The sequence below is a fragment of the Carcharodon carcharias genome, chromosome 6, assembly GCF_017639515.1.
Source record: "Carcharodon carcharias isolate sCarCar2 chromosome 6, sCarCar2.pri, whole genome shotgun sequence".
NCBI lineage: Eukaryota > Metazoa > Chordata > Chondrichthyes > Lamniformes > Lamnidae > Carcharodon > Carcharodon carcharias.
This window is the reverse complement of record NC_054472.1, coordinates 100,490,530-100,555,509: the sequence shown is the minus strand read 5'-3', so window position 1 is coordinate 100,555,509 and position 64,980 is coordinate 100,490,530. Positions and strand designations below refer to the sequence as shown.

Genomic DNA, 64,980 nt, shown 5'->3' with positions numbered 1-64,980 from the left:
TTACATTATTCGTAAATGAATGGGAATGAATTGTACATTTGGGGTGCCACATTTATTGCTGCACTGTAGTCCAATCTTTCACTCCACCAGTCACATGGAGAGCTGTAAGAAATAAAATGCTGCAGCTTCATCAATTGTGAATCTAAAACGTGATAATTTCTAACCTATGGAAACCAGTAGACATAAGAGTCTCAAGGCTGACAATCTAGCTGGCATACATTTACATTTATTTAAGTTTAGATACATTTTTCTCAGTATGCACTGATTATGTTACTGGACTAATAAGATAAAAGAGAAGGAACTAAAAATGTTAACTTATCTCCATGAAAAAAAATTATCCACCTGAGGCCATTGAGGGAAGGTAGGGTGGACATTGCAGGGGCTCTGGCCAAAATCTTCAAACCCTTCTTGAGAAACGAGTGTGGTGCCAGAAGACTATTGGATTATAAATGTTACCCCCCTGTTCAAAAAAGGAGGAAATAAACCCAATAGTAACAGGCCAGACAGCCTAACGTCAGCAGTGGGGAAAATTGCAGAGACAACAATCCAGGACATGAATTGACACTAGGAAAATAAATGAAATTCAACACAGGTTTGTTAAAAGCAAATTTGTTTGACCATGATTGAGTTTTTTTTTGATGAAATAACGATGAGAGTTGATGTGTGTAGTTTTTTTTTAAAGTTTCTTTTCATGGGATAGGGGCTTGGTGACTAGGCCAACATTTATTGACCATCTCCAATTGCCTGAAGTGCTGGTGGTGAGCCACCTTCTGGAACTGCTGCTGTTAGTGTGATATTGGTACACCCACAGTGCTATTTGGAGGGAGTTCCAGGATCTTTATCCAGTGACAGTGAAGAAACAGCAGTGTAGTTCCAAGTCAGGATGGTCTGTGACTTGGAGGAGAACTTACAGGTGGTGGTGTTCCCAAGCATCTGCTGTCCTTGTCCTTTTAACAAGTAGCAGTCACAGGTTTGGAAAGTGCTGTTGAAGGAGCCTTGGTGAATTGCTGTAGTGCATCATGTAGATGGTATACACTGCTGCCACTGTGGGTCAACGGTTAAGGGTGTGAATGCTGAAGGTGATGCACGGGATGCCAATCAAGTGGGCTGCTTTGTCCTGGATGGTGTTGAGCTTCTTGGCTGTTGTAGGAGCTGCATTCACCCAGGCAAGTTGAAAGCATTTCATCACATTCCTGAATTGTGCCTTGCAGACAGTGGACAGGCCTTGGGGAGTCAGGTGGTGAGTTACTCACCACAGAATTCTCAGCCGCTGACCTGCTGTTGCAGCCACGAGTTTTTAAATGCTACTCCAGTTTAGATTCTGGTCAATGGTAACCCCCAAGATGTTGAGTGTGGGGGATTCAGCGACAGTAATGCCATTGAATGTCCAGAGGAGATGGTTAGATTTTCTCTTGTTGAAGATGGTCATTGTCTGGCACAAATGTTTCTTGCCCCTTATCAGCTCAGGTCCTAATGTTGTCCAGGTCTTGCTGTGTATGGACATACATCAGCTACTGAAGCAGTCTTCGATACTTGGAAATGGACATTCAAAAAGTATTTGATAAAGTACCACAGAATCAAATGGAACGGTTGGCATAATCAAGTCCGAGATTAAAGGGACAGTAGATATAAAAACATTGGGTAAGGGGCAGAAAATAGAGATGTGAATGGTTGTTTTTCAGACTGGAGAGAAGTATACAGCAGTGGCCCCAGGGGCTGCTGTAGACCACTGCTTTTTTAAAAATATATTAATGATCTGGACGTGGGTACAGGGCATAATTCCAAAGTTTACAGCTGATAAAACAAATGTAACAAACAATATGGAGGAGGACGGTCAGACTTCAGGACGACAGTCTGGTGAAATGGATAGACAAAATTTAATATAGAGACTTGAGAAGGGATACGTTTTGGTAGGAAGAGTAATGAGACACAACATAAACCATGAGTAGGAAGACATGGAGATATACACAAATCTTTGAAGTCAATGACAAGTTGAGAGAATGCCTTAAAGCACATAGGTTGCTATTAATAGAGGTATAGAATAGTAAGGAAAGTTATGCAAAACTTTCATAAACATGTTAGCCCTCAGCTGGAGAAACTGTTTCCAGTGGCAGATGAGTTGATGACCAGCAGAGAGATTTAAAGCTAATTGGCAAAAGAACAACATGAGGTATAAGTAAACATTTTCTTAAAACGTGAATGGTTATGACAATGGCTATGGGAAAAGAGCAGGGCAGTGGGACAAATTGGATCATGCTACCAAACAGGCAGCACAGGCATGATTTCTGTGCTGTACCATTCCAAATTCCAGAGGCATTGAATAATAATCTAGAGATTCATATCCCACAATGGCAGTGTAGGAATTTTAATTCAGTTTTTTTAAATCTGGAAATTTAAGGCTGGCAGATGACCACAAAAGATGGTCATGCCAGAAGGAAAAAAAATTCAGTTCAGACCAGTTCAAAGTAGTCAAAAACCAGTTCTATTGGAATTCTATTTTGGGGAATATGAAACTAGTTCAGCTCAATTCTACTGGTACTAGTCTTATGATTCCCAGCTGTGGTCAATTGGTAGCACACTAGCCTCTGAATCACAAGGTGCTAGGTTCCAGGACTGGAGCACACAAATCAACACCAACACCCCAGCACAGAACTGAGGAAGCATTGCATTGTTAGAGGTGACAGTGGCCCCATCTAGAGTAGGGGAGTTATCACCAGGCTCCTGGCCAAATTTATTCATCAAATTATCATAAAAACAGATTAGTTGGTCAGTATCAGTTTGCAGAGTGCAAACTAGCTATTGTGTTTCTGAAATGTAGCCACTGCTGTAACGTCAAAGTAATTCATTGGCTGTAAAGTGCTTTGAAATGTCTGGTGATCATGAAAAGCGCTTTATAAATGCAAATCTATCAGGATGTTGAAAAACCTAAACTGACTTACATGCTTTAAGAGGAAGAAAACCTGCTGCCTTCATCTAGTCTAGCCAAAATGCAACTTCAGTCCTACACTAACATGGCTGATTCTCAACAATGCTTTGAAGAGGTCTAGCCAACTACTCACCTACATCAAATCATTACAAAAGAGAATATTCACCACAAGGATTGCAGCAATTCAATAAAAAGCAGCGCACCACTGCCTTCATGCCAACTAGGAGGGGGACTGCCAATTAAGAGTGGCAGCCTGCTCCCAAGTTGCCAGCCCAATCAGGTAAAGGTTGTTGCTGCTGCTGAGGTTGCAAGGAGAGGCAGCACAGCAAAACTTAAATGTTTTAATGTGCTGGGGTCAAGCAGGCAGGCCCTATCAATTGTAGGGGTGAACCCTGCAGCAACAACATTTGGGGGGGAGGGTGGTTTGGGTGGGGCGTGATAGAATGGGGTATTGGTATTGGTACTGGCAGGTCCTATCATGGGCGATGGAGCTGCAGAAGAGGAATACTCCCCCGGGAAGATGCTGCCAGGGCACCTTGATGTAGCTGACAGGATCCCCATATTAGTAGTTTGTTTCCACCCCCCATTTACACCACCTCTAGGTAACTCTGATTTCTTTAACTGTACCATTATCCTTTTTGTCATTTAATTATTCCAACCTTCCACTCCAGGATCAACATGTCCTTTTATCCTTTCCTTCCCTTCCTCTTTTTTTCTCCTGCCTCTGTAGTTACTTAAAATCCTTTTAATCAGAATTGGGAAAAATAGATGCAAGCTTATCAAGCTGAAATGTTAATTCACTCTCACCACTGATGCTGCCAGATCTGAATATTTCTAGCATTGTTTTTATTAGCAGCAAAAAAGGGCAGCCAACCAAGAATAAAATATAGCCCAAGCTGTCTCCTATAACAAGTAACCAGTTAGTTAAAACTAAGTTAGTGTTTTTGGCATGAGTCAACGCTTAGATATGACATTGAGTTGTGTGTACATGTACAAAGATTTATCTAATATTAGCTGCCCTGATTTCAGGCTCCTTCAAAAAAAAAGTTTACAAGAGCTGTACTTTAACAAGTCATTGCTTGAGATTGTGGCCCAATACCAAAATCTGATGATTAGTCGAAAAGGTTTATTTGATCTTTCAGCATTCATCTACCAGTAAACATTTCCTTGAATCCACATTGCTCTCCATAGCCCACTTTTCTATTTCCTTATTTTTAAATACTTTGGTTGTCCTTAACTGACCTCATAAGCTTTCAGCCCTCACTACAGTAGTGCTGAGAAATGCTGCAATATTAGGACTAAATAAAAGTATTAAAATCTTGTGCCTGTTATTTATTAAAAAGTTCAAATTTTATTTGTTTACATTTAAAAACAAGTATAAAAACTAATTAGACTAAACAAGTTGACAATGAATTATTCATTAGTTTTACTTGGTATCGATGGCAGTTTACCAGAAACTATGTTCTTTTTAACTTTCAGCCGAGGAATCAGCTCCCTGGATTTAAACAAACTGTTTTTTGAAGGTGAGCCAACTGCCAGTTTGGATCCAGTTAAATTTGCAAACAGCCTTTTATTTGTTTGTGGTGGTTTTTCAGCCTGAGATAGCTTTGTAGAGAGAGCAAGTTCTTCCTGGAGTTTGGACACCATATTTTGTAGTTGCTGGATTTGCTCAGCATGCTCTTCTTCAATATCCTTAAGCATCTTCTCCTTAAGTGTGTGGGCAGAATAAAAAAAAGAATTTCTTATGAAGTATTATGCAAAAGAATTTAGTACCTTAACAGTTCTAGAATGATGCAGAATTCAGACAGTACTCAAACTTATTCAGATCTGTTGCATAGAATTATTGCTTAAAATAACTGCTTAGGCTAGTGTTTGATAATCTGATAGTTTGAAATACCAGAAGAATCTATATACCAGTACTTCACCTACAGGCAGCAACTTTAGAAAAAGCACGCAAGAGAGATTTGCTCAAATTGTAACTACGGCATTTCCTCAAAATGGACCACTCTTATCGAAAAGAACAGAAATTTCGGAAAACAACTCCAGTCTAATGGGTGTTCAGAGATGAGACAACTTATCCACTAACTGCACCACCCAAATGGACACAGTTGAAATTTCTCCAAATACATATCTTAAGAAGTTGATCCACTAGAGCTACAGGATATCTATAAACAATTTATATCATACTATCATCTACATTCTGGAAAAATGACTTTTTCCAATGGTATCAGTAGATTAATTCTTAAATACAGTACTTCACTCTTGAATCCATTACAATTGGATAATTTTCATGCAAAACAGTTGGGGTTTGAATGATTTTATGCTTATATCCTTGATCAAGTCAAATAGCCTGATTGCATCTGCATCTACATTATGTTTAATTACTCAAAACAGTACCATCCAGAGAAAAAGAAAAGGTACTACTGGAGGGATTTTCTCTTGTCCATAGCAGGGAAAATCCAGACATGCATTCTCCTGAACTGCCTACTTCCTATGGCTGAGGAAATCCTCCCAGAGGCAAAATGTGGCTTTAGACCTTCCAGAGGAACCTCTGACATAGTCTTCGTTGCCAGACAAATACAGGAAAAATGTCGAGAACACCAGAAACCCTTCATTGCATTCATTAACTTGGCCAAAATATTTTACCCAGTAAATCCATCTGGTTCACTAATGTCCCTTAGGGAAGGAAATCTGCTGTCTTTACCTGGTCTGGCCTACATGTACCTCCAAACCCACAGCAATGTGGTTGACTCTTAAATGCCCTCTGAACAAGGGCAATTAGGGATGGTCAATAAATGCTGGCCTAGCCACTGATGCCCACATCCCATGAATGGATTTTTAAAAAAAAAATCGGTGGATTGTGCTCCAAAGATTTGGATGTCCAAGAAACTTCATCATTACCCTACAACTGTTTCATGATGAAAGGATTCAATGGTCGTGAGTGGGAGATCTGAAACAGATACTTTCAGAATCCAGACCAGAATCAAGCAAGGCTGTGAGATAGTCCCCATACCTGAACAGTGGCTATTTACCCCAAAGATCAACTGTCCTCTGGTGTTTAGGTGGAAAGCTCTAACCTCAAATCACTGTGCCAAAATTAAACTGACCATTACCCAAGTTTGCAAACGACTGCCAAGTCATTGCCCACTCTGCACCAGATTTGCAACTCACTCCTGATCTCTTCAATTCTGCATAGAAGAAACACCACCTGTTCTTGAATGTTGCCAAACAAAAACTCATACCAACCCACACATGAGTCAGCCAAAATATTCCACCTCCTTTATATTCCATCTTCTATATATGAAAGGGAGACTCTGGAATATATTGCAAACACTTTTCCAGCCTTGGCAGCCATCTTTCTCAAAAGGTCACCTTTGAGAAGGAGCTCCAGCACCAGAACAACTGTCTGAGCTCAGCCTTCTACAGCAGCAGAGTTCGATAACCAAATACTTTTACACAAAACTTTATTGATCTGCAAAGAGCAGTGGTCATCACACATCTGTACTGCAGAGAAGACCTGGACTGTGCATCAGTAACACAAGAGTATGCTTGAGAAATTCTATCAGCAATACTTTGACTTTATTCTCTGAATTCAATGGGAGGACTGTTGAACAAATGCTAGTGTCCTTGAAGCCAGCTCCACAAGCATTCATGTAACTCCTGCAAAATCAATGGACTGTCTAGATAGCAGATAACTGTCTCCCCGACCAGGTTCTCTTTGTTCAACTGAGGGCCAAAGTTCCAAGGAAGACAAAGAAAACACCCAACAACACTGAAGTACAACAGCATTGACATTAATGACTAGGAGGGGCTTGCTACCACTTGTTCAGAATAGTGACAATTTGTCCATTAAGCTGCATCATGCTCAAGTCAAAGCCTTACTGATGAGGCAGAGCAGCAGCAGAGAAGGAAAGAAAAGGAATCTTACACTCCAGATCTCACTACCTCTTGGGATCTCCAGCCCCATCTTCCCAAAGATCTGTGGGTAGAAAATAGACCCAGTCACAAGACTGGCCATGGCAGAAAATTGCAACTGATTAGCTGTCATCCTCAAAAATTGAGGTACAGCCAATGAGGCCTATTGCACTTCAGCTCTTTGGTAGAGCGATCCAGTACTATGAGGCCCACCATACCTCAGCTCCTTGGAAAGCTATCCAGCTAGCCCCTTTCTACTATTCTTTCCCTATGGTCCTGCAATTTTTTTCCCCTCTCATATTCATCCTTTTCCTTTTTAAAAGTTATTTGTGAATCAGCTTCATTAACCCCTTTAGGCAGTGTGTTCCAGTTCGGAATCTCCGGGAGTAAAAAAAAAAATTATATTCCGCATATTGTACTCATTTTGAACTTGTGTCCTCTGATTAATGATCCTCCTTCCACTGCAAGGTGTTTCTCATTTGCTCTATCAAAACTAGTTATGACTTTGAACACTCCATCAAATCTCCTCTTAACTTCCTCTGCTTAGACAGCAACACCAGTTTCTCTAGTTTCTCCATATAACTGCAGTCATTCATTTTTGGTGCAACCTAGTAAGTGTCTTCTACACCCTCTAAGTCATTGACATTCTTCAAGTATGGTGCTCGCATTTGAACACAATACTCCAGATGAGGCCCAGTGTTTTATGAAAGATTTATAACTTCCTTAATTTTGCACTCTGTATCCAAAAATAAAGTCAAGAGTCCCATGTGCATTCATAGTTGCCTTCTTATTTGTCCTACCATCTTCAAAGATTTGGGCATATACACCCTTAGGGTCTTTGTTTCTGCACCAATTTTGAAATTGTGCCTCTCTTTACATTAAATTTAATCTGCCAATGTTGCTTTTTACTATCACTATCCTCATTATTTATTACATTGCTGATGCCATGAAACCAAAGTTTTGAATTTATGCCCTGCATACGCAAGCTCAGCTCATCATATTATAGAAAAGAGCAGTGGTCCTAATACTGACCCTTAAACAAAAAACCCAAAGCATTTTCCTCAAATAATATTCACACATTTAAGTGTGATCCACATCTAGATTATGAAAAGATAAAAAAATTAGATTCACTTAATTTTAGTAATACAATTAAATGTAGTTATGCAAAGATTCCATGCATTTAAGAAACAAGGAATAAAAGTACTAATATTAAAACGTATACCTGCTCTGTTATAATCCAATTAAGTTTCTTCACCTCTTCATTACTCTCTTGAGAATTTTTCTCTGCCTTCTGCAAAGCAATATGCATCTCCTTCATCTCCCTCATCAAGGACTTGCTCACCTAACAGTTAATGAGTGGCAGTTTCAAATTCAGAGTTTATGTATATTTTATCTAAACCTTTAACCAAATATATGCATAATCAAAGAGACCTTGCAATCAGATAAAATATTAGGGTCCAGTTAAATGATTCAGAGAGATTTTTTCCCCCAGAAAGTTACTGTTATGAATCTTTGCCCTTGGTACCAAGTCATAAGATTTTAGCAAATTGAATTGAAAACATTCATTGCAGTAGTACATAATACCTGATCCTTTTCCTTCAGCAGTTTTGCATTCTGTTCTTCAGATACAACTTTGCTCCTATATAATTCTTTATATCGGTTTACCTCTGTGGAAAAATATGCTTTTAGTTCTTTTACATAATCAAATCATTCTCAACTAAAGTATCTAATTCTAGATTAACATTAGGAAAATTTAAAAAGTCTAAATGAAAACAAAGTGCAAAAAAACACACACCAATAGATACTTCCAAATTTCTAATACCCAACATACATTTGGAACATAAAAACATTTAAATAATTTGTATCTTCCCAATAGATAGGTTTGAAGATAAAGTGCTGATAAATTAAATCTTAAATACTCATTTAATCAGAGGGTTTCACTGAAAAATCTCCAAATTGTGGGCTCTAGCAACAGAATCCAGAGTTAGAAATTATGCAAATCTATTGTACAGATCATAACCTCTTATATGTTTCCAGTTCCTTGGGAAAGAGATATGAAAAGCTCTCAAGACTGACCAGATGATGGTTGCATTAGTGTACCAGTATAGTTAGGAACTTAAATTTTAATTTTCAAGAAAATAAAGGGAAGCACACAACTAGCTTATGTACTAGCAGTTTACAGCTTTTGAAATCAAAGATTTCAAAGAAATAAAAACTTCACTTCAAATGTCGGTACAGAGGGAGGCTATTTGATCCCACAATGCCTATACTGGTGATGGTCATCTGGTTACCTCAACATTATCTCCGTAACCTTACAATTTCTCTCTCTTCTGCTGTTAGATTCTCAACTATAGCTAACTGTAGAAGTGTTCTAATTCTATCACCTGAAATAAAAAAGTTCAAAGGTGTAAAGGAATTATGATTCCAGCACTAATCCAAAAGAAATAGTTTCTCCTTATTTTCACTGCTTGGTCAATGTTAACCAAAAAAAATCTTGAACATTTCTATAATATTCCCTCTTTTACATTGAATACAGTCTTAGTAAATACCATAATTACATCTTTCATTCTTGACATCAAGCTAGTAAATCCTTTACCAATGTTTCAAATATCCATTCCGTAATAGCATACAAAACCTGCAGAGTAAATCTATATCTTGTGCAGGGTCTTCACCGCCATCTTGGTTTTTGAAACAATGCTCCATAAATAAAAATTCTGAATCCATTTGTCCTTTTTATGACTTTTACCAGCAACAATCCTGTTTATCATTTGGATTTATACCTCTGGATATCTCCATTTTACTGTTCAGGATACATTTCCAAGCTCTGCTTCTTTCCATAAAAAGATACCTCATCTTTACATAAATGTGTCAAATTTTTGTCCACTCCAACTTAGGTCCTTCAACTACCTCATGCACTCAGCTTCTCATGTCCCTAATTTGGTATGGTTAGTGAATTTTGATACAATTCCCTAGCTCTGTCAATATGGAGCAGTGGTTCATGGGGCACCCCCATATCTTGGTCAATCTAAGAAGCATCTATTTATTATATTTGTGTCCATTAATCACATACCTATGCTGCATCTTAACCATCATCTGCCTCAAATCATTCCAGCAAATACCATCAAGTGTTTTTGAAAGTACAAATATATCACAACTGCATTCCTTTTATCCGTATATTCAACAATCTAGTCAACTAGAACCTTTAACAAATCTGTGTTAGCCATCTACCTCAAGCCTAAGTGCTCACAATTATCCCTTAGTGAAGGCTGCAGCATTGTGTACAAAGTGATTGCTGTTGAGAAGTAATTTGCAGTAAATGAAGCTTTTCAAGATTAGGCAAGATGCCACATCAATGAAAGCCTTTAAGTAGTTCATCTACAACTGTTGAGGGTAATTGGTGCCATTTCCTGGATTATTTCTGCACCCTTCCACGTAAATACTAAAACGTGTGGCAGGACAATTACAGCAAGAGAGAAAATATGTCCCAAACACCATGAAACTGTACTGATAAATCAAAAGAACTTACAGAAGTAAAAATAATGTAAATCAAAACATGGTAAATTTAACTATTAATAAAAAGTGCAATTAGGTTTTGTACAACACTAAATATTGCTCTACATGGCAGAGAAAAAAAAGGTGGTGTTTCAGATCAAATGTGTATCCTTTACCACTATCATTTATAGCAGCTTCTAGCTGAAGACTCTCCAGCTGAGATTGTGTTTTTGGAACTTCTTCTTTGTACCATGCCAACTCCTCCAGCAATCGAGTTAAAGATTCAGAATTTTCAGCAATAGCAGCTTGTCTTTGGTAATTACTGAATGTGGTTGCCAGCTCCTCCACTTTTGAATCCCTCACCTTGGAGAGGGGTAGATAATAACCATTTAATTGAGCTTCTAATGCTGATCTTTATAGGCTTCTACTTACAACTATAAAAAGTGTACATGCTAGCATTTCATAGTTCAACAGAATTTTCACATTAAGAGGTCCAGAAAACTATTATACCCCAAACTTAGTATGCAGGGAGCACTTTAAATTAAAAACTCATGTGCTATGCTAGTTGGTGGTGTGTTGATAGCCCTGCTCGATGTTAAAAAATGATATAAAATAACTATTTTGAGTGCATCACTTCCTGATCCGGCAATAGGTTCCCACAAAACTGCTTTCCTTTTTAAAACTTAAAATGTTACCTATTCATAATGTAATTTCATTATTTATAATTAAATTTCTACTTTTTAAAATGTTTTTATTTCAAAAAAGTTCCTATTTGAAGACTTTATCCATACCCAAAAGCCTGGGCTTGCACTTATTTTTGCTCATGACATGACTTGAGCTATATTCATATTTTACAGTTTGAGCATTTGCATTCTCTCTAATTTCCTCTCTACCACCATTAGTACCAGCCAGCTATACTGCTGGGAATATTTCTTTAATTTCTTGCCCTTTCTACTTAGTTAATGCTTTTTAAAATTATTCAAAGAAAAAGAGCACAAATAGCAATTTGGAGGTTAAATTTATGTAAGAGCTTCGATAAAGATAAGAGGGAGAGTATGCACAAGATTGTCACAGAGGCAGCAATAAAAAGATGAGATGGGTACAAATGTGACCATACCAACTTACTGTACACAACAGCACAGGAGATTACCACCTTTACACAAAACACTATCATTTAAATGTTAGAGATAGAACAGTATTAGGTTTTTTTTTGAAGTTGGTAGAATATTAACGGTGGCCACAAGAGAGTGATGAGACTGCGCAACCTGCTCTGCCATTGCACTTTTTAATTAAATTCGTTTTCAGAATGTGGACATTGTTGGCATGGCCAACATTTATTACCCATCCATGATTGCCCCAAGTCGATTGTGGATCTTCATTTTGAATCATCAATGCTCACTGATGCAACTGTGTGCCTTGCTCCAAGGGCAGTTAAGAGTCACCTATGTTTTTATAGGGTTGGAACTACATATAGCAAGACCAAGAAAGAATAGCAGATTTCCTTCTTTGCAGGCCATTAGTGAACCAGTTGGCTTCTATAACAATCCAGTAGTCACATGGTCACTTTGCTGATATTACCAGATATTATAAACTGAATTCAAATCCTTAAAACTATCATGGTGGAATCTGAAATTACAGCTGAATTATTTTTCATTCATTTTACAGGATGTGGGCTTCCCTGGCTAGGCCAGTGTTTATTGCCCATCTTTAATTGCTGAGAAGGTGGTGAGCTGCCCTCTTGAACCACTGCAGTCCATGGTGTAGGTACACCCACAGTGCTGTTTGGAATGGAGGAGTTCCAGGATTTTCACCCAGCGACAGTGAAGGAACAGTGATATATTTCCAAGTCAGGATGGTGAATGGCTTGGAGGGGAACTTCCAGGTGGTGGTGTCCCCATCTTATCTGCTGCACTTGACCTTCTAGATGGTAATGGTCTTGGGTTTGGAAGGTGCTGCCTAAGGAGCCTTGAGTTTCTGCAGAGCATCTTGTAGATGGTACACACTGTTTATCAGTGATGGAGGGAGTGAATGTTTGTGGATGTGGTGCCAATGAAGTGGGTTGCTTTCTCCTGGATGGTGTTGAGCTTCTTGAGTGTTGTTGGAGCTGCACTCATCCAGACAAGTGGAAAAGTATTCCATCAGACTCCTGACTTGTGCCTTTTAAACATTGGCATCTCTTAAAATAATGGAGTTGGTATTGCACAGAATTCAAGAATTTTTCAGAAAGCTTTAAGAATTGATGAGAGAATATGACCACACTCAGTTTAATGATAGCTTTGATAGTAAGGAAGCATCTTGTAAATATTGACCACAATACATTTGTTTCTTCCTTTCAAGCTTGATATTCAATACAAGAGTTGAAAAGCAAGGTAAATCTTAAGGGATGAGTAATAAATTGACCACAGTAAACCGGGCTGACCTAATGTCATTGGAACAAGCCACTTCACTTCTTATATAGGACTACTTCACTCTGCCAATTTCTCTGTTCCAACAATGCAAAACTTCCATACCCAATGTTTCCAAAATGCTCTTTTCCTCAACCAAGAATCCCCCACCCCCATAATGAACACAGCCCTTGACCATGTTGGTTCCATGTCACAGACTTCTGCTCTCACCACTCCTTGTCCTCACCTTTGACCATACTAGCCTCCACATTGAACACATCAGTACACAATTCTCCACTATTTCTGCCAACTCTAACATCTCCCCACACCAACCCCACCCCCCATCCTTTCAGCATTCCAAGGACACTGTTCCCAACTCATTCTGCTCCACTCCTTTATCATCCCAACACACCCTCCTAATGCACCTTCTCATGTAAGGGCTGGAGGGGATGCTGTACCTGACTTTTTAACCACCTCCATTCTCATTGTCCAAAGTCCCAAATTCTCCTTCCAGTTGAAACAGTAACTTATTTGCACTTCTTTCAGTTTAGTATACTGCATTCACTACTCACTATGCAGTCTCCTTTACACTGGGGAGAGCAAATGCAGATTGTATGACCGCTTTGCAGAATACCTCCACACTCAGCTTGCAAGCATGACAGTTTCTAGTTGCTAGTATTTTAATTCTATGAGGGACTCCCATTCAGACCCCTCTATCCTCAGCCATGTTCAAAGCAAGCTCAAGGTACAGCACGTAATCTTTTGATTAGGCACTTTATAGCCTTTCAGACTGAGTAAACAATTTCAGATTTTAACCTCCATCTATTTTTGGATGGCACTTGTTGGTAATTATTCTGCATCTAGAATACAGTTAACATAAGGGAAGTAGAGTTAAGACATAGCAGGGCAGCTCAGTCAAGTGGGATGCGTGTCCTGTAATATGTGCTAAGTCATGGATGCTACCTGTGTGCTAGGCGACCACATGTGCAGGAAGTGTTGCCAACTGCAGAAACTTGAGCCCTAGGTGTCAAAGCTCAAGCAGCAGCTGGAGGCACTGTAGCGCCTCCATGAGGCTGAGAGCTACGTGGATAGCACATTCAGAGAGGTGGTCACACCACAGTTTAAGGGCCTGGAGGGAGAGCGAATGGGTAACCACCAGGCAGTCCAAGAGAAGTAGGCTGGTAGTGCAGGAGTCCCCTGGGGTCCTGCTCATAAATCGGTTTTCCATTTTGAAAGTTAGTGAGAGTGTTGGTTCTTCACAGGAGTGCAATCAGAGCCAAGTTTGTGGCACTATGAGCAGCTCGGCTGTGGGGCAGGGGAGGATGAAGAAAGGAAGAGCAATTGTGCTAGGGATTCATTGGTTAGGGGAACAGAGGCATTTCTGTGGCTGTAGATGTGACTCCAGGGTGGTATGTTGCCTCCTGGGTGCCAGGGTCAAAGATGACACAGAGTGGCTACAGGACATTCATCTGGGGGAGGGGCATGGGGGGAGGTGAACAGCCAGAGTCGTGGTCCACATTGGTACCGATGACTGCAATCAGAACTTCGGGAGCTAGGTAGAAACTTGAAAATCAGCAAGCAGAAGCTCTAATGTAGTAATCCCTGGATTGCTCCCAGTGACACGTGCCAGTGAGTACAGAAATAAGGCATATGAATGCATGGCTGGAAAGATGGTGCAGGAGGGAGGCTTTAGATTCCTGGGACAAGCTCTGGGGGAAATGGCACCTGTACAAGCCGGATGGATTGCACCTGAACAGAGCTGGTACTAGGCTCCTTCTGGGGCATTTTGCTAGTGCTGTTGAGGTGGCTTTAAACTAATTCGGCAGGGGTTTGGGAACCAAGAGGAAAATGTTAGAGGGGAATACCAGGGTGTGCAAAATACTGGGGGGGACAGATAGCACTAGTGTAGAGAACAGCAAGTTAATAGGTAAAGTCAAGGTAATGGAGAAAGTAATAAAACCTAAGTCAGGGTTACTATGCATGCATATGCATGAACGGAGAATAGCAAGTAAGATTGGGTTACTGGTGCAGATTGCCATGTGGAAATATGATGTTGTGGTGAGAACAGAGACCTGGCTCAAGAAAAGGGCAGAACTGGGTGTTAAATGTTCCTGGGTACAAGGTGTTCAGAGAAGATAGGAAAAGGAGGAGGGATGGTGGTATTGGCTAAGGAAAACATTGCAATGCTGGAGAAAAAGGATGTCCCAGAGGGTTCAAGGACAGAATCAATTTGACTAGAGCCAAGGAACAAAAAGGGTATAATTACATTGCTCAGTGTAGTCTATAGGCCACCAACTATTGAGAAGGACGTAGAAGAACAAATCTGCAGAGAAATTACAGAGAGATGCAGGCATTGTAAAGTAGTTATAATGGGGGACTTTAATTACCTGGATATAGACTGGGGCAGTGGTAGTGTAAAGGGTGGAGGGGGTGCAAAAGTTCCTAGACTGTGTTCAGGAGAATTTTCTGCGCAGTATGTGTGCAATCCAACAAGGAAAGATGCACTGTTGGACCTGGTTCTTAGAAATGAGGTGGGCAGAGTAGATCAAGTGTCAGTGGGGGAACATTTAGGAAACAGTGATCATTGTAATTTACATTCTAGGATGATGATAGAAAAGGATGATAGGAAATCCAGAGCAAGAATAATTAACTGGACAAGAGTGGACTTTTATGGGGCAAGAACGGAGCTGGGCCAGATAGACTGGAACAAAAGATTGGCAGGAAAAACTGTAGCTGAACAATGGGCTACCTTCAAAAAGTAAATAAATGGGTTCAGGCACAGTCAAGGTATATTCCATCAAAGGTAAAGGTAGGGCAAAAAAATCCAGAGTTCCCTGGACGAAAAAGGAGATAGAAATTAAGAAGAAAAAGTGCACTTATGACAGGTGTCAGGTAGAAAATACAATTGAGAACCAAGAAGAATACAGAAGAGTCAGAGGGGAGGCGAAAAAGCAGAGAAAAGTGAAAGGGATTATGAGAAAAGACTGGCAGCCAATATAAAGGGGAATCTCAAAGTCTTCTATAGGTATATAATTAGTAAAAAGGGTGGTAAAAGGAGTAGGGTGGATTAGGGACCTAAAAGGAATTTTACACATGGATGAAGGGGCCATGGCTGAAGTATTAAATGAATACTTTGCATCCGTCTTTACCAAGGAGCAGCTGCTACCCAGGACATGGTGACAGATAAGGAAACTGTCACTGGAAGGGCTCAAAATTAATAAAGGGGGAAGTGTTGAATAGACTGTCCGGTACTTAAAGTTGACAAGGCACCTGGACCAGACGAGATGCACCCAAGGATATCGAAGGAAAAGAGTAGAAATTACAGGGCACTGCCCATAATCTCCTTTAGTCTTAGCTGGACTCAGGGGAGGTGCCAGAAGACTGGAGAATTGCAAACATTATGCCCTTGTTCAAAAAAGGTTGTAAGGATAAGCCCAATAATTACAGACCAGTCAGTTTAACTTCAGTGATGGGCAAGTTTCTAGAAGCAATTATTCGGGATAAAATTAGTCACATGGAAAAATATGGGTTGATAAGGAATAGCCAACATGGATTTCTAAAGGGGAAATCGTGTTTATCTAACTTGGAGTTTTTTTGAAGATGTAACAGAAAAGATCGGTGAGGGTAATGCTGTTGATGTGATAGACTTTTAAAAGGCATTTGATACAGTGCCACACAAACTTATTACAAACTTAACACAAACAAAGTTATTTCCCATGCAATAAAAGGGACAGCAATAATATGGATACAAAATTGGCTGAAAAATAGGAAGCAGACAGTAATGGTCAATGGGTATTTTTCAGGCTGGAGGGAGGTTTGTAGTGGAGTTCCCCAGGGGTCAGTATTGGGACCCTTACTTTTCCTGATATATATTAATGACCTAGACTGTGGTGTGCAGGAGGCAATTTCAAAGTTTGTGGATGATACAAAGCTTGGGAGTGTTGTAAACTGTGAGGTGGACAGTGTGGAACTTCAGAAGGACATTGACAAGTTAGTGAAATTGGCAGACAAAGTTCAATGCAGAGCAGCGTGAGGTGATACATTTTGGTAGGAAGAAAATGGACAGGCAATATAAAATAAGGGGTGAAATTTTGAAGGGGGTGCCGGAACAGAAAGACCCAGGTGTACGTGTGCATATATCATTGAAGATGGCAGACAGATGGAGAGAGCACTTAATAAAGCATTAGTATCCTGGGCTATATTAATAAGGGCATGGAATACAAGAGCAAGGAGGTTATGCTGAGCCTATATAAGACACTCGTTAGACCTCAGCTGAAGTAGTGTGTACAGTTCTGGGCACCATATTATAGGAAGGATGTGAACACATTGGAGAGAGTGCAGAAGAGGTTTACAAGAATGGTTCCAGGGATGAGAAACTTCAGCTATGAAGATAGATTGGAGAGGTTGGAACTGTTCTCCTTGGAGAGAAGGCAGCTAAGAGAAAATTTGATAGAGATGTTCAAAATCATGAGGGGCTGGTCAGAGTAGATAAGAAGCTGTTTCCTCTCATAAAAAGGATCAAGAGGGCACAGATTTAAAGTGATTTGCAAAAGAAGCAAATGTGACGTGAGAAAAAACTCACAGCAAGTGGTTCAGATCTGGAATGCACTGCCTGGAAGTGTGGTGGAGGCAAGTTCAATCGTTCAATTCAAGAGGGCATTAGATGATTATTTGAATATAAACAATGTGCAGGGGTACAGGGAAAAGACAGGGCAATGAGTCATAATGCTCATTTGGAGAGCTGGTACAGACATGATGGGCCAAATAGCTTCCTTCTGTGACGTTAAAATTCTGTGATTACACTCCATCTCCACATCTTGCCTTGCACCTTCATTTTGTCATTTAATAGCTGTCTTCCACCCTACCAGATTTTGTTCTTTCCACCCCCTTTCCTGCCTTTACAATTGCCTTAAACTGATTATATTCTAACTTCAGATCTGATGAAAAGTCATTGACCTGAAACATTAATGGTTTCCTCTCGTCACAGACCTGTGTATTTTCAACACTTCCAGTATCTGCAGCATTTTGCTTTTATACCTTGCACTGATTATACAAGTAAACAGTTAGATTACAAACAATAAAGTTAACTAACCTCCCTCTCTCATTGCTCCTCAAAATACAGTAATCTTGCTTTAAATATTACCTTCACTTTGTGCTGCTCAGCAATGAACTCTTCTTTTGCAAGATATTTATCTTGAACTTCTACCAAAGCACATTTATATGCATGTCGCCTGATTGATTCTTTGTACATGTAGAGTTTACTTTCCAATTGTTCTTCATAAATCTCCTTTAGTTCTTCAAACCGCTCACTGTAATGGAAGAGTAAAACAACATGCAAAATCTTATTTGAGAGACTGATAAACATGCAAGATAGCAGACAGAATTCAGCACAGGAAAGAGGAAAATTTGAGGCAATACATCTTGATTGCAAGAATGAGGAGACACTGACAGGCTGGTGGTTATAAACAGACTTTTTTTTATTCCTTTACAGGATATGGGCATCACTGGCTGGGCCAGCATTTATTGCCTGTCCCTAATTGCCCTTAAGATGGTGGTGAGCTGCCTTCTTGAACCACTGCAGTCCCTGTGGTGTAGGTACACCAAACAGTGCTGTTAGCAAGAGAGTTCCAGCAGTGAAGGAACAGCGATGTATTTCCAAATCAGGATGGAGAGAAGCTTGATGGGGAACTTCCAGGTGGTGTGTCCCCATCTGTCTGCTGCCTTGTCCTTCTAGATGGTAGCAGTTGTGGGTTTGGAAGAGGCTATCTGAAAGAGCCTTGATGAGTTCCTGCAGTGCATCTTGTAAATGATACACACTGCTGCTACTGTGTCAGCGATGGAGGGAGTGATTGTTTGCGGATGGGGTGTCAATCAAGTGGGCTGCTTTGTCCTAGATGGTGTCAAGCTTCTTGAGTGTTGTTGGAGCTGCACTCATCCAGGAAAATGGGGAGTATTCCATCACACTCCTGACTTGTGCCTTGTAAGTGGTGGTCATGCTTTGGGGAGTCAGGTGGTGAGTTACTTGCCACAAGATTCTTAGCCTCTGACCTGCTCTTGTAGCCACAGTATTTGGATATTGACTGCTTTAGTGTCTGAATCGCTGCAAATGGTGAACATTGTGCAATTATCAGTGTGCAATTATCAGCAAACATCCCCACTTCTGACCTTATCATGGAAGGTCATTGATGAAGCAGCTGAAGATGGTTGGGCCTAGGCATTACCCTGAGGAACTCCTGCAGTGATATCCTGGAACTGAGATGTTTAATCTCCAGCAACCAGAACCATCTTCCTTTGTGCTAGTTATGAATCCAACCAGTGGAGAGTTTTCCCCCTCATTCCCATTGACTCCAGTTTTGCTAGGGCTCCTTGATGCCACATGCTGTCAAATGCTGCCTTGGTGTCAAGGGCAGTCACTCTCACCTCACTTCTGCAGTAGATGAAGTCAGAGATGAAATTTAATGCAGAAAAAGGTGTGAACTGATACACTTTGACAAGGTGAGGCAACAAAATTAACAATGCACAGGGAGAGAGACCTGGGCATATATGGGCACACATTGTTGAAGGTTGAGAGTGTGGTCATAAAGGAGAGACCCTGAGTTTTATAAATAGTACCATAAAATACAAGTTTTATGATGAATCTTTATAAAACACTTGTTACAGCCTCAACTGTAGTAGTGTGTCCAACTCTGGGCATCACACTTTAGGACAGATGTAAAAGATACAGCGAAAGATTCCCAAAAATGGGTACCAGCTTAAGGTATTTCAGTTACATGGATAGACTGGACAACAAGAGGAGATTTCACAGAGGTGTTCAACATCATAAACTGTTCCCATTGGCAGAAAGCTCAAGAACCAGAGCCTTTCAATTTAAAGAATGGCAAAGAGCCAATGGCAACACAAGGATTTGGAATGCACTGAGATACACCTATGGTTGAGGCAGATTCACTCAATAGAACCAGAAGAGGAAAACAACTTTCAGGGCTATGGGGAAAAGGGACTAACCAAGGTGCTTTGCAGAGAGCTAGCATGAACATAACATGTCAAAAGGCCCCTCTCTGTGCTGTAACTATTCTATGATTCTATCTAGTTCTAGGAAATGAACTGCAGCATGGAAAGAGCTTTAAAGGAACACCCACAAAACAGTGACAAAGCAATTAGGTTCAATATAAATACTCTGCTCATTTCCTCCTTAAAATAAACTAATTGGCAGAGGGAAGCAAATTTTGAGGGGAAAAAGAAGCCAAACCAGATAAAATAGAAAGGAAAAACCCAAGCAAGGAAATTTTTGCAGGACAACTAAATATTCTAAGAAAATGCACCAAAAGCTGGCATTCCTTGAATTAAACTTAAGGATGACATAATGCATGGCCATTAGATATAAAATGCTGAGGCTTTTCTTTTGTATTAAGTACTTCACTTTTTTTTTTAAAAAAAGGCAGGAATGATTGCCTACCAAACAGATTTGGCCATTTATTTCATAGAAATAAGCAGCAACAGCCAGAGGTTGATCCCAGTTTTGACAAAGCTTTGAACCAATTTGTGAAGGATTGTTTTTGGTTTGTCTGTTCAGTCACACAACCTTGGAAGAACTTTCTCTAAAATTAATAACAATACATAGAAATGAATAGAGTTCCCATTCCTATCAACTGAAACAGTCCCACCAATGCATAAATGGTACTGCTTCAGTATCTGTGGCATCCATGTCAAACAGCCACCAACTTAGCAAGTCAAAGTAGCCAATCCTTGTATTTTCTCAAAAGAATCATATTTGTCAAGTAACATTTTTGGTTAATTTTATCCTAACTAATCTAAAAACATTAAAATTACCTCCACACCTCTTCTGTATGCAGTAGTTGCTGAAACATGGCTTCTCCCATCTCTTTACGAACCCGAATTTCCAAAACCAGTTTGTGCTGTCTTTCAGCAATCAGTTTTTGTTTTATGTTTTCTATCAAGGCTAATAATTCCTGAGCAAAGGATAGAAAAACCCATTATAATCAATGAGTGTTAAGGTGGAGGTCAACATACAACAGAATCACCAAGCTAATGCACTAAAGTTTCTAAATAAATCTCAAAGTAATTCATACATATAAAGCACTAAGTACATGATCAGGCTTTACATAATTTAAAATTCTTGTTTCAGAATCGCTTTGCTTCCCTCATCTCCCTCTGATCTATTTCTTTTAATAAAATTCCCGCAATAAAACTGGAATTTTAAGAAATTGTATAATTATTGATGCTCTTTATCCACCTGTGCACATTTAAAATTTAATGACCAATTACTAAATGAATCCTCAAGTAATAACATCTTCCCTCTTCGGTTTTAGTTTTCATCTTACTTGGGTCTTTCCCTTGGTATATTAAAATTCAATTTTGATGCCTGGTTTATTTAATAGGTCAATTGCAAGCTCAAGCCTAAAACAACTACCTGTTATTTTAGTGATTACACTTCAGAAGTGCTTAATTGGTTGCAAAGTTCATTAGGACATCCTGAGGCTGTGAAAGGTGTTATGAATACAAGTTATCTTTTACTTAATTGCTCTGTTTATTCCTCCACTAAATATTCAAGTTCATGCTCAATTTTTTCCCAAGGTTACGCCATTAACATGTCGCAGGCAACATTAGCCAATAATCCTCAATATCCTTCAAATGCTGAACAATTAAACGTTGACTACAGTTAGTACAGCTGGTTTTACATCCGCAAGCTCAAGTGGAGCCAAGTAAATTTTTAAAAAGTTACTTCATGGCCCAAGGTGGCAACATCCAGCTCTTCATTTTCCCGTTCCTCTTCACCTTTAATTAATGGATCTTCAGAAAAGAAATTTTCAGCAGAGAGCGCTTCACAGAGATCAGTGCATACCATCATACTGGCATCACTCCCCTTCATTGGATCAATAAGTTGCAAGTCTACTTTTGGGTGAATGATCTGAACTATCTGAAAACCAGAGAGTGTCTATAAACAGCTTACATGAACATGTATGCAGTAACTAACCTTCACAACTTACTCTTGGCAAAAATGATATATTTTTTTTAATTAATTCATGGGATGTGGGCTTTGCTGGCTGGGCCAGCGTTTATTGCCCATCATCAACAGCCATTGAGAAGGTGGTAGCGAATTGCCTTCTTGAAGCGTTGCAGTCCACGTTGCATAGGTACACCCACAGTCCTGTTAGGAAGAGCGTTCCAAGATTTTGACCCAGTGACAGTGAAGCAACGGCGATATATTTCTAAGTCAGGATGGTGAGTGATTTGGAGGGGAACTTGCAGGCAGTGGTGTGCCCATCTATCTGCTGCCCTTGCCCTTCTAGGTGGTAGTAGTTGTGGGTTTGAAAGGTGCTGTCAAAAGAGCCTTGGTGAATTCCTGCAGTGCATCTTGTAGATGGTGCACACTGATTCTGTGCGTCGATGGTGGGGGAAGTGAATATTTGTGGATGTGGTGCCAATCAAGTGAGCTTTGTCCCAGACGGTGTCAAGATTCTTCAGTGTTGTGGGAGCTGCACTCATCCAGGCAAGTGGAGAGTATTCCATCACACTCCTAACTTATGCCTTGTAGATGGTGGACAGGCTGTGGGGAGTCAGGAAGTGGGTTACTCGTTGCACGATTCCTAGTTCTGACCTGACCTGCTCTTGTAGCCACAGTATTTAAATGGCTAGTCCGGTTTAGTTTCTGGTCAATGGTAACCCCCAGGATATTGATATTGGGGGATTGAGTGATGGTCATGTCTTTGAACATCAAGCAGCAATGATTGGACTCTCTCTCATCGGAGATGGTCATTGCCCAGCATTTGTGGGGCGCGAATGTTACTTGCCACTTGTCAGCCCAAGTCTGGATATTGTCCAGGTCTTGCTGCATTTGGACATGGACTGTTTCAGTATCTGAGTTGTCGCAAAAGGTGAACATGGCACAATCATCAGCGAACATCCCCACTTCTGACTTTATGATGGAAGGAAAGTCATTGATGAAGCAGCTGAAGATGGTTGGGCCAAGCACATTACCCTAAGGAACACCTGCTGTAACGTCCTGGAGTTAAGATGACTGACCAACAACCACAACCACCTTCCTTTGTGCTAGGTAGGAGTTCAACCACCAGAGCGCTCTCCCACCGCACCCCCCCCCACCCCGACTCCCATTGAGTATCGTTTTGCTATTGCTCTTTGATGCCACACTTGGTCAAATGATGCCTTGATGTCAAGGGCAGTCACTCTCACCTCGGAAGTTCCGCTCTTTTGTCCATGGTTGAACCAAGGCTTTAATGAGGTCAGGAGCTGGGTGGCCCTGGCAGAACCCAAACTGGGCATCAGTGAGCAGGTTATTGCTAAGCAAGTGCCACTTGGTAGCACTGTTGGTGACCCCTTCCATTACCAGAAGTGCCTTCATGAAAAAAATCTATAAACCAATCAAAATTGGAAACAAGCAGAATATTGTACAGCTCTTCTCAGAGTAAAGATTTAAATAGTACAACGTTCTGAGTTTTGAAACTTGGTTGAATGTACAATTTTTTTGCCTTTAATAATCAGTGTTTCATTTGCAAAGTCTTTGACCAACAGTACAGAAATAAGCAAATAGAGAATTTCAATAATTTATACAGGTATTCATTTGAATTGAAAAATGTTACACATTTGTATGTAGCTTTTGACCTTAAGCATTCAAGAAAGTTTCCTTTTAAAATGCAGGACATTGCCTTCAAGAGGCAAGACAAAAACCAATAAAAGACACCTTACCTGCTTAGCAATTGCTGAAAATTTCAGGACATGGAGAGTTTCATCATACATGGAAGCACACTGGTTTATATTAATAATCATACAAGCTTTGCCTTTGCCACAAAAGAAAGCTTGAAAGAGACGCGTCAACTTGCACTCTCGGAAAGGGACAACAATTGATTTCAGTCTAGCAGCAAAAAGAATAGGTCATTAAAAACAGCACACAAATGGAGATTTCAGAATACAAGTCCTTCCATTGCAAATAACAGGCCTTTTCCAAAAATTAAAAAAAGACAATTTTTAAAAAATAAAAACGAAGCATTACTTTGAGATAACTTCACTGGGAATAAGCAGAAAACAGCATTCTACTTTGCGCACCACCAACCTACTTTGGCAGAGTTGGACAGAGTGAGCATGGATCTACGAAAGGGAAATCATGCTTGACAAATCTACTGGAATTTTTTGAGTAGAGTTGATGAGGGGGAGCCAGCGGATATGGTTTATTTGGATTTTCAGAAGGCTTTCGACAAAGTCCCACATTGGAGATTAGCCTGTAAAATTAAAGCGAATGGGATTGGGGGTAATGTAGTCAGATGGATAGAAAACTGGTTGGCAGACAGGGAACAAAAAATAGGAATAAACAGGTCTTTTTCCGAATGGCAGGCAGTGACTAATGGGGTACCACAGGGGTCGGTGCCAGTGCCCCAGTTCTTCACAATATTTAATGATTTAGATGAAGGAACTAAATGTAATATCTCCAAATTTGCAGATGACAAAACTGGGTGGGAGGGTGAACTGTGAGGAGGATGCAGAGATGCTTCAGTATGATTTGGACAAGCCGAGTGGGCAAATACATGGCAGATGCCTTTTAACGTGGATAAATGTGAGGTTATCCACGTTGGTGGCAAAAAGAGGAAGGCAGATTATCTGAATGGCTATAAATTGGGGGGGGGAAACGCGCAATGAGACCTGGGTGTCCTCATACACCAGTCACTGAAGGTAAGCTTGCAGGTGCCGCAGGCAGTAAAGGCAGCAAATGTTATGTTGGTCTTTATAGCAAGAGGATTTGAGTACAGGAACAGGGATGCCTTGCTATAATTCTACAGGGCCTTGGTCAGACCACACCTGGAATATTGTGCGCAGTTTTGGTCTCCTTATCTGAGGAAATATGTTCTTGCTATAGAGGGAGTGCAATGAAGGTTTACCAGACTGGTTCCTAGGATGGCAGGACTGGCGGATCTCAGAAATCCAATAAAATTCTAGCAGGACTCAACAGGGTGTTCCCAATGGTGGGGGAGTCCAGAACCAGGGGTCATAGTCTGAGGATACGAGGTAGACCATTTAGGACTGAGATGAGGAGAAGTTTCTTCACCCAGAGAGAGTGGTGAGCCTATGAAATTCTCTACCACAAAGTAGTTGAGGCCAAAACAATGCATGTTTTCAAGGAGGAGTTAGATATAGCTCTTGGAGCAAAAGGGATCAAAGGATATGGGAAGAAAGCAGGAGCAGACTGTTATGGGGAGAAAGTGGGAGCAGGCTACTGAGTTGGATTATCAACCATGATCAAGATGAATGGCGGAGCAGGCTCGAAGGGCCAAATAGCCTACTTCTGCTCCTATTTTCTATGTTTCTATGTAAGGGATAAGGCAGGGAACTACAGGCCAGTCAGTCTAACCTCAGTGGTGGGGAAACGATTGGAAGCAATTCTGAGGGACAGAATTAATCTACACTTGGGATTAATCAAGGACAGTCAGCATGGTTTTGTTAAGGGGAGGTCATGTCTGACCAATTTGATTGAATTTTTCAAAGAAGTGACCAGGTGTGTAGATTAGGGCAATGCACTTGACGTAGTCTATCTGGACTTCAGCAAGGCTTTTGATAAAGTCCCGCATGGGAAACTGATAATGAAGGTAAGAGTCCATGGGATCCGAGGCAATTTGGCAAATTGGATCCAGAATTGGCCGAGTGGCAGGAAGCAGAGGGTGATGGTCAAGGGGTATTTTGTGACTGGATGCCTGTATCCAGTGGGGTTCCATAAGGATCGGTATTGGGTCCCTTGCTGCTTGTGCTATATATACACATACATGATTTAGACTTGAATGTAGGAGGGTTGATCATTAAGTTGGCAGATGACATGAAAATTGGTGGGGTGGTAAATAGAGAGGATAGCAGGCTTAGATTACAGGAGGGTATACACGGGCTGGTCAGAGGCAAATGGAACTTAACCTGATAAGCGTGAGGTGATGCACTTGGGCAGGACAAAAGGCATGGGAATATACCATGAATGGTAGGACCCTGGGAAGTACCGGAGGATCAGAGGGACCTTGGTGTGCATGTTCACTGGTTCCTTCAGGTAGCAGGACAGATTGATAAAAGGTGGTTAAGAAGGCAAATGGGATCCTGGCCTTTATTGGCCAAGGCATAGGATATAAGAGCAGGGAGGTTATGCTGGAACTGTACAAAACGCTCGTTAGGCCACAGCTAGAGTATTGCGTGCAGTTCTGGAATCCACATTATAGGAAGGATGTGATTGCAGTAGAGTGCAGAGGAGATTTACCAGGATGTTGCCTGGGCTTGAGAGTTTTAGTTATGAGGAGAGATTGGATAGATTGGGTTTTTTCCCCTGCAGCAGAGGAGATTGAGGGGGGACATAATCGAGGTGTATAAAATTATGAAGGGCATAGATAGGGTAGACAGGAAGGGACTTTTCCCCTTGGTGGAGGGATCAATAACCAAAGGGCATAGATTTAAGGTAAGATGCAGGAGGAAGAATTTTTTCACCCAGAGGGTGGTGGGACTCTGGAAATCACTGCCTGAAAGGTTGGTAGAAGGAGAAACCCTCATAACATTTAAGTAGTATTTAGATATGCACTTGCAATGCCATGGCATACAAGGCTATGGGCCTAGTGCTGGAAAATGGGATTAGAATAGTTAGGTACTTGTTTGACCAGCGTAAACCCGATGGGCCAAAGGGCATTTTTCTGTGTAGACCTCTGACTATGAAAACAGATGGTGACAGGAAGGGATAGTGTACAGAAATATAGCAGTAAATCAATAGATGAGACTAAAAGGTTATATATAAAAGGAATCAAACTAAAGGCTCTGTATCAGAATGCTTGAAGCATCTGAAACAAAACAGATAAACTGAGAGCACACAAAGAAATAAGTATGATTTGATAGCCATTACAGAAACATGGCTGCAAGAGGACATGAATTGGGACCCGAATATTAAAGGGTAAATGACATTTTAGGAAACAAGGAAAAGGTAGAGGGGTGACTATTAGTTAATGATGGTATGACCATCATTAGGGATGACCAGAGTTCAGGAAACCAGGATGTGAAAACAGTTTGGCTAGAGACGCGAAATGGTAAAGGCAAGAAGTCACTTATGGGAGCCATGTACAGGTCCCCTAATAGTAACCACATAGCAGAATGAGGAATAAAGGTAGCTTGTCAGAAAGCCACAGCGATAATCACGGGAGATTTTAATATACATATAGACTGGAAAAGTCAGATGGGCAAAGGTAGCCTAGATGAGGAGTTCTGGGATAGTTACTTAGAACAGGAGAGAGCTGGCTATACTAGACCTGGTATTGTGCAACGAGATGAGATTAATTAATGATCTCATTGCAAAGGCATCCCTAGGTAGCAGTGACCATAATATCATTAAATTTTACATTCAGTTTGAGGGAGAGGGGAGTAGGTCTAAGACTATGTTTTCAAACTTAAATAAGGGCAATTATGAGGGCATGAAAGCAGAGCTGGCTAAAGTAAATTGGCAAATTAGGTTAAGGGATAGGTCAATAGAGATGCAGTGGCAAATATTTAAAAGGAGATATTTCAGAATACACAGTAGGTATATCCCAACAAGTAACAAAAAGTCCAAGGGACACACCATCTGTGGTTAACAAGAAAGGTTAACGATAGTATCAAACTTAAAGAAAAAGCATATAATTGTGCAAGATAGGTGAAAGGCCAGAAGATTGGACAGAATATAAAAAGGAATAGCAAAGGATGACTAAAAGATTAATAAGGAGGGAAAAAGTCGAGTACAAGAGAAAGCTAGCTAGTAATATAAAGACAGATAGTAAGGATTTTTTATCAATATTTAAAGAAAGAAACAAGTTCACAAAGTGAGCATTGGTCCGATAGAAAGTCAGTCTGGAGAAACGATAATGGAAAACAAGGAAATAGCAGATGAATTGAACAGGCATTTTGCATCAGTCTTCATTATAGAGGATACAAGTAACATTACAGAAGTAGCTATAAATCAGGAAATGGAAAGGAAGGAGGAACTCAGGAAAATTACAACCACCAGAGAAGTGGTACTGAGTCTGTTATTGGAGCTGGGCTGACAAGCACCTGAATCCTGAGGGACTTCATCCTATGATCTTAAAAGAGGTGGCTAGTGAGATAGTTGATGCATTGGTTTTAATTTTCCAAAACACACCAGATTCAGGGAAGGTTCATTAGGTTGGAAGATAGAAAATGCAACTCCATTATTCAAAAAGGGGAGGTGACAGAGAGCAGGAAACTACAGGCCAGTTAGCTTAACATCTGTCATAAGGAAAATGTTAGAAGCTATTATTAAAAGTTATAGCAGGGCACTTGGATAAGTTCAAGGTAATCAGGCAGAGTCAACATGGGAAGCAGCAGATGTACTGTACTTAGATTTCCAGAAGGTTTTGATAAAGTGCCAAAAGGTTATTGTGGAAAATAAAAGCTCATGGAATAGGGGATAATATATTGACATGGATAGAAGATTGCTTCCTATTAGCCAGCCAGAGAGTAGGCATAAATAGGTCTTCTTCAGGTTGGTAAGATGTAATGAGTTGTGTGCCACAGGGATCAGTGCTGGGATGCCAACTGTTTACAATTTATATAAATGACTTGAATGAAGGGATAGAAGGGATGGTTACCAAACTTGCTGATGACAAAAGATAGGTAGGAAAGTAAGCTGCAAAGAGGACATAAGGAGGCTACAAAATAGATAGGTTAAGTGAGTGGGGAAAGATCTGGCAAATGGAGTATAACGTGGGAAAATATGAAAATATCTATTTCTGTAGGAAGAACAAAAGAGGCATATTATCTAAATGGTAAGAGATTGCAGAGCTCAGATGCAGAGAGTTCTGGGTGTCTTAGTGCGTGAATTACAAAAGGCTACTATGCAGGTACACCAAGTAATTAGGAAAGCTAGTAGAACGTGTATCATTTATTGCAAGGGGAATTGAATACAAAAGTGGGGAAGTTATGCTTCAGTTATACAGAACATTAGTGAACCCACACCTGGAGTACTGTGTACAGTATTGGTCACCTTTTGTAAGGAAGGATGTAAATGAGTTGGAAGCAATTTAGAGAAAGTTTACCAGATTGATACCTGAACTGGACGGGTTGTCTTATGAGGAAAGATTGGACAGGCTAGGCTTGTATTCGCTAGAATTAAGAGTAAGAAGCGATTTGATTGAAACATAAGATCCCAAAGGTGTCTTGACAGGGTGGATGTGGACAGGATGTTTCCTCTCATTGAGAATCTAGAACTAGGGGGTCACCCATTTAAAATGGAGGGGAGATGAAATTTTCTGAGGGTTGAGAGTCTTTGGAACTCTTCTTGAAAAAAGCGGTGGGAGCAGAGTCTGAATACTTTTAAAGGAAATGGTGGATAGATTCTTGGTAAGCAAGGAAGTGAAAGTTTTAGGGTAGGCAGGCTACAGATTTGAGGTTGAGATCATCAGATCAGGTCATTATCTTATTAAATAGCGAGGAAAGCTTGAGGGTCCTAATCCTGCTCCATGTTCATATGATTGTACCTGAACTTTTTCCTCTTTGAAGGTCACCCACATAAAATCAGGAAATTAAGAGACAAGCTGGATCCTCCAGCTTTTAATATATTAAAACATATATACTTTTGCCCAAGGTAAGTAACTGAAATCTGTTTTTAAAAATGCTTTTCTAAAAAAGTCAGAACCATTACATTTCTTAAAAAATGAATATTGATTTTTTTCTTGGAAAACAAACTGCAGGATATTCAGTTTGCCCTACATTAAAAATAATTAACCCACTGTTTAGATTAAAAACACAACTAGGTTTCACAGTACAATAACTTAACTCCAATGTTTCCACTTACTAACTTCATCCAAGAGATCTATTTATTTCCATACTTACTTATTCTGCTGCTTCTGTCTGAGAGCAGAAATACATTTGCCAAGGATAAGGAGAGATGTATTAATGTTTCCTGCTTCCTTCAGTCGATCGCCAAAAGATTGTGCTTTGGCACACCGCTCTGACCCAGCCAAATCACATAAGACAAGCCTATGCTCAGTAAAAACAGAAATTCTTAGACACTGACAAAAGTAAATTTCCCCTTCAAAGCCAAATATTGTCAAAGCTATCAACCCATTTGCTAGGTGTCAGCTATGGCTCGGTGTTAAGACTCTTGCCTCAAGGGCAAGAAACTTGCAGGTTCAAACCCCTGTCTGAAATTGTGCGCTCCAGGCTATGGCTTCAGGCAATAATGGAGGGGTGCAGCACTGTTAGAGGTACCATATTTGGATGGAGACATTAAAGAGGCCCCTTTTGCCCACTTAATTGAGTGTCAAAATATCCCATGGTTTGATTTTGAAGAGCAGGGCAGTTCTCACCTGTATCCTGGTCAATAATTATCCCTCAAACAGATTCTGATCATTTCTGTTATATGTTTGTTTGCAGTGTTACACTTGACTACATTTCAAAAGTATTTTGTAGTTTATTGAAAATCGCAGACTGTGTGTTTTGTCTGCTTAAGGTACCATACCCATATACTAGCAGGGGGAGTCTGGGAAGAGAGAATAAGCAGGTGGTGTAGGAGGAATGCTTCCTACTGAATCTTACCTGCTTCTTACTGGTGGTGATAAAGAAGGTAAAATATAGGAAACGTTGCTTTCAGGTATGAAACTTCTGGAAGCAGTTTGCCTGAATTCTGCAGACAGCATTTTAGTTGGAGATTATGGGAACAATGAAGCTGTAAGCTATTGCTAGACAAAAATGGAGGCACTCCACTCAGGAAGAGCAAGAGGAAGGCCTACACAGTATGCAAAAACCTGCAGGAATAATCTGATCTTTAGAGATGAAGGATCCCAGATCGTTGGTCATGCACTGTGTTGCTGATATGACAAAAGGAAAAGGCCTTACTCCTCCATTAAAGAGATGATGAATTGGAAGGTATTTTTTGAGACACTTAGACATTTTCATCTTGCCCAGACTATGACTCAAGAAAAAAGACTAAACTTATTTCACAGCCAAGAAAAATGCAATATGAAACAATTGTCTTGTGTACTAAGGAGCAAAAGTTAGATGATTGAACAATATCACACATGATAGCAACCAAGTACAACTTTGGCAATATTGAGTATGTCAAAATCAAAACAAATAAAATCAAATTTTGTCTCCTCAACTACAACAAAAAGAACTCAAGAAAGCAAGCTGGGAGTTAGCAAGATCATTATTCACCAGAGTCCAGAGCTACCAAAGTTGAGGCTGTCAACAGTAACTACCTTATTCCAAGCTCAAATCTTGCAACTCTGTTCATGGAGATCATCTGCAAAGCAACAACAGCCATCTCAGACTTACAACTTTTTTAAAAAATTATTCTTTTGTGGGATAGGGGCGTCGATGGCAAGATCAGCCTTTAATGCCCATCCCTAATTGCCATTGAGAAATACTGGTGAGCCACCTTCCTGAGCCGCTGCAGCCCATGTCATGGCCGTACACCCACAGTGCTGTGAGGAGGGGAATTCCAAGACTTTGACCCAGTGACAGTGAAGGTACAGCGATATAGTTCCAAGTCAGTATGATGTGTGGCTTGGTGGGGAAGTTCCCATACATCTGTTACCGTTTTTCTTCTAGGTGGAGGTGGTTATGGATTTGGAAGGAGCCTTGATGAGTTGCTGCAGTACATCATTTAGATGGTGCACCCTGCTACCACTGAGTTGATAGTAGAGTCAGTGAATTTTAAAGTGGTGGATGATGTGCCAGTTAAGCCGGCTTTGTCTTGGATATTGTTGAGCTTTGAGCATTGTTGAGCTGCATTCGTCCAGGCAAGTGGAGATTATTCCATCACACTGCTGACTTGTACCTTGTAGGTGGACAGACTGGGGACTCAGGTGGTGAGGTGAGTTACTTGCTGCAGAATTCCAAGCCTCTAACATGCTCTTGTAACCAAAGTATTTATATGGCTGGTCCAGTTCAGTTTCTGGTCAATGGTAACCCCCAGGATGTTGATAGTGGGGAATCATGGTAACGACATTGAATGCAAAGCACATTTCCACTGTTGTGCTTATCCACAATGGACAGGGCATCCTGCTCTCGTAGAAAACTTTTTGCTAGCTAAATAATAAAGACCAATACCATCAGAAGGATGCCACATGCAATGTGCACATACCATAGCAAGAGGTTGAGGGAAGTATCCCATGAAGAGGAGCATGATCCCAAATTTTTTGTGCTCTTTGGACACAGCAACCAGTGACATGTGACAGTGACCATTAGCAGTTTAGACATAGATGCTTGCATAAATACAGGAGCATCAGTCAACATCACAGGAGTTAAAACATTCAAAAATTTAGGATTGCCCCAGTTTCTGCAAACCAGGCAATACAAAAATTTCTGTTTACAGCTGTGACAAACCACCGAAAGTTCGCAGGACACTGGAACAAATGCTGTTTGTTGTGTCATATCTGGCAAATGTTCCAGCACAGCAACAGATCAGCACATGATTGCAGTCACATGTGTGATTCCAATGCATAACATCCTTGAATTGTATAGTGATCACTTCATTGGTACCAGCAAACTGAAAGGCGTTACACGCATAAGTGCCCTCAGTCATGCATCAACAGCAACAAACACTTTCATATCAGAAAGCAGACATTTGACTGGACATTGAGGAAGTTGGGGGAAAAGCATATTCCTTGGGTCTCATCCATACACATCACCAAGAAACCCAAGAGCAAGAACCAAATTAGAATTTTTTTTATATGAACATGAAAGACACTTGACGTTCAATGATATCAGAGAGTAAATGGTGCTAAACTTGACCTCAATGTGGGCCACCATCAAATTGAGCTTGCAGAACAATGCTGCAGTATTCTCCACTCAGCTAGCGAGGATAGACATAAATGGATCTTTTTCCGGTTGGTAGGATGCAACGACTGGATCAGGGCTGGGGCCTCAACTATTTGCAATTTATAGAAGTGACTTGGATGAAGGGACAGATGGTACGGTTGCACAATACGCCGATGGCACCAAAGATAGGTAGGAAAGCAAGTTGTGAAGAGGACAATAAGGAGGCTACAAAGTGACAAATAGGTTAAGTGAGTGGGCAAAGACCTGGTAAGTGGAGTATAATCTGGGTAAATGTGAAATTGTCTATTTTGGCAGGAAAAATAAAAAGGCAGATTATCTAAAATGGTGAGAGATCACAAAGCTCAGATTCATAGGGATCTGTGTATCCTAGTGCATGAATCACAAAAGGTTAGTATGCAGGTACAGCAATGAATTAGGAAAGCTAATAGAATGTTACCGTTTATTAAGAGGGGAATTGAATACAAAAATAGGGAGGTTATGCTTCACTTGTACAGGGCATTGGTGAGACCACATCTGGAGTATTGTGTACTGTATTGGTCTCCTTATTTAAAGGAAAAATGTGAAAGCATTAGCAGTTCAGAGAAGATTTACTAGGCTAACAGGAATAGGCAGGTTGTCTTATGAGGAAAGGTTGGACAGGTTAGGTTTGTATCCACTGGAGTTTAGAAGAGTAAGATGACTTGATCAAAACCTTTAAGATCTTGAGGGGTTTTGACAGGGTGGATGTTTCCTGTTGTGGGAGAATCTAGAGCTAGGGGTCATGGTTTAAAAATAAGGGGTTGCTCATTTAAGACAGATGAGAAGAAATTTTGCGATGGTCATGAGTCTTTGGAATTCTCTCCTTCAAAAGGTAGTGGAAGCAAGGTCTTTGAATATTTAAGGCAGAACTAGATAAGTTCTTGTTAAGTAAGGAGGTTCTTGATAAGTAAGGTGTAAAAGGTTATCAAGGGTAGGCAGGAGGTTACAATCAGATCCGCCATGATTTTATTGAATGACAGAGTAGGCTTGAGGACCAAGCGGCCTACTCCTGGTTTGTATGTAGATTGGACATTTGATACAGGAGGCTCGATTGAGTCAATTCAGCAGCTGTGGTATTTCAGCACATGATAAAATCTGCACTTCTGGGCTTGAAAAGACACTGAACATCAGTGGTGACATTCTCCTCTATAGTCACACAAAGTGAACTCCAGACACCATCACAAATGCTACAGATTCTATGAACGTGCAGAAATTTTGGAGTCTCCGGACTTAACATCGAGTTCAACAACTTCAGACTATGGACTCTCTCCTCCATCCCCAACCCTTTTTGATCCCTCCCTTATTTCTATATTTTTTACCCCACTTTTTTCATTATTAATTTTTAAAATTTATTTCCATTTTTATTCATTATTTTATTCTCAGCCTTTTTGATCTTTCTTCCCACCACTGTCCCCTTCCCCCCCACCCCCACTAGAGCCATGTGTCACTTTCCAGCGTGCTTACCCGGGTCCGGCCATTATCACGTTGTTTTCCACTCAATGTCACCATTGGCACTACCTTTAGTCAGTACCACCACTATTATCCCTTTGTTTATGACATCTTTCGCAATCTCTCCTTGGCCTCCACCTATCGCTGGCCTTCTATCCAGCTTCAACTGTTTCATCCCCCCCCCCCTTAAAAACGGTATATATTTCACTACATTTCTACTTCCCTTTAGCTCTAAGTGTCGTTATACGGACTTGAAACGTTAACTCAGTCTTTCTCTCCACCGATGCAGTCAGACCTGCTGAATTTTTCCAGCATGTTTTGTTTTTGTTTCAGATTTCCAGCATCTGCAGTATTTTGCCTTTATCTTAGAAATTGTCTTTGTTCAAGGTAAGGTTATAAGTGCCCATTCAATGAAAAATTTGAATTCTTTGATCATATATTCAGTGGTGAAGGAGTATCACTTGATCCATGGAAAGTTGAAGTTATCATAAATGCTGCAGATTCTACAATGTGTAGGAATTCTGGAGTCTGCTTAAATTCATCAGGTAATGTAGTCACTTCATTCCTGACCTCACTATGTTATCTTCCCCCTACTATGCAATCTGACGAGACGCACAAAGTGGGAGTGGACCAAATCACACAAACAGGCTGTAAATCAGATCAAACAGTAGTCAGAAAGTCACACAAATCCCTACTTTAATCCTGGAGAAAAAAAAAATAAATCACCCAGCCAGTCATGGATGGCAAGCCCAATTCACTTCAGTGCAGAAAGACATGACGGGTGACCTATCAATCGTTGCGATGGCAAGCAGGTTGCCAATGCCTGTGGAGCAATGTTATTTGCAAACAGAATGAGAAGCACTAAATCAGAGGGTATCTTACAGTTTTGTTTCCACTTGTATAGATGCAAGTAATAACTGATTGCACAATATAAATAAGCTTATTCAACAATCCACATAGCAAACACCAACTTGAATAGAGCATTGGATATTTGATCTACAAGAAAGTATATAAATTCCACGTCAAGTATCAGCCAAGCAAGCTCAACCCAGCAGACTATCTTTCACAACATCCGTTGCCGACAGTCAGTCCTAGTAGTCCTTTTAAAAAAAAAAGGCTGCCAAATAACAATGTGGTGCCAAAGCCACTAAAACTAACTGACAGAGCAGCAACAGAAGATCAGGTGTTGCAACAATGTGTGACAGCTATGGAATCAAGAAACTGGAAAGATGCGATTGAGAGTCTACAGACAAAAAACACCCACTCAAGTACTTCACATACTTCATTGCCAAAGCATTTTGGGACATTCTGAACAGCACTTTCTGAATGGCACTATGCAAATACAAGATTTTTTTTTTAAAAAAACCTTGTTTTCAATTTTTTAGTGAAAAAGGTCCATTTGGATTATTCTTTTGAGAGTAGAGGTAGTTAAGAGGAAACCTAATAAAGTTATTCAATATTAGGAATGCTAGAATTCTAAAGTAAAATCAAAAAAATTTGGAAATGCTCAGCAGGTTAGCCAGGATCTGTGGGGACAGAAACAGAGTTAACTTTCAGGTCAATGTTCTTTTAGAAGACTGACCTGAAACATTGGCTGGGATTGTCTCAAAAAGGGGCAAATTCCAACACCCAGACCATATGTGGGTCCTAAGCTTACATGGGCAGACAGCAGAACCGCGCGAGCAATCCTTCTGGAGGCAGCCTCTTAATGAATGGCTGGCCCAGCGACAGCATAAGTAAGATGGCAGGTTGGCTACCTTTACTTTCTACCACATGTGGGCGATTGGATAGGTGGGGAGGATGGTTTCACAACTCTGGGGGCAGCAAAGGGCTAGGTGTGCAGCCTTTGATATCCAGGTGCCCTCCTTGGGCTTTGGTGCTTCTGGCTCCAATTGCCACTCCATTCCACTACCCTGCCTCATCTTCCTGGGCTTTAATTGGCTGCCTGCCTTGGTCTACTCGAACAGAGGAGCGTTCCAGCATTTTCTCTCTATTTCAAACTACGGAGAAGAAAACAAACTGTTTCCTCAGGCAAGTGGGTTGAAAAGCAGGTGATGATTTTAAATAACTAGCGGAGAAGTGGGGAGAATTCCACCACAACCTCCTAGAGAGTTGAGATCTAGAATATATTAACTGAAAAGGGCGGTGTGATGGGAGCAGATTCCACAGGTACTTTCAAAAGGGCAATTGCACATGCGATGGTAGTGTGTTAAAAATCACTTAGAGTCTGGGTTGCTATGCCAATATGCAAGTTGCATTCCAGAGCGATGGATAGTGGTAGTAGAGGCTCCAACCTTTTTTCTAATCACATGGCCCACTAGGAATCAATCCTGCTTCTACTGCCTGCAATTGGAGGATTTGAAGGTTGCTTATCAACTTGTTTGGCTATGTTATGAATGCGCTTCCCTGACCACAGAGTCCTGGGATTGAACACAAATCCAGAGCTTCTGACTCAGGTGGTAAGGATGTTACCCACTGCGCCACAACACCTCCACAATTGGATATGTATTTGAAGAGAATAATCTGCAGTGTTCTGGGGTAAAAGCTTGGAAGTCGTTCTAAACTGAACAGCTCTTTCAAAGCCAGCACAAGCGTGATGGGTTGCATGCCTTCCTTCTGTGCCAAGATTCTGATTGCTACAATCAAGGGCAATTAGGTGATGGGAAATAAATGCTGGCCCAGCTAGTGACACCCACATCCCATGAAAGAAAAAAAAATCCAATTTTGTGTCAGTGAAAATAAATCAATCATTCTTTAGCTTTTCATCAAATAAAACATTCTAATATGATGCTTTGGTACAGAACAGCATACAGATTCAAGGCAGGTTTTGTTTCAGCTTCAATATACAAAAAAGGTCCAATTGCAATAAGATGCAAAAATTGAATAATTGTAATTTAAAAAAGTTAACTCACTCAGAAGTCCTTATTACATAGGGCTCATCTTCACCAATTATTTCCATCAGTCGAATGGAGAATATACTGTGACTGTAAAAAAGTAATTTGAGTAATTAGATTTTATCTAATGGTAAGATTCAAAATTGTATATCATGGAATTAGTTTTGACAAATCACCAAAAATCTTAATTGATTAACAGAATAAAAATTAAAGTTTAAAACAATTTCAATTTAATGTAGTAACAGTAAGAATTATACATATACCTTCTGCTTGATTGTTGATTTATTTTGGTGCAAGCCAAACTTCGATTTTTATTTCCTATTTTCAGGAACTTGAAAGCTTCATCTGAGCTGGTAATGTTGATCCACTTTAGATCTAAAATATTTCAGACAATTGAATCACATTTTAGCCATGTTAAAACAAATTACATGGGCATTCAACTTCTGGAAACAGTTAGGAATTCATACATTTGAATAGAAATCAGCTAAATACAAAAACACACTTTTTCTATCCTTTTCCTGATTACCAGATCTCCAGTATCCCAGCAAAGCAGGTATTTTTTAAATTTATGATCCAGATAGCCAATGTTATTAAACTATAAAAAGAATTAGACAAGCTTCATCCTCAAAAATTACTAGACATTCAAAACAAGTACACTTTCCAACAAGAGTCAAATAATAATTCAGAGCAAGAACCCTAACTAATTTTCCTTTCTCAGTCCTGATGTCAGGTTGACTTAGCTGGTCAATTCTGTGTCAAAAGGACTACTTGCTCAAATTCTGGGTGTCTACTTAGAACCAGAGATGATGTCCCATTGCTGTAGGTGCTAAATAAAGGCCCCATCCTGACTATTTGAAAAGAACAACTTTCTCCCAGTGTCTTAAATCAACATCCACCTCTCAGGCAGTGCCACCATAAACAAATTGTTCATGTTAATAAAAAAGCAAAATGTTGCTAATGCTGTAAATCAAATAAAAATAAAAACTGCTCTAAATACTCAGCAAAATCAGGCAGCATCTGCTGAAAGGAAAAAATGTTAACATTTCAGGTCAAGGTTACCTTTCATCAGAACAGAAGAAATAAATCTAATAGGTTTTAAGCCAGCGGAATTTGAACCTTTTAAATCTTTTTTATTTAAAAAAATACAATGGTGCATTATGAATTCCTTTTTATGTACATTTTGTCTGAGTTCCTGGTAGATGAAGGATTAACATTAGATGCATCAGGAAGTACAACCTGCATGGGTCAAGCTAAAATCAGAACACAATCCACCCACACATGCGGTTAAGGAAATGCTGTTCGGTAAAGGCTACAAGTCGTGACCATGGTGCATGGTAACAATTGATGAGTTAAAGTAAACATTGACGGAAAGATAAGATCTGGACAACACCACAACAGGACACAATAACACAAGAGCTCACAGCTACAGGGGATAAAAAGAAAGAACAGAACGGACTTGAGAGCTTGTTGCATCAATTTGAAGATGACATCGGAAGAAGCAAAAGAAATGGCATCATGAGCCATCTAGCCACTAAAGTCAGTGGGAACCCAGAACCATCTGAACTAGAGCGTATCATTTACCTTTGTTTAAGCATTGCTTAATAAATTGTCCTGATACCATGATATCAAGTGTCTCCATGTCCAAAATTTATTGTCTGGTCTCTGAACTACTTACAAAAAGATCAAAAATAAAAGGGAAGGTCAGTGATAGGGGGTACAAGAGATTAAACAACAAAATATTTCATGGTACAAAAGCTGACTCTGCAGGAAGTATGTCCAAGCTTCCTGTCACTTGTCATTTTAATTCTTTATCTTGCCCCCACTCTGACCTGTATGGTCTGCTACAGTATTCCAGTGAGACTCAGTGCAAACTTGATGAAAAGCACCTCATCTTTTAACTCAGCAATCTTACAACCTTCAACATTGGACTCTCAACAATTTTAGATCATAACCTCTGCCTTCATCTTGTTCTGTGTTTTTGTTTTGGCTGGTTCAATCTGGTCTCATTTATTTCTTCATCTCTTCACAATGCATTCAGATGGCTGTTAAATAACCATTAACACACCATCTGGAAACATCTTTTGTCTCTTTACTGCATCCATTGCCACTCTTTTTCATGAAATATTATTTAAACTCTTGCGCCTTCCACCCTATAAGAGCTTTTCTTTTGTTCTTCCTGCCCGTCCTCCCCTTCCATTGGCTGAAAATTTTTACATTTCTATGTTTCTTCGGTTCTAATGAAAAGGTCATCATGACTTGAAATGTTAACGCCATTTCTCTCCACAGACCCTAACATTTCCAACATTTTTTATTTCATTCACATTAAATGCTGTTTACAGGACAGAAAAAAATGTCTACATTGTTTGCCAAATGTTAATAAGTAGTAACCCTAGCAGGAATCAAGACTTGGATAATTTTTGGTTTACCACTATATAGAATGGTCTTTACCCAAATTTCATGTTAAATCTTAGCATTTTTTAAAAATATAAACACTAAGTTATTAGGCTATACCTTTAACATAGCTATTTCCTTTTTGATCTTCACAGACTCGCAGGTTTTGACGTTTCTGGCTTTTTAAAGTTGGTACTGCATCCAATAGGTCGTACACATATTCATTGTAAATCTCACAAAATGAAACCCATACTGAATATTTTGGTGGTCTTTGATCAGCGAGACCCATAGCAGATGCTGTCAAGAGGAGTTTAGAATGACGTGTCATAAAAAAATTTGAAACACATCAAATAATTTAAAGCTTCCAATACTCAAGTCAGTTACTACATTAAATATTAGAGCAGATTAGGCAGATACCACCAATAATCTTATAGTAAAGGCTGTCATGGCTTTATCTTTCAAAGTCAGTCATAAATGCAAGTTTCAATGGAGAAGACAGGGATAGTGTTGCTAGTCTTTCTAGGACATGGTGGAGGAGATAAAGTACTATTTTTCATTTGTTGTAATCTGTTCATCTAAAAGCAAAATGCTCCCAGCTGAAGATATTATTCGCCATTGCGAGTATTGGACATGGCAGGAGGAGATATTAACTCGTGCAGATAACTTATTAATATTTGCTAATTAATGCACTATCAAATTGGTAAAGAGAAGCAAGTATATTCTAGTGTACCCAATGTATTAATTACTTTTGTTGGCCCTATAACCTTGCAACATCTGCAGGTGGAAAAGTTTGAACAAAATACATGGCAGTTGGGGAGCCTCCAGCTCCAGTCAACCCCTTTTGATTTCTCAACAATGATTTTAGTTAGAAGTCCCAGGGATGGCACTGTATAGATTTTAAGTGCAACACCACTTCACGCAATTGTGAAGTGATGCATCATCTCCAGATATGCATTAGCACAGAAAAAAAACCATTTAATTTTTACCAGTCTCGTCTGGTGCTGAATTTTTTTTTTGCTATCTCATCATACCTTTATTCTTAAAAAGTGATTTAGGGATTTTCCAAATATGATAATTGATATAACATTGATCACTACTTGTTAAAAACACCACAAAAATCTGGAAGTCATTCTAATCTTTAGCATTAAGGTTCTAGCCTTTTTACTTAATTTTCCTACCAATTTATGTGTCTGTGCCTATTCTGTTATCATTTTGGAAAAACCTAATAAAAGTCTCAATTTTCTCAGTTCAAGAAAAAAAGAGAATACAGCCTCAGTTAGTTTCACTTTTCCCTCATACCCTTCAGACACTATCACCCTGGTAAATTGCAACTCCAGGGCTATACTAGTCGCATTCACAGAGGAATTGGAAACAGCAGGCAATATTTAAAATGCCATTCAGTTGTATTATGCAGTCGTGATCTCAACATACAATTACTCACTACAAATCCCAAAATTCAATTTGCGTCCTTAATACATTTTAGGATTAAAAATAGCTGTATACTCCTTGCCAGTGCAGACAGGATGGACTGAATAGTCTCCTCCTGCACCATAACAATTGTGATTCTGCATTTTCTAACATAACCCCTTTACTGCACTGTTTCTACCACCAGCCTCACCCCATTTCTACCATCAGCCTCGCTCCTCAAAACATTGAAAATTTACTTTAATGGTAAATCTAAATTCTTGTTCTCAAATTGTATTTTTCTTTTAATTCATTTATAGGACGTGAGCATTGCTGGCAAGGCTAGTTTTTATTATCCATCCCCTATTTTCCTCGAGAAGGGAGTGATGACCGGTCTTATCAACTGCAGTCCATGCAGTGAAGGTGCTCCCACAGTTCTGTTAGGTAGGAAGTTCCAGGATTTTGACAAAGGTGAAGGAATGGCAATACATTTCCAAGTCAGGATAGCATGCAACCTGAAGGTAGTGCCCCCATTACTGCCTTCATTTCAGTTTCCCTAAGACCAACGGACTTGGCCATCACTGCCAGATCTAACTGGACCACTTTAACACTATTGGGTCCTGTTCTTGTCTGCCAAAAAATACTCACTATTCCAGGACCATGCTGAAATGCAAAGACAGTTCCTGGCTTCTTCCCTTTACTGTAAAATTTACTTAAACCATTCCCCATCACCTCCAATAAGTAGGAGAAGCTCATGGATTACTGGCACCAAGATCAAGACCATTCATTCAGTTGTCTCAGCCATATCCCTCCCTTCCACTAGCCCGCTGGGACAAACTTACTACTACCCTAGAGCTGAACTCCTTTTCTACAAGTTTCCCTTCTATCTTTCCTCATGCCCTCTCCAAATTCATCTTGTCCATAGTACCCATCTCTTATTCCTTCAATCCTATACCCAGCTGCTGGATTACCCAACTGCCCCATCTGGTCTTGTAAACCATTCTCTTTTCCGGTGTTGTCCCTTTCAAATCTGACATCATTATCCCTCTTCTCAAAAAAACTTTGACCCCTTGAAAAGTACCATCCCATCTCACTTTTCTTTACAAAGTCCTTGAACATGTTGTTGCCACCTCCCAAGTTCATTCCCTGTCTCTTATCAAAATCACAAATTACATCGAAAACTTTCCCTCATCCTGTCTGCAGTCTTTGACGCTGAGTTGGTGCAGTGGTTGAGGAAGCATATACAATAAAATCAACCAAATGACTGCTGTGTCCTGGACAGTGTCAAGCTTCTTGAGTGTTGTGTGAGCTATGCTCATCCAGGCAAGTGGGGAGTATTCCATTACACTCTTGACTTATGCCTCGTAGATGGTGGACAGGTTTTAGGGAGTCAAGGAGACGAGTTACTCATCACAAGATTCCTAGCCTCTGACCTGCTCTTGTAGCCACAGTATTTATATGGCTAGTCCATTTCAGTTTCTGGTCAATGGTAACCTCCAGGATGTTGATAGTGGGGGATTCAGCAATGGTAATGCCATTGAATATCAAGGGTGATGGTTAGATTCTCTCTTGTTGGACATTGTTATTGTCTGATTTGTGTGGCACAAAAATTACTTGCCACTTGTCAGCCTGGATATTGTCCAGGTCTTGCTGTATTTGGACATGGACTGCTTCAGTATCTGAGTCATCGTGAATGCTGCTGAACGTTGTTCAATCAAACGTCCCCACATCTGACTTTATGACGCAAGGAAAGTCATTGAAGAAGCAGCTGAAGATGGTAGGGCCTAGGACACTACCCTGAGGAACTCCTGCAGTGATGTCCTGGAGCAGAGATGAGACCTCCAACAACCACAACTATCTTCCTTTGTGCTAGGCATGACTCCAAGCAGCAGAAAGTTTTCCCCACCACCCCCCTCCGATTCCCTTGACTCCAATTTCGTTAGAGCTCCTTGATGCCACGCTAGGTCAAATGCTGCCTTGATGTCAAGGGTGGTCACACTCACCTCACCTCAGGAGTTTAGTTCTTTTGTCAATGTTTGAACCAAGGCTGTAATGAGGTCAGGAGCTGAGTGGCCCTGGCAGCATCCAAACTGGGCGTCAGTGAGTGGGTTATTGCTAAGCAAGTGCTGCTTGATAGCACTGTTGATAACCCCTTCCATTACTTTACTGATGATTAAGAGTAGACTGGTGGGTCGGGTTGGATTTGTCCTGCTTTTTGTGTATACAGCACATAATGGGCAATTTTCCATATAGCCAGGTAGATGCCAGTGTTGTAGCTGTACTGGAAGCGCTTGGCTAGGGGTGCAGCAAGTTTTGGAGCACATGTCTTCAGTACTATTGCCAGATTGTCAGGGCCAATAGCCTTTGCAGTATCCAGTGCCTTCAGCTGTTTCTTCATATCACGTGGAGTGAATTGAATTGGCTGAAAACTGGCATTTGTGATGTTGGGGACCTCTGGAGGAGGTTGAAATGGATCATCCACTCGGCACTTTTGGCTGAAGATTGTAGCCAATGCCTTATGTTTTGCACTGATGTGCTGGGCTCCTCCATAATTGAGGGTGGGGATACTTGTGGAGCCGCCTCCTCCGCTAGTTGAGTTGTTTAATTGTCCATCACCATTCATCACTGGATGTGGCAGGACTGCAGAGCTGTTCCATTGGTTGTGGGATCACTCAGCTCTGTCACTTGCTGCTTATGCTGTTTGGCACACAAGTAGCTTCACCAGGTTGACCCCTCATTTTTAGGGATGCCTGGTGCTGCTCCTGACATGCCCTCCAGCACTCTTCATTGAAGCCAGGTTGATCCCTGGCTTGACGGTAATGGTAGAGTGGGGGATATGCCAGGCCATGAGGTTACAGATTGTGTTCGAGTACAATTCTGCTGCCCACAGTGCCTCATGGATGCCCAGTCTTGAGATCTGTTTGAAATTTAGCACGGTAGTGTCTCACAATGTGATGGAGGGTATCTGATACTGTCATGGACAGATGCATCTGTGGCAGGCAGGTTGGTGAGGATGAGGTCAAGTATGTTTTTCCCTCTTGTTGGTTCCCTCACCACCTGTCGCAGACCCAGTCTAGCAGCTATGTCATTTAGGAGTCAGCCAGCTTGGTCAGTAGTGGTACTACCGAGCCACTCTTGCTGATGGACATTGAAGTCCCCCACCCCCTCAGTGCTTCCTCCAAGTGGTGTTCATCAGCTGAGAGAGGATGTTGTGTGGTAATCAGCAGGAGGTTTCTTTGCCCATGTTTGGCCAAGTAAGGACCGACAATGGTCCCAGATTTTTATTGGATTCAAATTCTACCATCTGCTGTAATGGGATTCGAACCTGAGTCCATAGAGCATTACCCTGGGTCTCTGCTTACTAGTCCAGCGACAATACCACCACACCATCGCCGTGTCTGGGATATGACGCACTTACCCTGAGGTCTTTGCAAATAGTTCTTAATAAATTGAAGTTAAACTGTACAAACTATCTCAAGTCTGTTATAAGAGAAGCAAAGCCTCACTTAAGTATGGAAAGACAGGATGAGTTTAACAGGAAAACCTCATTAAAACTCAGCAACACAAAACTGTCTACATTTAGGCTCGTAACTTTATTTTTACTCAATGCTCCCAATTGTAAAAATCTTAGGACTCACTCATTGTAAATGTACAATTTTATCAACATATCCAGTTTTTTAAAAAAAGTGTATCTGAACACCTCTACTTTTCAAGTTTGATGCTTCACCAATTCTTGAGCCATCTCTATTCTGTCTATGCCCTTTAAGCATTTATTTCATCTCCAATTATAATCTTTTGTCATTTCCTGCAAATGACACAAGGTTAAATCAAGAAAATAAAAATCATTTGGCTCAGCTTTTTAAAGATTTTGATAACCTCCAGTCCTGTGCTATAGCTCCTGTCACTAATTATTCTTTTATTAAAATAATGATTCCTGAACTCTAGGGCAAGTACCATTTGGTCCCAGCTTAACTTTTTCTTTTTTAATCCTGTCCCTTAACAACATTTCTTGAGGTATACATTAATTTATTGCCTTTCTACCTCCTCAACCATAAGCTTTTGGAAGACTTAACCCTTAACTATCCTCCTGTAAACCAGCAATGCTTGCATCCCATGAAAGATTTAAAAAAGCACTCATCACATAATGTTGCCTTTTTATTAACTGCCATAATATATTTTCATCTTTTTCTACCTCCAAATTCTGTAGTCTATGATGGCTATGAGCCAGAACAAATATAATTTAGTTCTAATTGTGCAAAATGAATCCTTTTGAAAATAATTGTATGAACATACATCAAAATGTTGTAAATAGAAAAAGGTAACAGGAAGATACCTAAATGATCCGAGGATACAGGGACTGCTGGAGAGGTGGAACTAGGCTGTGCCAGGTCCTTTTGGCTGCTCTTGTTGGTTGGCATCTTCAAAGGGTGATATTCTGTTTCCTAGGAGGGAAGGAGATGTCAAACTCTTAAAATATCATTCCAATGTCCATTTGTACTCCTGTTCTGAAATATGTAGTGCAAACGACATTGGACAGAATGACTGGATTGTTTCAATAATCGTGACTAACCCAGTAAATCTAACCTAAGTTGCAGGATTCACGTAGTGCATCAGTAGCAATCAACTTGAAAATTTAACCTAAATTGGACAAACATCATTACAGGATTAGCACAGTATACAGCAATATTGAACTTCCTATCAAAGAAGTGGCCTTGAAAGCACATGTTCACCCTATCTATTGTAACATTGACACTAGAATCAGTATTGAGAAGTACATCCATTTGTGTTTTCAAATAATCTTTTCTCCACTGCATTTAAAAATCATAAGAAAAGCACCTGTACATAAAATGGAAACAGACATTACTAAATCTCTCTTAGCATTAAAAAACTAAACAAACACTCATTTTACCAATAAAGGCAACATATTAATTAAAATCTCTCCAGTTCTACAGGAATTTTATAATAAGCAGGCCACTCTAGTAAAATAGGAGTTATGGTTATTTCTGTTTGTTGAATGCAAATGCTATACTATAGGTGTTCGCAATATCAAAAAAAAAATCAGCCACAATTTGAATTTCAGACCACCTGAAAAAGACCCGATTTCATGAAAATTGGGTCAATTAAAATTTCCAGCATTGTGCTTTAATTAGTGAACATTTCCATAGGGCACAATATCAAAGCATTTGATTTGAAAGGAAACTCTATAAATACTACTATTCCTTCAGGTAACATTCTTGATTATTCGAGGGGCACCGAACCACAGCTTACACCATGATTTTACCATGGGGCAGGGTGAGAAGGCAGGCCCAAATCTACCTCAGCCAGAAAATGGGGATAGAACCCCAGGCTGTTGGCTTTATTCTGAACCACCCACTAGTCAGCCAACCACCACCATTACCCACACCCACCACCACAGAACGAATACTACTACTTCACAAAAATAAAAAATTCACAACAGATTAGGTCACATATAATTTTCAGAATCACCTCACCTCTTTCAGCATGGAAAAGATTGCAGCCTTGATAGTTTTTTCTTGCCAGATTTGGTGGCTGTTCAGTTTTAACACCTCATCACCGACATGTGGCTTTAAATCCATCTTTTGATATTGTCTGCCTTTTATGTGATCAAAGAGCATGCCCAGTGCTCTTGGCAAGATACCAGCATCTTTAGCAGTACCTGTGGTTGACCAAGAGGATAAGTATCTGAAGGGGGCAACAATATCCACATTTTACAGAGAGATGGGCAAGTCAAAACATCAATTTCTGAAAATCTTAAAGAAATAGCTTTTAAATATTGAATTATTGGTTGCAGAAATTAAACTACTGAACACTTGCATTTAATAGTTGAGCGCATAAGGCTTCAATATTATAGTTTACAAAGATAGACCTCAACACCATTGAGGTATAATGATCTTGGTCACCTGCAGTTTACCATTTGTGCCTTTTGAAAGCAAGTGTAAGGATGTTGTAACACAAGATACTTACTGTTAAGCGAATTCTAGATCATAACGGACACAAGGTCCGTTTACAGAAATGGTTAGATGTTGAACCAGAATAGGATATTAAGTACAGAATCCAAAAACGTAATGGCAACTTAATTCAACAAGAGCCCCAGGTTTCAATGCTTAAGTCTTTGAAAAGGAGGAAATCTTTGATTGCAATCTACATACAACATAGCCTAAACATTTATCACACTACAATCGTCATGGGAGAACGTTTTACTCACGGTTTGAGATGTAAATAATCAATAGGGCAAATTGTGCATCGCCTTTTGAACAAGCAGTTCAACAGCAATTTTTGTTTGGCATCTAGTTTTATCTCTTTCTTCTCTCTCTATTACCATACCTTGAATAGTGTAGGTCTTTCCAGCATTGGTAACTCCATAGGTAAACACCAAACAGTTTTGCCCTTGGAGATATTGTTTAACCAGATCCTTTACTGTGTCATCAAAGAATTCTTTTTGACTGGTTTCCTGCCCAAAGATCTAACAAGAGACAATAAAAAGAATTGGGAAGAAGTGTCTTATTGAACAATATTGAATATAATCTAAAATTAGAAACAAAATCCAAATGTCAAAAAAAAATCCAGAAGATCAGAATAGGCCAATCAGTTCCTTAAGTCTGCTCTGCTATTCAATGAGATTATGGCTAACCTGCAACCTAGTATCATATATCTGCCTTTGTCCCTTATTAAAATTAACTTTGATAGATGTTTTTAGCCATTGTTCTAGTATCAATTTGTGTGAGCATAAGATTTCCGAACTTCTGCACCCTCTGCAGGTGTAGAGGTGTTGCCTAATTTCCCTCATGAAAACGTCTAGTTCCAATTTTTGGAACATGCTCCCTAGTCCTAGACTCTAACCAGCAGAAATAGTTCATTCTTATCTACTCCATATTTTCCTGTTAGTATCTTCTAAACATAGATCAAATCACCCATCAATCTACTGAATTCCAGGAAAACACAAATGACCAGAGTACTTCTCTTTAGAAAAGAGCAGACTCAGGTGATCAGGTTAGATATCTTTAAAAATGTGAAGGTGCTTGATCGAGTAGATAAATATAAGATACTCATTAATAAATCAACTCCAGGAATTCAGAAGATTACTTACTCTGGCAAAAACATGAAATTAATTGCATTGATGCATTCCTTACTGAGTTTTCCGCTTGAAGACAGGTCGTTAGTAATTATTCACCAAATCACTGCAAAGTGCCTTGATTTTTACCAAGAGTAGAACAAGGTGGCAGGCCCCAAATCTACCTTAGCCAGAAGGGGAAAAAACCCCATACTGTTTGCACTAATCTGATCTACATGCTAGCCATCTAGCCAACTGAGGTAACAAGAGAAAATGCTGGAAATACTCAGTTCAGGCAGTACCTAAGACCATAAGACATAGGAGCAGAAATTAGGCCATTCAGCCCATCGAGTCTGCTCCACCATTCAATCATGGCTGATAAGTTTCTCAACCCCATTCTCCCGCCTTCTCCCCGTAATCTTTGATCCCCTTACCAATCAAGAACCTATCTATCTCCGTCTCAAATACACTCAATGACCTGGCCTCCACAGCCTTCTGTGGCAATGAATTCCATAGATTCACCACTCTTTGGCTAAAGAAGTTTCTCCTCATCTGTTCTAAAAGGTCTTCCCTTTACTCAGAGGCTGTGCCCTCCGGTCCTAGACTCTCCTACTAAAGGAAACATCTTCCCCACGTCCACTCTATCCAGGCCTTTCAGTATTCTGTAAGTTTCAATCAGATCCCCCCTCATCCTTCTAAACTCCATCGAGTATAGACCCAGAGTCCTCAAACATTCCTCATATGTTAAGCCTTTCATTCCTGGAATCGTTCTCATGAACCTCCTCTGGACCCTCTCCAGGGCCAGCACATCCTTCCTGAGATACTGGGCCCAAAATTGCTCACAATATTCTAAATGTAGTCTGACCAGAGCCTTATAAAGCCTCAGCAGCACATCCCTGCTTTTATATTCTAGTCCTCTCGAAATAAATACCAACATTGCATTTGCCTTCCTAACTACTGACTCAACCTGCAAGTTAACCTTAAGAGAATCCTGGACTAGGACTCCCAAGTCCCTTTGCACTTCAGATTTCTGAATTCTCTTCCCATTTAGAAAATAGTCTATGCCTCTATTCATCCTACCAAAATGCATGACCTCACACTTGCCCACGTTGTATTTCATCTGCCACTTCTTTGCCCATTCTCCTAACCTGTCCAAATCCTTCTGCAGCCTCTCCGCCTCCTCAATTCTACCTGTCCCTCCACCTTTGTATCATCTGCAAACTTAGCCAGGATGCCCTCAGTTCCTTCATCTAGATCATTAATGTATAAAGTGAAAAGTTGTGGTCCCAACACTGACCCCTGCGGAACTCCACTAGTCACCGGCCACCATCCTGAGAAGGGCCCCCTTATCCCCACTCTCTGCCTCCTATCAGACAGCCAATCTTCTATCCATGCTAGTACCTTGCCTCTAACACCATGGGCTCTTATCTTACTGAGCAGCCTCCTGTGCAGCACCTTGTCAAAGTCCTTGTGGAAATCCAAGTAGATAATATCCATTGGCTCTCTCTTGTCTAACCTACTCGTTACCTCCTCAAAGAATTCTAACAGATTTGTCAGGCATGACCTCCCCTTGATGAAGCCATGCTGACTTTGCCTTATTTTACCATGCACTTCCAAGTATTCTGAAATCTCATCCTTAATAATGGACTCTAAAATCTTACCAACGACCGAGGTCAGGCTAATCGGCCTGTAATTTCCCGTCTCTTGCCTCACTCCCTTCTTAAACAGAGGGGTTACATTAGCGATTTTCCAGTCCTCTGGGACCCTCCCTGACTCCAGTGATTCCTGAAAGATCACCACTAACACCTCCACTATCTCTTCAGCTATCTCCTTCAGAACTCGGGGGCGTAATCCATCTGGTCCAGGTGATTTATCCACCTTCAGACCTTTCAGTTTTCCTAGCACCTTCTCCTTGGTAACGGCCACCATACTCACCTCTGCCCCCCGATTCTCTTGAACTTTGGGGATGTTACTCGTGTCTTCCACCATGAAGACTGACACAAAGTACCTATTCAGTTTCTCCGCCATTTCTTTGTTCCCCACTACTACTTCTCCAGCGTCATTTTCCAGCGGCCCAATGTCCACTTTTGCCTCTCTCTTACCCTTTATATATCTAAAAAACTCTTGCAACCTTCTTTTATATTACTGGCTAGTTTACCTTCATATTTAATCTTCTCCCTCCTTATTTCTTTTTTAGTTGTCCTCTGTTGGTCTTTATAGGCTTCCCAATCCCCTGGTTTCCCACTGCTCTTCGCCGCATTGTATGCTTTCTCTTTAGCTTTTATGCTGTCCCTGACTTCCCTTGTCAGCCATGGTTGTCTCGTCCTCCCTTTAATATGCTTCTTCTTCCTAGGGATGAATTTTTGCTGTGTCTCCCAAATTACTCCCAGAAACTCCTGCCATTGCTGTTCCATTGTCTTTCCTGCTAGGCTCATCTCCGAGTCAATTACCTGTGGAGAGAAAAATGTTTCTGGTCTGTTTTCCCCCCAACCTGCGTTAAATACAAGTACAAGTACATGAGAAGGGGGTAGAAGGATACATTGGTGGGGTTAGATGAAGCAATTTGGAAGGAGGCTCATTTGGAACATAAACACCAATTTGGACCCATAAGACCAAATGGCCTGTTGTTCCATTATAAATTCATGTCATAGTAATTTTATTCTCTCCTTCATATTATGCAAAGGCACTAATTTACAACCAAAGCATATTGAGTAGAAAAATACTTCATTGTTCAAACCTGTTGCTGCTTGAACAAAATACAAAAGAAAAACTAACAGTTGACAAATTTGTAGCTATAAATAGTAATTATGGACCATATATTGATGAACAAATTCCTGGATTGAAAAACCCAAGCCAAAAATCCAATACAGTCAAAAGTCTATCTTCAGATGAAGAAAGAGATTTAATTCTGGACAATTAAGAAAATACAAATTTTCAAGACCACTGTGGAGTACAATACTTAAGGGGAAAGGGGATAAGGTATATTACTGAATGGTTTATAAAGTCAAAAGTGACTTTTGTAAATTGTCAATCATTTTCAAAATGAAACAGGACGGGATACAAACACGAATTATGGCTCAGAAGTGGTCAGGACCAGTTTTCAGCACTAACCCTTACTTAAATACATTAAAAAAGTTACCTGGGAAAACGTAAACTTATGTACAGCTTGTCCAATGCCTCTTTCACTATTCTTCATAGTGGTCGAATGCTTAGGTGCTTCCAACACAAGGGTTTCTGAATCCGCTATAATTACACAGTCCTAAACCACACATGAAGATTGCAAAGTTAATAAAGTTTGTATGTGTCAAGCTCACAAAACACCATCAGCATTAAGGGAGATTTCAGAAATGATCTCAGTGCAAGGAATAGAAGTACAACTTGCTTGCATCCAATTGGCTGGGCCTTTCTAATATAGTTTTAATAAGTGGGTGGATGAAACTTTGGAAACTTCATTAGAGCGACTAAAAATGCAAACATACAATGGAATATCCCAGCTCATTAATACCTATTAACATTGGGTTCTGTCCCTTTGTATTTCTTTACACAGATGAAAATATAATCTGTGCACCCATCATTGATGCATGTTTCAATCCAAAACAAGAGTCCAACTCTAATGAATATTTGTGTGAAAAGGATCCTGCCTTTTAAAAATATCGTTTTTTTACTTCAAAGCTTCTATTTATAGCTTTAGTACAATTTCTGAATGCTTAGGAAATTACATTATTGCACACAGTCTCTACATAAAACATAACATCTTTTCAGATGCCAATGGGGTTGTTGTATTTCCAAGTTATAAATTCCCACAATTTGCAGTTCAATAAACTGTAGATTTCCACCTAATCTACCTTTTCACATTTGTGAGAAAGTTATTTATCTGTACGATCAATTTGAAGGTCTCATTACTACAAATAGTTAGGAATCTTTTCACCAGGAAACAGAAAACACATGTTACCCAGGAAGGTAAAGGTCAACTGGATCTGGTTTTTTGGTCAGACCAAAGTGTTTCTTTTAAAATGTTATTGTTAATGAATGCAGAAGCTTAGCTTAAGCTACTGTGAATGGATGGGCAAAGTGTTAACTTCTGATTATAAAATATTTTGAACTGGAGGGGTGGGAAGTGAAGCATAAATCTTTCATGAGAAAGGCTAACTATTCAATATTTTAGTAAATACAGATCAACGTATTTTCAAAAGATTTAGCATGATATACTTTTGTAGGTAAATTTACCTCTGAAGTCACTGCACAGTTTGAAGCCAGCAGATGGCCTGACAAAATACTGCCATGGAAAGAACTAAACACATGTCAGGTTTTAATATATCCTGAAAAAGTCAGCTCAGGGAAACAAAGTCTATTATTCGGACAAATACTGTACCATTCATTTACTTATATAAAAACAAAAAAACTGCGGATGCTGGAAATCCAAAACAAAAACAGAATTACCTGGAAAAACTCAGCAGGTCTGGCAGCATTGGCGGAGAAGAGTTGACGTTTCGAGTTCTCACGACCCTTCGACAGAACTTGAGTTCGAGTCCAAGAAAGAGTTGAAATATAAGCTGGTTTAAGGTGGGGGGGGTGGGGGGGGTGCGGAGAGAGAGAGAGAGAAGTGGAGGGGGGGGTGTGGTTGTAGGGACAAACAAGCAGTGATAGAAGCAGATCATCAAAAGATGTCAACAACAATAGAACAAAAGAACACATAGGTGTTAAAGTTGGTGATTAACACCTATGTGTTCTTTTGTTCTATTGTTGTTGACATCTTTTGATGATCTGCTTCTATCACTGCTTGTTTGTCCCTACAACCACACCCCCCCTCCACTTCTCTCTCTCTCTCCGCGCGCCCCCCCCCCCCCCCCCCCCCCCCCCCCCCCCCCCCCCCCCCACCACACACACCTTAAACCAGCTTATATTTCAACTCTTTCTTGGACTCGAACTCAAGTTCTGTCGAAGGGTCATGAGGACTCGAAACGTCAACTCTTTTCTTCTCCGCCGATGCTGCCAGACCTGCTGAGTTTTTCCAGGTAATTCTGTTTTTGTTTTCCATTCATTTACTTGTTCTACGTTAAACAAATTGGAGTAGAAATGCTGAGAACAAACTGCCCGAAGCAGGTCCAAACATTGGGCCATTGCCTTGCAGTAGCCTCAGTAACTCCAGGCACTGGGGTTGGGAAACTGCATGGAGACAGAGAAAATAATTTGGTGGCAGTGCTTGCTAGGCCAACAAAAACCCAAGCACTCTGAGCAAGACATTTCCCCGTCAGCCCCCCGCCCAGGTACTAAAACAGGCATGTGTCAATGAAGCCCAATACAAAGGCTTAATGCTCATTTTACACAGATGCTCAAAAGCCACGGAGCACAATGATTTTCCCGTATCTTTAAGGCCCAAAGTATAACCCCACCATGCACCAATAGCCAACCTGCTGTCCTGTTGTGTATTGTTTATAGTGTTATAGTGTTTGTTTATAGACCAGGGCATAACAAGTGCAGCACTGCATTGGTTTCCGGTAAATTATGGTCTTGGTTTGAAAAATTCTCACCCTCATTTCTAAATCCCTCCATTATCTCCCAGGAAAAAAAGGACCCATTTGGCTTCCCTCAAATCTCCCCTGTTTTTAAATCTGATTATAACCCAAGATGTTCAGAATTGCCAAAATGAAGAGTTAAATGCTATTTCAATTTAGAAAATTGGAAAACTTATAGCACCATTAACATGAAATATCTCTAAACAATTTACAGGAGCAATGTAAAACAAAATGGCACAAATCACGTAAGGAGCATTAGGTCAGATCACCAAAGCTTGGACAAAAAGGTAGGTTTTAAGGAGCATCTTAAAGGAGAAGGCCAGAGAATGGAAAGTTTCCATGAAGCTCCTGAAGATTATTCAGCTTCCCACAAGTTATCACAGGAAAGTAGTACTTTTGAAGCATAGTACTTGTTTTGCAAGCAAAGACAGCAGCCAATTTAACACAGACAACATTGGCGGCAGATGCCATGGGATCTTTACAGACACTCGAGTAAGCAGAAGGAAGCTTATTGTGTGTATTGCAATCCCGAAGCAAGCCTGGAAGCCACAGGCGGAATTTTGCAGCCCCGTTGCGGCGGGGACCAGAAAGTGCGACAAGCCTGTCAAAGCTCCATTAAATTCATTGGAAGAGGCCGTAAAATTCCGCCCCAGGGCATTCTGATCAGCTTCAGATAGCTATACACTCCCTCCAGAAAAAAATCACAAATTAATGATTAGCCAATATCAATCCAAAATAAGTGAAAGATAAATCATAATCACGAAATAAGCCATGTCACATGTCGATTTCATCTGCTAACCTTGGATTCGTTATTTGCCAATTCTGCTTTTAAAAATGGTCTCACTCTCAGATACACCTTCAGATGTTGTTCATCAGCAACGGGTAAACTGCTTTTTACCCTACTATAGGCCTGAATGAATAAAGCACAAGACCAAAACAGGTCAGACAACTGGCGGCAGTTCGGGTTGAACAATATCCTAAACCAAAATGGTGAAGGACCAACCTTCAAACGTTGTGGAGTAAAGAACTCATCTAATACATCACATGGCAGCTGCTCTTGACTTTCTGTTTCTTGTAGTTCAGGAAATATGGAACTTGGCTCTTCAGATAGGGAAAACATGATTTCTGCAATATGGGGGGGGGGGGGGGGGGGGGCAATTGTTAAAACTGGTAAAATACAAACTCAATTCAATTCTGTTTAGGGTGGGTTTAATTCAGGTCACTATTTCCAAACACCCGAACTTCCCCCACCCTAAATTTTGAGAAAACGTACGAAAGGATTGGAAGTCAATTTAGCACACATCCCAAGACCCCAGCCCTTCCCTCTGAAACATATCCAATCAGAATTACAGGAAAATTGAGTCCAAAGAACGGGTAAATCTAGAGCAAAGTACTTTAGTTTCACAATTGAGCGTCTACATTGCCAATGAAGTCGAAGCATTTAACACCAACTCAATAGGATGAAGGATGACCAAATACATCCATTCATTTATGGCTGTGCTGAAACACGTTAGTTGAAGTTCATACTCACATTGTCTTAGCACGAAAACCAATGGCAGGTCACAAGCAGCCAAATACCCGGAATTAATCTGTCAAAACGGGTAAAGTTTTGAAATTCAACAAAAAACGAATAACAAGAATTCAGAACGGTCGCGTGTAAAACATTTACCCCAAAGCAAAAAAAATGACGCTTTAAAAGACAATTTCCCTCAAAGACACAAACAGAAAAAAAACAATTAGCCTGTAGTCACGATACAGATTAAATTAAAACAATAACATTCTGCCACAGTCTTTCAAGATAATTAGCTTCTTTAAAAAAGATTTGTTTTCTTTAAATTGGGAGTCAATGGCACCTGTGTTGATGTCACATTAATTTATTCTTAAAGCGGCCGTTCTTCTCCAAGAAACTGAAAGATCCTCATTGTAAAATAGATCAAGAAGCCAAATGCTAAAATAAACTTAGAATATAAATTAACTTAGAAATATAGAAGACGACTAAGGAGATATTGTGATGCTGGAAGGTGCCATTAATCTACAATAATGTGCACAGCCCCTTGTTTCATTAGTGAACAACCTTTGGAATTACTGTAGTATTTAATTATTCAATTGTTTGGTATTTGATTATGTGTGTCTGTTGACTCTTCTGTGTGCTGTTAGTCAAGCGTGATTACGGAGAGAGATAAACTAAAAGTAAGCTGGAAGCTTGTACTGCAGGCATTTTAAAAGAACTGTAAATAAAGCTCCTGTTCAGACATAGAAACTGGTGTCATCTCTGCATATCTATGTGGTACAAAACACTACAATTACGAATTGAAAGATTAAACTGGTCCGTACGTTGTTGCTTTTTTACCAGTTTTTCAGTATTAGTTTCAAAGATGTGAATTTGACTCAATGTTAATGTTAGATGCAGTAAACATCCTTTATGACTGGGTTGCAGTTTATACATATCAGGATGTAAAGGAGAGATAGCACCTCTCACAGGTGGGCTATCCACACTCTGGAGTGGCTCATCCTGTATTTGTCCTCAGCTTCATCCAGCTTTCACCTGTGGCTCCAAATAGATGTTAGCATGCGACAGTGGCCACAATCCAGGAAGACGCTTTGACAGAGAAATCAAACCAGGTAAAGATAGCTGTCGGGTCTCCTATCCTTGCCAACTTAGGGATTTGTCTACCTTGGCATATGAAGAGTGATTCCAATGGATTGGGCAGATAAGAATCTAAGGTTCAAGGGTTTTTAAGATGGGTCAGCATTGTGTTGTGGAACACATGGAGCTCGACAAGACAAAGAAGACATTCTGGTCTCTCACTGTATCCAGATCTATTTCCAGCTGTCTTGACTCATCTTGCCACCAGGCCAAGATAGGTCAGATGAGAGAGTGAGGCTGACGATGCACAACTCTCCCTCACTATAATCCAATTCATGCACAAGTCATGTTCATCATCTTTCTATCACCTGTCACCTATCATCTATATGTCACAACTTCTGTGGTGATGGGCAAGTGATGTAGCAGCAGATGTGGATTCACTGACAAATCTAGCTGTGAACCTACACATGGGCCAAGCCATTGGGTCTTTTTGCACTGGAAGGAAGCAGAAGTGAAACTCAGCAGCCCCCTTGAGTAACTGAGCAGCTCTTTTCAGGATCACACTGCTCACTCTGTAGAAGGATCTAGAGCCCTAAACATTGTCTGCTTCACCTCCCTGGCCAGCAGACCACAGATGGCGGGGAACCCATCAACAGCGTCATAAGTCAATTTCAGAAAAGAAAGTAAAGGTGACACCAGTTACCACTGGTGCATGGAACATGCATATCCTCATGGACAGCTGACAGACCCGAGAAAATAACTACTCTTGTCAATAGAAAGATGGCTAGGTACAACGCCCAGATCACTGCCCTCGGCGAGACTCATTTACCTGAGGAAGGTCAGCTCGAGGAAATGGATGCCGGTTACAGATTCTTTTGGAATGGCTGAGGAAAAGAAAAACAGTGATAAGCTGGTGTAGGTTCTGCTGTCATGCACCATTTTGTCAGTAAGCTGACGTGTCCTCCCAAGGGTGTGAATGATCATCTGATGGTGCATAAACTCCCCTTGTACAGCAACAGGCAAACAACTCTCATCAGCATATATGCCCCTACCATGACAAACCCTGATAAAGTCAAGGACAAATTCAATGATGACCTCCACTCCTTGATTACTGCTGTGCCAAAGTCAGACAAACTAATCATACTGGTGACTTCAACACAAGTATTGGTGCAGATCACAAGGTGTGGAAGAGGTCATTAGCAAAATGGGGTTGGCAGTTGTAGCAGCAGTGGTCTCCTCTTGCTGAAGATGTGTGCTGAGCATGAATTCTTAATCACCAACACAGTTTTCTGCCTCCCTAAGAGCAACAAGATGTCTTGAATGCATCTCCATTCTATGCATTGGCATCTAATTGACTATGTCATTACCAACAGAGGATCAGGCAGAATGTGCAGGTAACAAAAGCCATGTGCAGCAGAGACTGCTGGACTGGCCACCATTCTATCATTTCAAAGCTAAACATCAAGATCTATCTCCCTAGGCACCCCCAGGGTATGAAAGTCCAGAAGTGTCTTAATCTCTCAAGGTTCAAAGAGGCAGCCATGAAGGAATTTCTCTCAGAGAAACTCAAGAGTTGCCTGTATAGAGCAAAAATGGACACTCACTGCATTGAGGATGACTGGGCGACCTTCAGGGATATGCTGTACTCCACTGCTCTAGAGGCCCTTGGCCATACCTCTTGTAAGCATCAAAATTGGTTCAACAAAAAGTGAGATGATCCAGAAATTTCTGGAGAAGAAATATTGCTTCCAGAGGACTTACCTGAATGACAAGTCATCATAGTCCAAGCACGATGCCTACCAGAATAACCTCAGGATTATCCATTGCAAGCTTAGAGATGCAACACACTTGGCCGAATCAGAAAGCAGAAAAATGTCAGTCATATGCAGACCACAAAGACTGGAAGAGATTCTGTGATGCTCTGAAATCTGTCTATGACCACAGTTTACTGGTTCATCACCAATCTCCAGTGCCAATGGGTCAACACTGCTCACAGAAAAGACCTAAATTCTAGAAAGATGGGCAGAGCACTTTAACCACATCCTCAATCAGCCTTCACCCATCAATGGAGAGGCAATCAACAAGCTGCCATAGGTTTCCATGAACTGTTCTCCCACACTTTCAGAAACGACAAAAGCTATCAAACTTCTGTTCAGCAGTAAAGCTACAAGGACTGATACTATCCAAAGTGAGGTTTACTAGACTAGAGGTCAATGCCTGGTCAAACAGCGCACTGAACTCTTTCAGTCTATGTGGGAGCAAGGAACCATCCCGCAAGAATACAAAGATGCCTCCATTGTCCACCTGTACAAGCAGAAAGGAACTCACCAATCTTGCAGCAATCATAGAGGGATCTTACTTCTCTCCATTGCCATGAAAATTTTTGCCAGAATCCTCCTGAACCATCTGGTGCAACATCACAACCAGGATCTGCTGTCAGAGTCAGTGCAATTTCAGGAAAGGTTGAGGAACCACTGATGTGGCAAGTGGAGTTAGTCAACTCCAGGAGAAATGCCAAGAACAGAACATGAACCTGTACACCACATTTGTTGACCTGACCAAGACCTTTGACACAGTCAGCTGGGAGGGTCTTTGGAAAGAAATGGAGAAATTTGGCTGCCCTGGGAAATTCATAGCAATGGTTCGACAGTTCCATGACAGCACACTCACATGTGTCCTGAATGATGCTGAGTCTTCTGACCCATTCCCAGTCACTAATGGAGTTAAGCAGGGCTGCATCTTCTATGGACAACTTGAATCTGGGGTGTGCTTTCATGCCAATCAAAGGTAGCACCAATCCTCTTCAGCATGTTTTTCTCCACCATGTTCTCTGATATCTTCCATCCTGGCATCAAAATCAGATAGCGCATTGACAGGAAGCTGCTCAATCTGAGACAACTCCAGACAAAGACCAAGATCTCCAAGGACTCATTTCGCAATTTCCTGTTTGCCAATGACTGTGCATTAGCGGTCAGTTCAGAGTGGGACATTCAATGTAGCATGGACCTGTTCTCTAAAGCATGCAACAACTTCAGCCTTATGATCAGCATGAAGAAAATGGCAATAATGTAGCTCCAGGAAAGCCCCATCTTGAGCCCAATGTTTCAGGCCATGACTAGAACCTGTCAGCAGTGGATAAGTTCACTTACCTCAGCAGCACATTCTCTTAATCTGTCTATATCAATGAGAGACATAGAAGAATTGCCAAAGTAAGTGTTGTCTTGGGCAGACTTCAGACAACAGTCTGGGAACTGTCTACCAAACTAAAAGTCTATAGAGCTATAGTCCTGCCCATTTTTGTTTGCATCGAGACTCGGACTGTACCAGAATCATGCCAACTCAACTACTTTCACTTGAACTGTCTACAGAAGCCCCCGAATATCAGATGGCAGGACAAAATACCAGACACTGAGGTGCTCACCTGAACTGGCATGCCAAGCATCCACACCATATTAAGACAGTCACAACTGCGTGGTGCTGATCATGTAGCCAGACTGCTTCACACTCGCTTACCAAAGCAAATCTTCTATGGAGAGCTTGAGTCTGGGGTGTGCTTTCATGCCAATCAAAGGAAGCACTACTCAAGCCAGCTCAGGTGAGTACCTCAGTGTCTAGTATTTTGAACTGCCATCTGATATTCGGGGGCTTCTGAAGGCAGTTCAAGTGAAAGTAGTTGAGTTGGCTTGATGCTGGTACAGTCCAATCTCAATGCGTACAGAAGTGGGCAGGACTATTGCTCTATAGAATTTCAGTTTGGTAAACAGTTCCCAGACTGTTGTCTGAAGTCTGCTGAAGACAACACTCACTTTGGCAATTCTTGTATGTTTCTGAAGGGTCCGCTTAGGGTTTTTGATATTGACCTCTGAGTCCTGGGTGAAACTTATCCAGGATCACTGCACCTGGCACAACCAAATAAAAAACAGTGTGGCATCCTTCGAAAGTTAGCGTAAATGCGCATATCGGAGGCAGAGAGAAAACGCAAGGAGAGGAAATCCCAAGCTAGCAACCTGTCCAAAAATAATCGTCTGCAGTATCCTCCCTATTTGCAGAACTTTCTAGATGCAGATTATCTTTAGCAATCACCTACTGGAACCCTACCAAACACTCCGGATGAATATGGACATCTTTGCCTCAAAAGAGGAACAACCACAACCAACCATACATATCACAGAAGGTTAAATCATTATTTCAGTCTTCTAATGTTAAATGTTTTTTTCAACGATAATTTCAACTTTTGAACACAGGATCAGGAAGATGACCACATGGATTCTTTCAAACCTACATCATCTGAATTTGATGTTAGAGATGTTAAGCCAGAATTTGCTATCAAAATAACAGTAAAGTTGATGACATCACATTATTTATGCACAAATGGTACAGCAGTTTCAGGTTAAGGGACAGATATACAGTTGAATGTGGATATCCAAAAGTTGCTGTCCAAGTGCGCTGCTATGCCATCAACTTTATGAAAATGGCTACTTCCCATGTACCTCACCATTAAAATATATTGAATGGTGTGAAGTTGCTACATTTGCATGGAAGATACAAAGCAAGCCCACCAGATAGGTGATTTGGTGATCTTTCAATGCTATAGTAAGTGTTAATTTCTGCCAATCAACCTCTCTGCCATTAAAAAAATAACTATTGCAAGTGTGAAGTCTCATTCCTTCATGTACCAATTGTTGAGATTTTTAAAATGTGAAATTTAAAATTTTGACTTTTTAAACTTTTTGTGTCTTTTTTTCTTCTTTCACTTAGCCTAATGTTTCTTTCCCTCTATTTATTTTTCTTTGCCTGATTTGGCCCTCACTGTAATTTACACTTCCTTCTCAATCCTTGCACAGTTTATTTCATAATCCTTCAATATTATTATTTAAGATGATATTTGGTTGATTGCCCTCTTCATTTAGATACCAGCTGCCCTATTTCCCTCACTCCCTTATTATCAGCTCACACTTCCAGCAACTTGCCATGCAAAAAAAAATCAAAAATCCTTAAAGTGCAAGTACATTCAAACCAACAGCAGATGCCCTATTTCAGCAAATTACGGTCCATTTAATTCACATCTGATTCAAAGTATCTTTAATTTAAGAATTTTTCTGTAGTTGAAATTGCATCAGCTGACATTCTGAAAACTGGTTTACTATGGTCAAAATATATATCGTAGTAAAACCAGGAAGCATATCTAATTTTATTGGACTTGCATTGGAAATTTAAACGGACTAACAGCATCTTACTTCAAGCTTAATTTTCCTTCAACATCGCTTATGGCCTGTGATATTTGTGAGACATTTAACAGCAACTACTTCTTTAAAATATAACTTATAAAAATGTATCTGAAAATATTAGAACAAATATATGGAAAGCAAAAATATATACTTTTTAACACGTTGCAGAACTAAAACTAAAATATGATGCAAATTTTGGAGTAAAAGACAGACTAAAATTAGGATTAAACTTCTTCCGAAGATTATTAATGTCCAGAGGCAAGACTGAACCTAAAATCAAAGCAATTTCTCAGATTAAAATAACATTGGAAACACGAATATCAAAAATTTGATTTTTGTTATGCAAATCCAATCTCAAGAAAAAATAAAGATATCATTTTGTGGAACAAAATTCATCTACCTGGAAGTTTATATTAAAAACCCACACTTTTTAAAATTTGTTTTCAGGGTGTGGGCAACACTGAAAAGATTGCAGTCCTTCCAACATTGGTTGTCCTGAGAATGTTGTGGGACTTATTATTTAAAAGAGTATCATTACAGAGTGCTCAGTCTCTGCCCTGCTCATAGTTACTGGTCCAGTTAACCCCCAGGTACCCCGAGGGGACTTGGCAATTGTGATGCAATTGATAGTCAGCACAAGGTGGTTAGATCTTTTCCCGTTGGAGATGGTCATTGACTGCAACTTTTAACAGACGACCTTTCAGTTCCACCAGCTAAGCATTGTCTTTGATCCCGACACAAACCCTATATCCTTGACACTTCCCTTGCTATTGTCTCAGGCTGAACATGACTGTTTACAACCTTGACAGTCGCTTCTAATCCAAGCTGAGCTTCTGACCCCATATCCTCTCCATCGTACAAACCACCTGCTCCCAAATCTATACAGTCACCTAACTCAGCCAATTTGCTGCTAAAATCCTCATCCATGCCTTTTTCAACTCTACACAACTGATTCAATGCTCTCCAATCTTCCATAAATTTCAGCTCCTCCAAAATCCTGATTCCCATATCCTATTGTACAACAAATCCTACACTCATCATCGCTGCCCTCATGACCAACACTGGTTTCCAGTTCTCATGCCACAAATTTAATTTTCATTACTATGTTTGAATTATTTCATTGCCGAACCCCTACTTATATCACTAAACTCGTCCAGCCCTACAATCCACTCTCCATTCCTCTGGCACCTATTTTTTTGTAGCACCCCCAGCATTAACTGCTGTGCCTTCAACCACTAGTCCCCATTCTCTGCAATTCATATGCTCAACCCTTCCATCTGTCTCTCCACCTTTAGACCAAGTTTTTTGTTGAAGTTTCTAAATCACCTTCTTTGGCACATTCGCAAACAAAAAATGCTGGAAAAACTCAGCAGGTCTGACAGCATCTGAGGAGAGAGAGACAGAGATAACGTTTCGAGTCTGTATGACTCTTCTTCAGATCTGAAGAAGTCATACGGACTCGAAACGTTATCTTTGTCTCTCTCTCTCTACAGATGCTGTCAGACTTACTGAGTTTTTCCGCATTTTTTGTTTTTTCAGATTTCCAGCATCTGCAGTATTTTGCCTTTATTCTTTGGCACATTATTTGATTACACTGCTGAGAGGCAGTTAGAATATGTTACTAAATTAAGCCTATTTGTAAAACAAGCTTGATATGTGCCGCAGGTGCTCTCTGCATCTTGTGAGCCTAAGCCTGGATATTGTCCAGGACTTGTAGACTGGCATTTGGATTGCTTAATTATAAAGTTGTGGATGGAACTGAACATTATAGAATCATTACCGAACAGCCCACTCTTGACATTAGAACAGACATGGTCATGAGTCAAAACAGCTTTAATGATTAGGTCAAAGATGCTATCTAGAGGAATTCTGCCAATCATGTCGTGGACATTGTACTGCTTGGTCTCCAAGAATAAGAAGCATATTCCTATGCAGGCATAATACCAGCCACTTATTTTTCTACTGGCCTGTTTTGCTAATACTCTTCAGTCAGGTGCTGCCTCAAATTGAGGCAAGCTACCAGCAGCCATCCACCCTCCATCCTCCTGACCAGCAATTCCTTGGTAACTTCTGTTAGAAAAGGGTTCTTTTTCATTATGAACTTTCTATTTGTACTTCAAATATCACGACAGAATCCCTAGTAGGCAAAATTGTGATGCCAGGTATAATGCTAAAGTTCTTTAAATCTGAATTTAAGAACAAAAACAGAAGAAATGCAGGAAATTCCATGAAATTATTTCTACCAGCTCCAGAATTGTCATGTGACTTTAAAGTTTAGGAGTTAAAAATATGGAACTGGACACAGCTTAAGCATTTAATGCATCAAGGATCTGCTTCAAATGAATGAATGTCAAAAGATGGAAGCTTGATATGTTATCATTTTTTTACACCTAAACTATCCATAATACCATTGCACACATAGGTTGTGTAATGAGAATGACACCAGTGAATCAGAAGGTTGCGAACCAGTTGCTGTTAATTACAGTTGACATGAAGTCAAAGCTTTTAAGGACTATGAAATATCCATGTTGATGTCATCCTGATGAGACTATTCTGAGGAAGGTTTAACGCAAGGTGGGGCATAGAAAGGTAAAGAGAGAGAGTCTTTTTCTTGCAGACTGCTTCTAAGGTATACACACTCACACTCAGAGTTTTTTTAAAGATTGAGATATTACACAATAAATGGGAACATACTAAGAGGAGTAGATGAAATGAGAGATCTTGGCATACAAGCACACAGTTCCCTGAAGGCAGCAGTTCAAGTAGACAAGGTTGTAAAGAAGGCATATGGAATGCTCTCCTTCATTGGCAGAGGTATAGAATGTAAAAGGATATAATGTTGGAATTGTATAAAACATTGGTGAGGCCACAACTGGAGTATTGTGTGCAGTTCTGGTCACATTACAGGAAGGACGTAAAAGCTCTGGAGAGAATGCAGAGGAGGTTTACAAGAACGTTGCCAGGGTTAGAAAAGTGTAGCTACGAGAAGAGATTGGATAGGTTGGGGGTTATTTTCCTTAGAACAAAGAAGGCTGAGAGGTGACTTTATTGAGGTGTACAAAACTTTGTGGGAAATAGATAGAGTGGAGAGGATAAATTTGGTTCCCTTGATGGAGAATTCTAGAACCGGGGACATAGATTTACGATAAGTGGCAGAATGTGTAGGGGGGACATGAGGAAGAACTTTTTTACAGAGGGTAGTGGGTGTCTGGAATTCGCTGTTCAAGTTGGTGATAGAGATAGAAACTCAAAATTCTTTTAAAAAGTACCTGGATCTGCATCTTAAGTGCTGCAAGCTGCAGGGCTATGGACCGGGTGCAGGAAGGTGGGATTAGAAAGGGCACCTGGGACTGGCATGGACAAAATGGGCCAAATGACCTCCTTCTGTGCTGTAACATTTCTATGGTTCTATATAGAATTTTCTCTGTAGGCATAGAGGCAAAGTGCTCCAGTGAATCAAAGGATGAAGGGGGGAAATCACACATTAATTATACCAAAATGAATTGGATGGAGGATGATGGTCACCAATGAAGTGGTTTCACATATACCTATATGCCAAAAAAGAAATGTGTAGGGTTGTAACTGCTGGCTAAGGGCAATTTCGACTTTAGTTGCAGTAACATTGTATTGAGGCTTTATGCAAATCAAAGGGGTACTAATTACAGAATAAACTAACACTATGCATCTATGCTGACCAGACTCAAATTGCAATGTTGTCCTCTAGAATTTATGTCTTACTGGATTTGAATGTCTAAATACTAATTGCCAATAAATAACTGCAAATCAAAAAAGCCTCCTGGTCTTTGCAACATCAATTCTCAATCTTGATCGGATTAGCATAGGATTGTATAAGAAGTTATTCCTCATTTCTCAAGTTCTAGCAGTTGAA

At 40.3% G+C, this 64,980-nt stretch overlaps 1 protein-coding gene across 1 annotated transcript; it reads right to left on the bottom strand.

The window, feature by feature from the left end:
* Nucleotides 1-4,295: 4,295 nt before the first annotated feature.
* On the bottom strand, nucleotides 4,296-56,720 carry zgc:56231 (uncharacterized protein LOC406257 homolog). Its single transcript, XM_041189270.1, has 20 exons — nucleotides 56,693-56,720; nucleotides 54,808-54,865; nucleotides 54,280-54,401; nucleotides 54,076-54,186; nucleotides 50,900-51,019; nucleotides 47,034-47,172; nucleotides 46,181-46,365; nucleotides 45,022-45,130; nucleotides 39,405-39,581; nucleotides 37,157-37,268; nucleotides 36,912-36,983; nucleotides 29,581-29,727; nucleotides 23,440-23,605; nucleotides 21,458-21,652; nucleotides 20,545-20,684; nucleotides 17,861-18,026; nucleotides 10,510-10,696; nucleotides 8,426-8,508; nucleotides 8,064-8,183; nucleotides 4,296-4,633 (listed from the first exon to the last, which is right to left on the bottom strand). The coding sequence occupies exons 3-20, from the start codon at nucleotides 54,394-54,396 to the stop codon at nucleotides 4,340-4,342; spliced, it is 2,640 nt and encodes an 879-aa protein (XP_041045204.1). The 5' UTR covers nucleotides 54,397-54,401; nucleotides 54,808-54,865; nucleotides 56,693-56,720; the 3' UTR covers nucleotides 4,296-4,339.
* Nucleotides 56,721-64,980: the final 8,260 nt, after the last annotated feature.

Excerpts from the sequence above, each read along its gene's own strand:
- zgc:56231 (XM_041189270.1), bottom strand. The coding sequence starts at position 54,396 with ATGTTTTCCCTATCTGAAGAGCCAAGTTCCATATTTCCTGAACTACAA. Across the intron at positions 37,269-39,404 it reads AGGAAATAGCTATGTTAAAG|ATCTAAAGTGGATCAACATT; the intron begins GTATAGCCTAAT and ends GAAATATTTTAG. Across the intron at positions 8,184-8,425 it reads TGCTGAAGGAAAAGGATCAG|GTGAGCAAGTCCTTGATGAG; the intron begins GTATTATGTACT and ends ATTAACTGTTAG.